This window comes from Apus apus, chromosome 9, assembly GCF_020740795.1.
Source record: "Apus apus isolate bApuApu2 chromosome 9, bApuApu2.pri.cur, whole genome shotgun sequence".
Lineage (NCBI taxonomy): Eukaryota > Metazoa > Chordata > Aves > Apodiformes > Apodidae > Apus > Apus apus.
The window spans coordinates 17,945,195-18,012,989 of NC_067290.1; the positions used below are offsets into that span (position 1 = coordinate 17,945,195).

The following is a 67,795-nucleotide window of genomic DNA, read 5'->3' on the forward strand; positions in this document are numbered from 1 at the left end:
AAGCCATAGTGTTACAGCACAGCTTAAGCTTCAAATATTTTAAAAATATGCACCTGAAGTTCAGCTCCTCGGTTTGTGCAGATGCTAGCAGGACAGCAGCCTGGTTTTCAGAAGTTCCTTTCAGGGGATGCTCAGTATTCACAGAAGTTAGATCACCACCTGGGCAAAGAGTTTAGCTCCAGGCAGTAGCTTCTGAAAGCACTCACCTGACTGTTTTTCCAACATAGGGAGGAGGAAAAAATCATATTCACTGAAATACCAGGGTTTTAAAAATTAGTTGCTGCTCATGTGCAGTAGCTCTTGTTATTAAAAACACCATAAAAGTTTTACTGTGCTGACTTAGGGGCCACGTAAAGAACCTAGCTTGTCTTGACAGACCATAAAGGAACTTTTATGACCTATTGGGTCAATGATTTGCAAAGAATGATTTACTCTGCTGTCCAGGGCTGGGATGCACTGCTGCAGGAGGAGCACATCCCAGTGGCCTGAGGGGGGCCTGCCAAGGTCTGGCTTGGTAAACCTGGATATCCAGCAAGACTACGTGTATCAGCACATCTGCTTGTTATATAGATTGTGCTAACTCAGAAGCACACGGTGCTGAGTGGATTTGACTGAGTGATCTTGATTATTTTGGGGTCACAAGCAGAACTTTAGAAGAAAAACAAACTTACCCCTTCTGTTCACCCCCAGGGCTAAAGCTTTGGAAACCCAGGCTGAATCCCCAAAGTTGCAATTGCTTTATCTCCCACTGCAAGATGTCAGGAAAACATCAGCTTCACAGGTCCAAGGTTCAGCCTCAGCACACTCCTGGAGTAACACAAGGAAGAGGAGGGCCTGACTCAGTGAAATAGGATCAGCTTGGAATGATGCTGCCAGATCTGTTCAGGACAGATGAAATGGTGCAAAGAAAAGGCCTCGTATCAGCGTCAAGGCTCGTTTACCTTCACGAAGCACAGGCATTCATGAACAGGCACAAGGGCAGAGCCTTGCAGCTGCAAGACAAGCGCTGATGGAAGCCAAGCACAGGGTGCACCTCCAGCCTGGGGACTGGTGAGAGGGGCCCAGGCCCACCTGTGTGACCAGACCTGCCCTGGAGAAGGGACTAACCCCAACTGCAGCCCTCCTGAGCAGCACAGCCTGTGTCACCCCAGTCTCCTCCATGGCTTTCATCTGAGCCCCAGCCCAGGGGCAGCAGCTGGGACACTAACTCAGAGCACCCGAGGGTGTGCCTGGCTGGTGGCAGCAATCCCCCAGCCCAGCTGAGAGCAGAGCAGGATGATGCTCAGCAGATGCAGACCCCAGGGAGCTGCGCTCCAGAGGTCTAGGGCCTGACGGAGGGAGATGGCAGCCCAGAAAGATCTAATGCTTCAAGCATTTCTCTTGTGAGCACCAGTGTGGGCTGAAAAGAAAACTAGGGAAGTCTTTTAAGTGCTGGAGTGCTCTCACAGCCCTTGCTGCAGGCAGCGCTGGTCCCCAGGGCAGCAGCTGGAAGGTCTCCAAGGGATGAGGAACTCCTTGGGCCTCGGCCTGGCGCCAGGGGGATGCTCGTACAGGTCCAATATGGAAAGCTGTCCAGAAGCCTTCAAGCTTCCCTGAGGAGCAGCAGCCACCTTCCTCCTCCAGCTCCCTGCCCCATCCACAGGGTCAGCATCACAGGCATCAAAGTGGTTGCGCTCTGCAGGCTTCCTTCCTGGAAGCCCTTTTCCTTCAGCCCTCAATATCCAGATGGATCGAGCCAGATTTGCTGCACACGTGGCAACCAAATGAAATGGTTTCTTTGGCAACAATAATGAAAGCTCAGAAAAAAAAATGTTGCTTTCATGCGACTTCAGCAGCCCAGGTAACGTGGGCCGGGAGGCAGGGAATCTGTGAGCATCTGATTTGAATTACTGCCTCTGATAGGAATCAGACATGCACTCCAGCATGTCTGCTGCACGTTTATTTATTTATTTGGGGGCTGATTGATTTAAAGACTCCCTATTGCCTGAGCAGCAGCATGGCACAATAATTCACTTGATCTCTGATTTATATTTCATGTTCAAGTGAAGCAGGATGCTGCTGCCCAGCACAGGGTTGAGGTGTATATGCCAGTACAGAGCTCGGCAGCTTCAGAGAGCCTAAGCTTGCACAGAAGTAAAAGCAGAGGTTGCAGAAAGGGAACAAGCACAAGATAAAAGCCCTGTTAAGCATCCAAACCTGCATGGCCAGGTTCACAAACTGAAACAGGGACTCATGGGTCCCTGTCCATCTTTGCCCCCTCGTGTGGTGCTCAGTTCCAGGCTGCATTTCCCAGCAGGGCTCTGCCCCATCTCACCCTCTGCCCAAACTGCTCCCCTCACCCCACAGCTCCAACAGCCATCAGGACTCAGTGATGTTCACCCTGAGCCCTCCAGCCCTTTTGGTGTTCTGTGCTGGAAGGCTTCAAGCCTTTTCCAGGTCAGCAAAAGAGAAAAAGCTCAGAGAGCACAAGGCCTAAAGCATCCCCATGACACCTACACTTGTGGCCCTGATGGACCATGGATTTCCTATTTGACCCTAAGCCAACTACCCTAGGAGCTCTGGCTGCAGCAGTCAAGGTAATTGCACCTAATTAAGTCCCTCTGTGCTTCTGCATCCCATATGGGGAAAGGATCAAAGTGCTCCTCACTGTACTGCCAAAGCAAGTGGGGCCCAAGGAGGGAGAGACAAGAGGGGTCTCTTAAGATAGAATGGGGGTATCTGACCCCCCATTTCCCCCTGCCAGTATTGCCCTTCCCCTGCAGCCTCTCAGAAACATTCCTGGGTACCTGTGGCTCCAAAGAGAGGCAGGAGTCTGTGAACCCCATGGGAGAAAGGGCTAGCAGGGACCTCCCCATGTCCCACCACAGGGTGCCAAGGGCTGCAGACACCTCCAAGTGCTTTGCTTCCACACTGGTGGTATTAAAAATAGCTTGTATCTATTTCAAACATTTCTCTTTCCTTTTTACAGAAACTGTTATGTGGAGCAGAGTTAAGATCTGGTCTTCTCTGCTCTGCTTCCCACTTGGAAATACCCTCTAGAATTTAAGAAGGATATAAATAGTAGCATTCAAGGGGAATAGAAGTGAGCTCTTCAGACGGTTCCATAATCACACAGAGCTGCAGCTCGAGCCCTCAGCCACTGTGAATAGCACTGCCAGTTGATCTCCTTCAAAGTATTGTTGAATGAGGTCTTAGCCTCATAATTTAAGAGGATGAAGTCCTTCCTAATGTTGTGAAGATTTGGGCTTTCCAGTTCTGTTATTTTACATTCACTTCTGGACAGCCTAATTAGACAAGGGGGCAAGGGCTGTTCCCTTCTTCCCCCGTTATCTGGGGCCCTTTCTCTCCCCATAAGAGATTTTATTTGTGCTGCATGAAAGATTTATCAACAGCCTTTATAGTCCTCCCTGCACTAAATCACACTCCTAATGGATAGCCTGAGGTAAGAGCACCACTGTTTATTTTATTATTTCTTTAAACCCATTGAATAGTGTGGTTACAGGCACACAGAGCTGGCAGGCTGAGCTCTGCCTCCCCCTCCTCCCCAGGTTTTTAGACTCCCAATTGATGTTACTCACACTGGCCAGAATCACAAGATGCAGCTTGTGAAAGCCTCAGCACAAGCATCTCAAGGTCCAAACTTTCATGAGGAAGCAGTGATGACTGGAGCTGAGAGGCAGCCTTCCCTGCTCACCCTCCATTCCAGGGGGGGAATTCACAGCAGTGCCACCAGCTCCAGGCTCCCAAGCCACTGTCCCTGCAGGAACAGATGCCCTCTGTCTTTGCCAGTGATTTGGAAATAATCCAAATGCAGAGATTAAGGTAAAATGGCCCTGCTTTTTACCCTAGTCCAGATGTTAAGAGTGTTGTCATTGCTGATGGATCTGCTCTACCATCCCTGCTCTCAGGAACACCCTTTTGGCAAACACAACTTGCAAGAGAACCCATTAAGCACCAGAAGACTCATTAATTCACTACAAATAAGCTGTTAATCTGCTGTTGGGAAAACATCTCCCATGGTCCAGCAGTTCAAGGTGTAACTCCCAGCTGCGTGTAAAACAAAAAAAGTCAACACATCAGCAAGAATAACTCTGAGTGACTTGTTACAGGCTCCTCCCCAAAACCAGTGCTGATGGTGGTCTGGCTTCTCCTGGTTTCAGCCAGGACATCAGTGGTCTAAGAGCTGCATGTTCTACTCCTTCTTGCTCTTCAGCCACTGTATGGATTTTGGGTGGGAAGGGGCCACTCATCTGCAGCCCTTCAGGTGAAAAGCTTTTTTCCCCTGATTACACCTGTCTGGCTGACAGGCAGAGCAAGGTGAGACCATGACACCCAGCTCAGGGGAATCACCATCTCTACAAGAGTGTGTATTGACTTGTCACTGCTCCCATCTCCATCCACACATCCTGTCCAGTACTGAGCCCCTGGAGCACACCAGGTACCACAGTCTGCTCATCCCTCAGCAGCTCCACAGGGGAATGCCAGTCACCTCACAGTTGTTCTAACCCATCACCTCTAACTCAATCTTTTGATTGATGGAGCCTTTTGGCATATAAATCTTCAGGATTTATAATTTTGCACAGAAGGAAAATTATAATTGGCATCTCTAACAGGACTTGCAAGAGGATACATGAGCGTGTAAGGGCCCAAAAGCATAACAGGTCCTGCTCAGTGAGATAAACTGATGCAGGAAACAAGTGTAAAGGTTGGCAGATCTGCTGGCAGGGGGTGGCTAGTGTATCCATCTCCCCAAGCCTGCTCCATGATCGCTGGAGCAACACAGCAGCACAGAGCTGCTGAATTCAGGTTCCTTTCCTGCGGCCAAGCCAGGAGGGCTGGCTGGCACACCCTGGGGGAGCAGCGGGAGCTGGAGGCAGCAAGACAGACAGACAGCAGCTGGGGCTGGGTCGGTGGCCCAGCCTGCACAAGATTCCCAAATCCCAGCACACCCGGCAGCCTGGCTGCACACCCGCCGCTCCCACCCCCTGCCAGGATTTCTCCCCCCCAGTTGTCATCACAATCTGGCAGCGCTTGCAGGCAGGGAAGTTTCCCATCACTCATTCCCCCCGTGCCATTGTGCTGCTGTGCCTCCCAAGGAGAGCCCTGCCAGGGGCTGTCACACACCCATCACGCCCTGCGCTGCCACAACAATCCAGCCCCCCAGGAATCACCATATTCCTTTTCCAGGGAGCGTTTCTGCAACTCCTGTCCACATTTTCCTTCCTTAACTTCACACGAACAAAACTTGGGTAGAATAAGGAGAACAATGGGAGCAGCTAAAGACATTTCCCTCCCCTCTGCCTCCTGGTAGCAAGCACAGATCCTGGGGATGCTGCCAGGCTTTTTGCAGGCTCTCTGCTCTCAGGTTTGTTAATGCCTGGATGCAGCCTCAGCCCTCGGTCAAAGCCTCAACCTTTCACAAAAGCTGCACAAAGAGATTTAGAGATTGCAGAGGATTCTCCTTGCTGGGAATGAAGAACAGGCACACGTGCATGTGAAAGATGTTGAAAAATGCAAGTCGCTGGCTCCTGGGCAGAGGCAGCCACTGGGCTTCCCCTGCTGCAGGGCAGCTTCCAGCCTCCATAAGCCTCTTCCAACAGCTGTTGGAAGGCTCAAAGCTGATGGACATCTCTTCAAATCTGGGAAAAATCTGGATGTATACATAAATTTACCTTCCCAGAGAGTAGCAACAACCTCAAACTCTAGCCAGGTTCCTCCTGCTGCTCTATAATTTTGTTTTTCTCGGGTCAGAAATAAATTAGTTTAATGGAAAGCTACATTTTTCTTGCCTTTCCTTAATCTTATTTTTATAAGCCCCTTTAGGAAGTGAAGTATATGAACAGAGACAAGCTACTTGCTGCTGAAGTCAATTTGCAGAGTGAAACGGTAATAAGCACCTAAAAGGGGTGGGAGGGATTGCTGGCCCCATTTATACTTGGCTTCTGCTGGCAATTCCTCAAGTAAGTCAACAGGAGAGTAAACCCCTGTTAGAGACAACTTGTGATGAGTTGTGCTTTTAAACTGCACCACATCTTTAGCCCGTCACACAGAATCTCTCTACAACCTGCATAAAATCTAGCACAAATATAGTTAATTTTATATATTATAGCTTACTTGTATCAGATAGTTCTTAACTTCTGGGTGAAGGCAGAATTGAAGTCTCAGTGGCTCTCCTGCTTTTCTGTGCTACTCTGAGCTTTAATCCCTCCTAAAATACACATACAAACATGGAAAACTCCTCCTGCCAACTCCAAGCCAAACCTCCCAGGCAACATGAATCAGCCCCAACTGCACAGCTTGAGGAGGAACAAAAAATCAGCTTTTTCCATTACCATTTTTCTTACCTGGGGAACCACGTGCTGCTCCTGCAGCATGCCAGCTTCTTCCTGCTCACAGGGATACTTCATACCCAAATTCAGCTCCCAAATCTGTTTTTTTTCTTCAACACTTGAGAGCAACTTGGAGCAGCTTAAACACTTCAGACCTCCTCCCACCAATTATGTCCAGCTCCAGTAGCTGTGGCCAATTAATACTTCCTAAAAGCCTTTGATGTGCTGTTATCAAGTGTGGATTACACTGGGAATTCCACAGTGCTTCAGCAGGGGCTATTGGTGTTACAGGCTTTGAACACCTCTACTTCACCTGCTGGCAGGAGGATGGGAGGGTTGCCAAGGCAGGGGAAGCAGAGCAACAGGGGGGGATTCTCACACCAGAACATCCTATTAGCTACTGTGCAGTTCTAAGTCCCGCTCAGAATAATTTTGGAGAAGAGGAGGTGATGTGCATGCAGCCTCTCAAGTATGTTGGAACAGTCCTGACAATTCCTAATGCTGAAAAAAAAAAAAAGAAGCTGGAAAAAAAACTAGAAATGTTGGAATGTAATGAAAGTTTCATGATCCAGGAAATAATAAATAGTCATGGTGAAGAGAAATTTCTTTTTCGGGGTTTTTGTTTTGTTGTTTTTTTTCTGTTTCTCTTCAGCATTGGGAATTGTCAGGACTGTTCCAACATACTTGAGAGGCTGCATGCACATCACCTCCTCTTCTCCAAAATTATTCTGAGCGGGACTTAGAACTGCATAGAGGAGAACAAAGAAGTGTTTGTTTCTTGATTACTCATCTAGGAAGCATAACTGGCTCGTGCCTTCCTGCACAGCCAGGGCTGCCAGATCATTTACTGCTCTGCAAAAAGCGATCCCCGTTTGAGGAGCAACAGGGGAGTTTGGGCAAGCACTGCAAGATTTGCAGTACAAGACTTGGCTGCAGGAAGACACTATTTTCTAGCTTCAGTATTAATACCAGGTGAAGACCAGAGTTAGGTACAGAGTGGTCTTCACTGCTCCAGGCTTCCATGCTACGCCATAGGACAGTTTTGCAAGTCACTGCACTGGTGTGACTTGAAATGCTTTGATTAGGAATTTCTGAACTGCCTTTTGATGCTATTGGTGATTTAAGCATGCAGCTTTTTCTTTGAGGAACACCTAAATCACAGCAATGAGAAAACACTGCAGAAGTTTCCCATGTCTTCCTGTTAGATGGGTCCAGCTGGGATCAGCATTAGTCTCAGCCCTGCCTGGAAAAGGGCTCCATACAAACACCCAGCATCAGCCACTGTGAGGTAGAAAATAATAAACAAGAAGCACTGGAGAAAATGAAATAAAAAGAACTACAAAGCAAATATTCATGTGAGGAAACCTACATACCATTTTTTGAGAGGTTTTGGTGGGGTCTTGTTTGGGTTGTGGGGGTTTTTTTAGCTTTTCAGTACATGAATCACAAGTGAAGTTTTACAGCTCTGCTCCCTTCAAAACACCATAGATTCGTTTTTGCATTTAAACAACTGAATAAAGGGAGCTGCAGCAGCACATCCAGCCTCCTGCGAGCCAAGATACTTGCCTGCAGCTGAACATTTACATCCTGGAGGAATCCATGCTCAGAACCACCAGTGCAGCAGCACAATGCCTTCGCACCCCTCTCCTGTATTAAAGCAGCACCCAGTTTTCCATCCAGGTCTATTTTTTTGGTCATGCAAACAAGGACAGGCAGGCAGCAGCTCTGCAGTCACTCACACAATCTTCTCTTGCTGTAGCTATCTCCAGGAGATGGGAAGGACTGTTCGGCTCAGAAATAAGTTTACAAAACACTAAGGAGCCATGAACTGGAGTTCCCCATCCCCATCTATACTCCCCACAGGTATCACACCCAAACCTTCCAACCCAACACATAAGCCCAGTACACACCCTGGAGCAGCCTGGTGTGCTCTTATCCCTGCAGTTTTCACCCTGTGCTGGGCCCAACTCTGCAGCTCCAAACACGGCTCTTGGCTCAATGTGGCTCCAAGGCAAGAAATTTCCAGGTGACCAGTCAATCAAAATCCCAGTGGAGAGGTGAGTGGGCAAGCTTGGCAGGTAGCAGCACTGCTGTGGAAATAATTCACTGGCTCCCTCCCAGTCTCCAGCTGGGGATGACAGAGCTGGATGCTGATGGAGATGCAGCAGGTCCCCTCCACTCCCAGCCTTGCCCAGGCAGCTGCTCTGGCTCCTTTGGCTGGTCACAGGTTAAGGACAGGGGCTGTGCAGTCTTCGAGACCAGGACTGTTTCTCTCCCCACTCATCCAGCACACCAAGCAAGTGCTTTTTGGGTCTGTAGAACAACTACTACCTTTCCTGTCTCTTCTTATTCTTGGCAGAAAGGATTTTGAATTGTGTCCAACCAAGGTTAAAAGCATTTAAGATGCTGTTTGCACAGTGCGTTGCTGGCTTTTTAAAAAGCAATCTTCTGTTGTAACATGCACTTCCCCTCCTCCCCATACACAAAAATATCCCAATGGCCTTTAATTTAGTAGCTGTTCTCAAATTCCTGGGGAAAAACTCTAGATTAAGATTTTTTTTCCCCTTTCCATTTTTCTATTGCTTGGTTTTCAAATTCCAATTTTGAACAGTTACATGACATGTCTCCCCTCTCAGGTGGGGGGAAAAAGAGGAACTAGAAAGACCACAGTAATTCACATCACCTTGTTTCCTAGGCAGAGGATCAAAATACTGCTTGCAAAATACTGGTATTTTTACACTACAAAAATACAATTAGGCTCTCAATTAAATTGTACTAATTTTACTCGTGGGAGTTTGTTAGCACAAGACAGCCAAAGGAACTCCCAAGGGCTCTAATGAAAATCCTCTGCACTGAGCCTCACCATTTCTGCAGCTACAGAAAGAGGGGAAACGGTTGTCTGAGTACCAGAACCCAAATTCTGCAGACACATCCACCACCATCAACTTTCTGTATGTTGTCAGTCCTGGGGAACAAACTGGATTAACTCGAGTGAAGGTTTCTACCTGCATGCCCACGTGTTGGCAGAAGTGAGGTGCCTGAGGAGCAGCTGATGGACAAGACATACAGACTGAACAACTGCTTCACCAAGGGGACTCTCCACTTTTTCTGAGTACTGGCATCTCCCAAAAAAGAGAGCTTTCAGATTTAATTAAATTTTACTATTTTATTTGTGAAAAAACTACAAGCAGAATTCATAAATAGACATTTCTATTTAAAGCAGGAAAATGATAAAGTGGCTTCTAATAACAGTCGTGCACATGCCAGTAACAGGAATATATTAACATCTTTTATTTGCTAGACAAAGAGCAGTGTCCAATATAAATTTCCCGAAAACATTTAAGACCTGTGAATTTCTGACCAGTTCACAAAACCACCATTGACACTTTAGCATGAAGATTAAAACAAACCTAACAGGACTGTCAGCTCTAAAGACTTTACAGAGCAGAGAAACTTTCAAAAGCGTTATACAAGCTGTCTTTCTGGGCAAATGAAAAATATAGCTCGTATAATACATTAACATAAAAATCCACAAGATAAGATTATGTTTCGACATACTTAAACAAGCATTCTATATTTGTCTCCAACGAACAAAGCTAAGGAAATAATGTAACCATCTTTACACAGTAAATTAAGGTTACAAGTCATACACAAGAACAGAACTGCTTGCGCATTAAAAACTGTTCAGCTCCATTGTCATACTCTAAATGTTGGCTCTTAAAACCATTCGGTTACATACAAGCAAAGGTTATTATATAGTCAGCAATTAATAAATTTTCAATAATTTAAGTTTATGGTAGAGCTTAAAAAAGTAGACTGAGAATGATCTTGGTAAGGCAGGTGAAAACATCTCAGTGGAAATAAACTCACGGAAGCTGCTGCCCAATTTTCGATCTGTCCAATTTGAAACAAGCAAAGTGTTCCAATTAAACTCCATAGCCTGGTGGTGTAAAACGCTGTCACTTTTCCTTTGCAGAACTACATCAAACTGAGCAAGTCAGGCAAGCTGTGTCGGTGTCTGTGTGTGTGTGTCTGTGTAAGAGTTGAAACTTCGCAAATGTTAACACTGTGCTTTACTTACCTGCTTTCTGTGCCACTGAACACCACGAATCTGGTCCTTCCCCTACACTAGTGTTTTGGTTGGTTTGGTTCTTAAACACGCTCCCACCAGCAGTGGGACAACCCCTGGACACATCGCCGAGGGAATCCCACCCGTGGCCGCGTGCCGCGGGGACGCCAACTTCAGAAATGAAGTGTCAAAGCAAACGCCAGCCTTCAAATTCAGCTACGGATGAGGCCGGGGAGGTTCAATGCTTAGCTAGCAATTCCTACTGAATACAGAACTACAGGTCACTTGTTCCAAAGAAATTTTCCCACTTGTTTATAGCAAGCTACTTTATCGAGGAGGCACGCCCAAAGAGACCGATGTTACCGACTTTACCAGTAGCTGGGAGTAGCTGGTTACGGCATTAAAGCTTTTTCAACTGATCTACAGGTCCATTTTCACTTGAAAAAGAAGCAATTTCCTGGTACACACAATGTTGTTGTTTTGTTTTGTTTTTTTTCCCTCACAAATTCCCAGATCCAGTCAAGGTGGCAAGCGCGTGGTTTGACTTGAAGCACCAGAATTTAACCCCCCTGAAGCCAGAGGGACTCTCCACTCGCTCCCACCCTTCGCTGGATCACGGCCGAGATGCACGCAAGCCTAATTGATAATGGATCATTTATAAAGCAGTGCAAAATATACAAGTTCAGGGGCATCTTCAAAAAATCTCTTAAAAAATTATTCCAATACATTTCAGTAAAATAAATAAATATGGCTGACCAGTTTACCCTCCCTGAGACCCTTAAAGGAATAGTAAAAACTGGAAAAGGAATGTCTTTGCAATATCCCACTAATGTTAAAATGTGGATTGAGAAATTCATAGTATTTAAAACTATGTATAATAAATTGTCTTGATGCTCATAGGAAGCATCTAGTATCCTTTGGTTCTTTAATAAATACTTTAAAAATGCTTAAAAAGGTAAAGACAGCCTATACTGTGAATATAAGCAGAATTAAGTCAGGGTGCCCACATTAAAATATTCAGAATAAAACCACTGCTGCCAAGGCACTGCCACTGCACATACCTGCGAGCAGGGGCTGTCACAGATCCCTTGCTCACACATTTCTGTCACCAGTGTGAAAGGAACCTACATCTGCTACTCAAAAACCACACAGATTTTAAAAGAAATCTTAAATCAGTTGCCTCCACAAAGAGAAATTACTCTTGCTAAGCAAATAATTCACAATATAACAAGCTGGCACAAAGTTGTCAAAATATGGCCCTCTTTCATCATGCCCAAAAGTTATGCATTTGATGTCAAATGAAGCCACAGCCTCTTGAGTCTGAAATTACTGCAAAGCACCCTGGGGCCACTAAATAAAGATGAAAAGCCAAAGAGGTTTGGGTTGTTGTTTGATTTGTTTTTTTAAAAAAGTTTATTTCACCTCTTCAGCCTAGTGTTTTAGCAGGATAATGCATGGAAGGTAAACTGTAAAGCAACACTAACAGGCCAGAAAAAAAACCTACAGCCTGAATAGCTTTAGAGCAAGAACGGAGGAGATGCTGGTCACGAGCATGAGCCACGCACGTTGCTCGCTTGCCAGCACAAAAGCTTTTCCCTACTTTTGATCCCACAGCAGGAGACCCAGATGCATCCAAAGGCTGACAAGCCCAATTTCATCACTGGAAGAGATGCTGTTCAGAAACCACCCGGCAAGAAGAGCCACCCCAAGAGCACGGACAGGAGATGGGAGGGGGCTGACAAGGACCACCCCACTCACCAGTGGCAGGGACAAGCACCAGCTTGTTCCCTCAACCCGCCATCGCTCCCAGCCCTGCAGCTCCCTGCTGCCTGCCAACCCAAAGCAAACCACTCCAGTTCTAAAGTTTCCTCCATCATGGATGCAGGTGGATGAAATTCATTAAACCTAAGACCACGGAAGGTCTGTGGGATCAACTATGCACGACGTAGCAACGCTCACGATACCAAAACACACCAATCCCTGGCATGCTGACATCAGGCTGGTTGCCAATGCTCATGCTCCAGCTGGGCACGAACTTCCACATTACCAATCTGAGTTACCCTGGTGGGAACACAGGCTACCTGGAGCAATCTCTTCTCGTTTCAGATCTCAAGCTATAAAAATGAAAACCACATGTCTAGTACGTTTTAGCCATTGCTTTGGGAATAAAGAGGAAAGGAACAATAGAGAGAATGGGTCCCGTCCAGGTTCAAACCTTCAGGAATACTTTTCACCTAAGACCAGTTCCATTTCAGTTTCAGTACTTTCACAGAAGGGGACTGTCCCAGATCTTGAACTGTTCAGTTATTATTATTTTTTTTTCACTTCACAGTGTTTCAAGCACCAGCGTTTCCATGTATTGGTTTCAAATAACCCTTTATATATATTTATTTTTATATATATTTATATATAATTTATATCAAAACTGATAGTACACAGTATAACTGGAAGAAGAACTGAACTTAAAAAGGATATGTTGAAAGAGGATGGAGTTTGTGAATGCAATAAATAAAGCCCCCTTCCCTCCCCACCCGCTCCCTACCCCAAAACAAAACGTAATGTTCATGGAAAATTGTGCACAGCAGATATTATAAAAAAGTAGATTCAGGAGCACATCCAATTATAAATGATTGGTAGGAAAATCATATAAAACAATGGAATACATAAAAGTGTCAAGAGTAATCGTTAGGGTGAGAAATTCCTTGGTGGCCAGATGCCCACGGCAAGCAGAAATTATCCTGGTTGCATCAGTAAGAGATCGATGTCCGAGAAAAGTGTGTTCAAGCACAAAGGAGGCTCTCCAGGATTTGAACAGCATGGGCAGGTGGAGCGTTTGAATTTCATACCCTGATTCATAGTTTCCACAACTCCATGTGCAATTTTCAGAAAGATTCATCGTTGACTGCCGACATGTCCCCCTTTGGCGTGGAGGAACGGGACGAGCCCTTGTCTGTGCTCTCAGAGCCCGAGCTGCTCTGATTCTGTTGTTCTGATCCTGCACTGGAGGTCACTGTAGAAGACGACGTGGAAGAGGAGCGAGTCTTTTCTTTAAAGTCTGTGATAATTACTGTGACATTTCCCACTGTGACTGCCAGCTGCTGCGCGGTACTTCTGTCCACATTTTTCAGTCTGGGTCTAAAATAAATGAGAAAATGTTCATGAAGAGGATAAGTAAACGAGAAAGGCAAAGCTTATTAGAAAAAGCATTTGACAATAAACTCTGTGTGACTTGTCCTCCACTCGCCAGCACAGATGGCAAGAACTGGGGGAACTTGGGCAGCACCAAGCACTGCACAGCAGAGGACAAAGGTTTGACCTTCTGCTCCCTGTGACAGCCCAAGCAGCGAGGGCTGCAGCAGCACGCTCAGCCCCAGAGGAAAAACCTGCCTTGCAGAGCTCTGCAAAGGGTGCTCTGCTGAGGATTTATCCCTAATCCAACTCTGCCAGAAAGGAGGACACTACAGCAGAGCCAAGCGGACAGGAGCCAGACAGACCGAAGGATCTCGTCCCCAAGGGGCAGATGAAAGAGTTCTCTTATCTAAATTCACCATCTCATCATGTGCCCCGATGTTATGAGACAAGGCTGTGACTCTGCAACACAAAACCACATGAAAGCATTTGACCACGGCTCTTTCATTCCCATATTGGAACTCTGCAGCTGCAAACAACACAGGCACTGGGACAACTTGGCTTGTCTTTCAACTGCTTTGAGCTTTATACAAATCAGATGCCCGATCAGCCAATGTGTAAAATTGCTCAAAATGTTCCCTATGGAACTGCGGCTATTGTAAATAAAATCCAGAATCTACTCCAGTATTTCTTGCAGCTAGCTCTTTTGGTAGAAAAAAAAAATAAGGAAAAAAAACCCAAAACCACCCAAAAAGAACACACTGGTATTTATAGCTCAGGATTATCTCAGTAATTTGCACGCTGTGCTATCATTCAATTAGTAATGTAGCTAATAAGAGGCTAGACTCTAGGAAGCTGACATTCATGCACATTTTGGGGGTGGTCCAAAGCTCTGATACAACAAATGTTGGACACTCCTCCTGCTACCAGGAGTCAGCTGCAGCAACTGCTGCAATTTACAGCTTTTGCTCCTAATTAAGGGTCAGGTTTAAGGAGCAGAATATTCCCACGAGGGAAATTAAAGATGAGAGTCTTTATACATCAGTGAAACAGCTTGCTGAGAACTGCCTTATTCCAAGGGATGGGAGGGAAGGTTAGTTTACTCTGGGATCAAGCTCCAGCTTTTAAACCAATCTCCCTTCCCTCCTCCTTGCCTGAAGCACACTAGGCAAATGCAGCCAAAAGGCCCCAAAAAGGAGACAATGCAGCCACATACACTCAATGGCTTGCAGTGGTAAGTTAACAAGGGGAAGGTCTTTAAGTAGTAGTTATCCAAGTGGTACTCCAGAGCCAGATAGAATAGAAAACGTATTAAGGACAGGTGTACAGCTTCAAAATACAAGAATGGCATTTCTGCAAATTGCCCTACAAAAAATGAAGTTACTGCATCAAAAATAGTATTTTAGTATCTAACCTAAGAAGCTGTGTCAATTTTTAACATGTACTACGGGAAAGCACTTCTGATAGAAGATACAACTACAATATTGCTGTGCTGGGATAACTGCCAGTAAAAACCTCCTACTTGAAACAGCCCCAGCGTTTAGTGACCAGCCTTTGCAAACCTGTAGCTGTACTTGCTGAATTCCCACAGCAGACACATGCCCACGCGGGTGTGTTGTATGTACACGCTTGCAGGAGCTGGCAAATTCAACACGTAACCACAGGCTAGATTAAATGATGTCACCTTGTTTGTGGGTAACAAGGAAGGCCAGCTAGCTCAGCAAGTTCTGGGGTTTCCGTCAGCTTTTGGAGTGTCTCAGCAGATGCAGGTTGCCCCCAGAGCCTCGGCAGCAAACCCAGCAGCCAGTGTTCCCGGAAGCGTAGTACGTGTGCGTATTTCCCTCCCTAAGCCCCAAGTTCCTCTAGGAAACCCAGTTCTTCCTGTAATTTGCCTGGGTCATTTGTTTTCTCTTGGACTGAGAAACAACCGAAAAATGCTGGCCCAGATACCGGAACAGACTTGACTGCCTCCACCTTCCTACAGGGTTGAACATGCGCTCCTGCTATTGCTTGTCAAAAGGCAGCACTGAGAGTATATTTAGACAAAAAAGAAAGAAAAAGGGAGATTGTATGGCCTAAGCTGCATTAAGTTCTGCCCAGAAAAGCTCCAGCTATCAGCTGTCTTTCAGCTAAGCCAGGCACCAAGAACCTAGATGAAACTGCCCATGAGATTGACATGGAAGGACTGGGGGGACTTAAGGCTGAGGTGCAGGATTTGTCAGTGCTCCTGCTCTCAAACACATTCTCAATGCCAGTTTCAGAACTGAGCCCTCCAACCATTCCTGCAGGACACTTTAGGGTTCTCCTCTGTGCAAAGAGCTGATGAAGCACAGATGGAAGCCTCCAGACAATCTCTTCAGCACATGGATACAATTTTTGCTTCCTATAGAAGGCAAAGGGATTTGCCCATTCATGTTATTTTGCAAAATTAAACACCTTGATGCCTCACATTTATAGGTAAAAAGGCATACGGCCAAACAAGAAATGTAAACAACCAATCTGTAACTGCACAGGAAGGCATGGAACAAACTAAGATATTCTGTCAGAAACAGGCATGGTATCCAGGAAGTTCAAACAGGATTTCTTAAAATGACAATTTAAAAAAACCAAGCAAACAGTCAAGAAATCTGGGCATGAACAAATTTGAACAGATAACTATTGACTCTGTAAAAACTGGATCCTTTGAAAAGACTCTTGACAGCACTCCTGAGGGCAGTGAATTGCAAGCAAAGTTCCACTAAACGTGACACTTAAAAAGACAGTTTAAGAACTGAAGATGATGATGCATCCCTTAAAAATACCCATCTAGGCCTGATACTATTAAGTATTAATTAGGAATGACAACAGCTTGTAACAGAACATGCCATGAAAGATTCTGCTACAGACAAGGAGTAAAAACAATTATTTGATGTAATCTATCAACTTAATATTACATCATTAGTTGAGTGCATCAAGTCTCCTACATCCTAAGCCTCAAAATAAGTACAATTTCAAAGAGAACAGGCCAAAAAAGTAACAACAAAGGTGTATTTCTCTAATCAAATCAGGAATGGACACTGATCTTTAGGGGCTGAGGAAGAGTTCAGTGTCCCTGCAAAGAGCTCAGCCTTCTACTACAGCAAACCTCACACTGCCCTCACTACACTCGAGTTACCATGTAAAAGATATTCACTCTTATTAAATGTTTTTGTGCTATTATCTAAAAAGTTCCAAGACAACATTTTTCTGCAGCCACGTCTTGCCAACCTTACTGCCACCAGCAGTGTGAACCGTATTTCCCATATGTTTTAGAACTGTTTGCAGCTAGCTAATATTGCTTCTGTTCATGTGACTTCACTATAAAATCCTTCTTACAGCACATTTAAGAGATGCAATTCTTATTCAGTCCACACAGGCAGAGCACCCAGATTAATTCTGCCCCTTGTAGCTCTCTAAATTCAGTAATACAAAAAGTGTTTTTTGATGCTGAATTTTCAATTTTAGAAAAAAAGCAGAAGACACTGCTTACAGAAAACAGGTATGGAGTATATGAGTGTAGGCAAGTCTAGGGATAAACCTCTCTCCACAGACAGCTACTCATTTGAAACTTAAACAAATATGAAAGAAACAATTCATGCTTTTTGTTGATAGCAAGATTCCAGCAAATCTGCTAATGCAGCCTTTTAATTCCTGTATACTTGGAAAACTATCTTGCCAATTACAGTCACTGAATTACAGATAAGGAAGTAAAAAAGTAACCTTTGTTACTGCTATCAAGCCATGATAAGAATTTGATAAATATCATCGCGATTGCTGGTTAATGTTTTTCCCCTGCTGTGTTTTACAGCCAAAAGCATTACTGCCCAATTGACAGCACCATTGATTTAGAAGAGAAACAAAAACTGAGTGGACAACAGAACAAATATTTCCAATGCCTGAATCTGTCCTCACCAGCAGTGTCTGAGTGCTTGCACATGAAGATGGCTCAGAGCCACTGATGGCCTTGCCACACTAACACTGGCAGACCCTGTGGGTTAGACAGTGCTCTGGCTCTATCCATTAGAAAAAAACCAACTGCTATTTAACACAGTTCTTAGATACTGAGAGCTGTAAAGTTACCTGGAAGAGTGATTTGAGTCACTGGTCTTTGTTGTAGTATTCCCAGACTGTATACTGTTTGCTTCACTAGGAGGGTCTTTCACAATATCCGACTTTGGTCTGCAGGAATTGGAGGGAAGAGGCAGAGTGTGAGGTTAGTTTAACTGCACAACTCATCAATGCACAGTGCTACTGAAATCACTCCATATTTCATTGTGCATCCTGTAAACTTACTTAGTCTTCTTGTTAGTGTTCTTCTTTGTAACACTTGGACTAATTTCCTTCTCTTTGTCAGGCTTTTCCTTGTCTTGTTTTTCCACTTTCTCCTTCTTCTCCTTCTTGGGTGGTGGTGGGGTTGCATATTGCTGGGCAACTTGTTGTGCCACCAACTGAGAGTTTATTCTAGGTTTTCTATAATGACAATAAAAAGAGAGACCTATAGTTAATTTTACACAGTAAAAATGACTTAATCAAAAGCTGTGTAAATACTTATTTCAGCAACCAGAGAAGAACACTTACTAAGAACCAAATGTGAAGTACAACTGTTGCTACTGAACAAGGGAGAAAACTTAAAACTAAGAAATACTCCAAACTGCTGTTTGATCAGTTTTTAGCCCCATTTAACTTCTCATGTATCATGTCCCCTTACTTCCATGTCATGAAACCACAGCCAGTCTCGGGGAGGGACAACAGTGAGGAAGCAGCTTTCAAGAATCCGCCAGCCACACACTGTGGCTACACTGATGATAATAAGTACATTTCCTGATAAAATCAGTTTCCTTCCTATCTTTCCATTTAATTTTTCAAATGAGTTTCTGGTTCCTTGAAGCAGCAAACCTAGCACAAATAACAAAGAACAAGAGAAGGTAACTGAGATGACTTTGTCCCAAGGGCTGGGACAAAAGCTCACTGGCAGGAACAGGGAAGACAAGCGGGCATTCACGCTTCCACAGGGAATGGCTGTGCCAGCCTCCGACGCCATCTGCACACAATTGTCTGCAGTCCCCAATGCTGCTCTGACAAAATACACCAGCAAACTGTCTTTCAGAGACTCCTTCCCTTGTAAGTTATTATTTTAATATAAAAATAGCTTTTCATTTAACCAATACCTTGGTAATTGGTCCTCACCTAACTTGAATAAATTTGTACCTTCATCCCTCCTGTATTCCTATCCAAACTCTAAAGTGCTCTCAGCTTAACTACTCAAAATCTCTCCCTCCTGACCTGACATATCACAAGGCAGTTTATACTCTGAATACTCTGACTGTTCATGATCAATTCGACCCCTTCAACCCACCAGAAAGATGCATGCTCTCTGTGTCCACACAGCTTGAGGGAGGCAGAGCAAAATCAGGTTACCAGTTACATTAGTTGTCCATTATAAGCTGGATACCAATTGTAACAGTTGCTCATGCTTGCCCACAGCCATTATATTGGTCATAAATACGATTCAAATTTTCTATACAGATCAGACTACAACAGATAGCCAGTGAAAGCAGGACACAAAGTTCATTAAGTCTACACTGGAACACAGAAACCAAGAGTTTCCAAGCAGAGCTCTGTACCTGCACCCAGTTTTTACTACAGACATGTAGAGACTTTATGAAGTTACTTAATGGTTTCATGTGTTAAGAAAAACACAAAACACACAAAACACAAATTGCTCACATGTAACATCTGCATTTCAAGATGATTCAGACAACAGAACATGCAGAAAGGTTCTACTCCGTGTCACAGGAAAACCCAAGTATCTAATAAGCCTCTCTTAGCACTAGTTTTCTGTCTAATGATAGATACCAAGATGCTCTCACTGAAGCCAGATACACCAAAATACTTAATTTCATTACCACAGCTTATTATAAAGTCTATGCAACAGGTTATAATCAGGCCCCTGATGTGCCTCAACACCACCGGTATATGGATTTTCCACCCAACATATAATCTGTAACTCATTATATGCTACAATCTGCATACATTTCTGAGTGAAAAAAGATGATCTGGTCTTCAGCCTTAAATAACTATGATGCTGAAACTTTCTGCAGATGAGATCACGGTTATCTGTTCCACAGAAAAGTGAACAGGATAAGTAGCAACCTTGCATTTAAAGTCCCATATACAGCAATTTCTGACCATATGACTGAGAATAAGAAAAACACTTAAGAAAAAAATGTTTTGGTTACATGGAAAAGAATTTCAGATTGATGCAACCACACTAAAAGCTGACAACAGTAGCTTGTGTCAAGCAACCTGCTAACCGCCCACTCGAAGGGAAAAAAAAAAAAAAGAAAAGAGATAAAGTGTCAAGAAATCTTCAAAGAGAGGGCAGATACCATCTCCCTACCGGATTACACATGATTAACCTCACTGCTTGAAGCTGCCACTTCTGCCCGGACTTAGTTATTTGCTGTTTACACAACCAGCTAAGTCAGAAACCCAAGCCATTCTTGGGAAATCCCAACTCAAGAATCTGAGAGCACCTTCAAAGTTTTGACTCTGCCCGATTCTGGTGTGTTTGCTTGCCATGTTATTTCCAAGCCCAACCTCCACAGCTCCTCTTGCAGGGTGCTGAACTGCTTGAATGGAGATACAAATTTTAAAATTGAAATTCAACTCAACTAAAAACATTTACATAAAGAAGTCACACTGCATTTCCCTTGGAAGTCTGGAATCCAAAACAGACCAGCTTTAAAGTGCTCCTGCAGAGACACTTCACCCCATACTCTCCTGCTCCTTATCTGTGCCAGTGACAGCACACTACATTAATCAAGCCTTATCATTTTCTGGCCAGCCACCGAAATAACGAGCAGATCGTCTCCAAACCCCACATTTACATACTCCTTACATGCCTGGAGGGCTCACTGGTAAGGGCAAACCCAACTGAACACAGAGAGCAGGCAGTGGGATGTGCAGGCACGGGTTTCTCCTGCCCCACCAAGGAAGGGAACAGAAAGCTGCTGAGACTTTGGTCAACACTGACCACACTTCAAGAATCTGCTGTACTACTGGAATAGATTTATTTCATTTTTTTAAAATACTGCAAGTAATGCAATAGCTTTCCAGTTCCTAATCTGGTCATTTCCGTCAAAATAGCAGCAAGTTTAGGAAGGTTAAAGAACAGTTAAGCAACTGGCACACTAATAGTGGCAATCACAGGAGTAATAAAAGGCCCACACTGCCACTACAGCCAGGATACACTGCTTACAAGCCCTTCATAACAAAAGGCAGGCAAAGCAAGTAAAGCAGCACATTTTTAACCACAGCAAACTATAACCATAGAAATCACAATCAAGTAAAGCAGCTGCAATATCCAAAATGTGCTCCAAGATTCCCTGCCTACCAAAAACACACTTGAAGAAGGGCTAACACTGACCTATCTAGCATCCCGAGCCCAGCCCATCCCTCCAGACACCATTCCTGCCTCTCCAGCCATCTGTGCCACATCCTATTCACACTGTTTGTCCAAGCATCCACCCTGCTCATGAGAGTTGTGAGCCCTTCTCCAGCTGTGGCCACAGGTAGCTTGCATTGCCTTCTGGAAACAAGGAAGAATTCAATAATACTTTGCAGCAGATACCAGTCATCTTCCCTTTCAGAATCTGAACAAGGAAAGGAGAAAAAAAAAAAGTAACAGTGGAGAGAAACAAGCCTCATTCCCACTTCGGCTACAAGGATTTAACAGGCTCTGGCTTCTACTGCAGATTTTGGAGTCATAAGAACAGAAAGGTCTTTTTGATTTTCTCTTTTTCAAAAACAGAATGTGTCTGAGACTTCAGCTCAAATACTACACTATTATATTAGCATCACCTATCACTTGAGCACAATAACCTGAACAGAACTCCTACATTTTTTGTACAGATAAACAGCTCCAGAAACAAGTATCAACCATTTTTTATCCCCAAATCTGCTCATCAGTTTACTTTTGTAACATTAAATGGTCCACATAAACAAAGAATACATTTAAATTACAAAAATCAACCCCCAACTCAGCCCCTTCCAAGTCTTCAAACCAGCACTTGCACTTAAGGAATAACTATATTGTCATTTACACTTTAAGAACAAATTTTCAATGCAAGTATCTGGAATAGGTATGTTTCCTTATACCTGAACATTAAGATATAGTTATTATTTGCTTGGACAATTTTCCCCTAATTTAAGAGGCAGCCTGGTTAACGATTCAACCAAGATCAGACACTGATGTGACCAGTAAGTGAACATGATCCTTTTTCCAGCATGAAGGATTGTCTTCTCCCCTTCTAAATCTGAGAGCAATTCAAGTAAATTAAGGTCTGCTTTCAAAGCTATTTTTTAGCCAAATAAATTGTTTCACATTAGTTAAACTGTAGTTTACATCACAGGAGGAGAGATTTGTGCAACAATTCATGATCTTTGCAGCAAGGACATATTGATACATGAAAAAGCTGAAATGTATTTGTCTATTCCAAATGTGGGTTTGGCCCCAGGGTCTTTACCATCAACTGTCATAAATACTGCATACAAATACTCTTTATTACCTTCTAATAACAGACCTACACAGAAATATTATGCTTGTAAATACCATAGCCTCAGAAAATGGAATATAAGCAAGACCTTTCCTGAGGGCTCACTGCCTGCCTTACTGCACTCTTGAAATCAGAAAAAAAAAATTGGACTTTTAAGGTTCTGGCAAGCATCTCTCAGTGCTCCACCACCTGCATTTTCTTCTGAATCTCAAAGCTTCCCTTTAAAGCCTGTCTCGGGGCCATACCCAGAGCACTGATGCCCAGGAATTCTCCTGCTCTGCTCATAATCCCTACAGCTGGGCTTGGGAGTTGAGCAGCACAAATCACACTGCACATCCAACACATGGTAGTTCCTCGGACCTGGATTTCAACAGGGATATAGGAGGATAAGTTGCACCAGATTTTTCATGTGACCCTAATTTCTGTATCTGGGATTTCTTTGGTCCTGCTGCCTTGGGAAAAGGCAAGCCCCCCCCACCTCCTGCAGACACTGCAGAGCAGAGACAGCAGCTGCCTTTATACCCACAGCAACACGCTGAGACCTTGAGGGACTCAGGCAATCCCCAGAAATGTGGATCTAATTACAATTGCTCTTACTTTCCCACAACTATGTTATCAGAAGAACGAAAGTGGCATCAAGTGGGATTTGAGAGTCAAAAGCCTCATGTAACGTGAAGTACCGAGGATTTGGATAATTTCATGCTGTTCTGGCTTTGATGCAAGCAGTGATACCAGCAGACCTCTGCACAGTTCACTGTTTCTTTGAGAAAATGCATTTCATATGCTGTGCAGTGTGAAGTACATGATTATTTTAATAATCCTAGTCACATATTAATAAATTTTTGCTCAAAGAACAACAAGCAAGCAGGACTGAAAGTATTTCTGTATTTATAAAACAGTGCCAGAACAATAATACAATAAGCAATACTTCTGAGTGATACTGTAAAGCAAGGCTGGAAACTAACCTATGAACACATTAAAAAAAAAAAATCATTAAAATAATTTTATATCCAGCAGAATCAAAGCTTTGTAGAAATTAAGCCATAAAGATGACAGGGTGAGCACTCATTCTTGCATGCATATTTTCCAGCTCATTTGTGATGACCACCATGGTCCCTTTTAGCAAGAAGAAAACAGATGAATGGAGAAATTGTCCTTGGTGTAGAACTGCAGAGCAGCACAGATGCTGTGCACATTTATCTGAGAAGTTCTCCATGTAATACAAGACCACAAGGCAATGATAGAAACAGTAAAAGAAGACTGGAAGGACAAAGAGCAAGAAAAGTGTGACTGAGCAGTATTTTGTTGAAAGAACAGTATTCTCCTTAAACACTGATGTGCTAACGCTGGGTTTTTATTTGGAAGAGAGATGCTTAAAAATAAAGAAATTAATCTGAGGAACAACCACTTCTGGGCTGCAGGTTTTGCTTTTTCATGACATTGCCAGCAGGACAGTTATCTTTCAGCTGAAGAAAACAGCACTTGCTACTAACCTTCTAACCTTACACAGAAGGGCTCAGCAAGGTCTTTGAAAGTCTCTAAGTGTGAGCTCTGAACATTTGGGGGGAAAAAAAACAAAGAACAGAACTGCCTCACACACAGGCAGAAAGATGGTTCACCACAAAATAAACTGAGTACACTTAGAAGTGTATGGCCACCTCCAGAAACCCTCCAACAAACTGTTCAACATCCTCCTTGACCATCCATCCCACTGTCTCCCATCTCCTTGGAAGAGTCCATTATAGGCAATGCAGAGACAAAGGAGCCTCAGCTCTGTCGTAATTTCTTCCTGGCCACAACAACAAACCTTGAGCTGTTCAGATTTCAGAAGAGTATTTTAAACTTTCTTTGTCCACCAGAAGTTTTTAGAATTCAGGTCATTTCTCACAGTTTGAACATCTCCCACAGTACTTATGTTTTTAAACTTTTAAAAGTTCAAAATTATTAGTAGTAATGAATATTTACTGGTCTCACAAAGCTGCCAGCTCCCCTGTCTTTCAGAGTGAAAACCTGTTTTTTTTTCCATTTCCCTCTTTTTTTTTTTTAACAAATTAAGAATGGGAAAGTTATTGAATTAAATGCAAGCCATCACCTCCCTTTACACAACAGGCATTACTTTGTGCTGGAAAAGAAGCTCACCATTGCCTCTGTGCCACTACAAAGTAGCTGAGACTCCTTGGATCATGCCTGTAAAAAGAATTCTCAATCCTTACTTGTTACAGGAGTCTTAGCATTGTTTATGTTTAATTATTAGGGCATATTTACAAATCAAAAGCCTATAAATCAAAGAGTGCTTTTTTCCCCCCAGTTACCACTGCACAGATTCTGCAGCCCACATCTGATTGTTTTTAGTGAAAATACACTAAAAATCACAAATCCAGTACTAATCAAGTTCCAGAACTGATCTACAAAACTATTTCAGTATGACTACTCAATAGCATAGTGTTATAGGCTTTTCAATACTTTTACAGCTTTTGGGTTTTTTAACCTACATTATTTCATATCATCTTATTACAAAATAATTTGATGTCAGGGCTGTAACATGTTTTGGAAGCAGTTTGACCAAAATTTTGCCATGCTGAAGCTGCAAGCAGTCACATAAGTTCTCAAAATACCCATTCAGTACAGAACTGAAAGCTGCAAACAACATTTCTTATAATTGATCACACAGGCACTACCACAAATCCAAACATGAAAGTAAACTGGGACCATTATTCTCATATCAAATTAAATAAACATTTTTATATGGTGCTCCCTGCACAGCTGGACCTAGGGATCTGGTGGGATGCCAGCAAGAAGGAGCCCCAAGCCAGAGAAATTGGGTATTTGTTTGAAAATTTTCAGTGGAGAAGCACCACTGTTTACATTTTTTGCAAGTATACAGAATCTGCACAAAACTTCTCTCTTTTTTTTTTTCAAGGGAAATTGATAAATCCCCAACTGGGCTTTCTGATTAAAAAAACAAGAGCCAGAGATTGATCACAAACCTAGGTCTTCACCCAATCTCACAGACTACTTAACCTCCTGGCCTGGGTCTTTGTGCTTCTCTCACCCTTTTAAAAAATAATTAAGAAAGAGTTGGCTAACACTGCATGGTGCACATGTTTGGGCTACAGGTTTACTCTGATACACTTCTGTGAAGGCTTCATGATAAGACAGCAGGAAACAAAAGCTTCTGGGTGCTCTGGAGAATGAGGAGCCATCCCTACCAGGTCTCCTGCAAAACAGGAGACAACTCAGGAGCAAGAACTCTCCCTTTCAGAAGCTATTTAAATTGAAATCACAAGATGACAAAAGGAAGAGTTAAGCACAAGTTGTTCTTCAGGCTTCTTTAATACGAAAGCATGGAAGGAAAACAGCAAAGCTGGTGAGCAACAGTGCTGAGTATCAGTTATAGGAAGAGAGCTTGAGGTTTACTTAACCACTAATACCGTAAAATTGAACTTACAGCTTTTGCAGGAGGCAAAACAAAAGTCATGCTAGAGTTTTGGAAGGAGCACTGCTCTGCTTCTGCCTGAGAGCAAGAGCCTGCCTGGAAGCTCAGGCGGTGCTGGCAGTCTCACCCATCCTCCCATCTGCAGCACCTATCCGAGCTGCAACAGGAGATAATTTCGTATCTCATCTGCAGCAGATAACAGGTGCCAGCAGCAAAAGCCTTCAGGCTGCCCATGCTCACCCTGCGGCTGCTTTCCCTGCTTAGTCCAAATCTCTGGCACAGACCCGCTCCACCGGCACCTGCTCCCGGCCAGTCTCGGCTCCAGCCCGGGAGCTACGTGTGTATTTTATATACACACGCACACACTCATATAAATATACACACACACACAAACACTTATACACACAATAGCAAGGCAGTGCTAAAGTGCTGTTGACACTGCTGGACTTGCACCTGCATTCACCTGCTGGAATTCCTTCCAGTAGGAACATCCTTTAAGGAGTGAAATCAGGAAACGCCTTGAATTAGCTGCTTCTGCTTTCATTCAAAAATAAAGCACCTTTCCTCAAATAAGGAGTTCAACACACTTCTAAATAAATTTAAAACAAGAAAAGAATTGGCAAAACACCAAGTTTACCACATTTTAAGCTCACTTTGTCTTGTTTGATGGGGAAGCAAAACTGTCCAAATGATCACAACTTCATCATGCTTACAAATACTATAAAGCTACTTCTGATTCATGCCTATATATAAAATCTAAAGACAGATGTACACAGAATTTGTTTCTCAGATACTTTCTTGGTCCACTGTTTTAAATAAAACACAAGTTTTCTACTAAGATTTTTCAATAGCCCATTTAAAAAATAACAAAAAATTAAGAAAAAGAGCACAATACATCTTTTCTGCTTAAAACAAAATTTGCAATATGTAATAGATTAAAAGAGCATCAATTCCCATTGCAACATCACCCTAAATTCGAGTGGAACAAGAACTTTACAACTCCCTTTCTTGCTCTCTGCCTAAGCATTTGCCTACCACCAGTGGTAAAGTCCACAGTTAAGCATTCAGAAGAAAAAGCACTGCCTCTTAATCATTTATTGCATTTGTAGGGAAGAAGTTCTGTAGCAGTAAAAAAACACCTGTGCTAATATACACAAAATCCACAAGTGGGCATTTATGAAATGAGATGCAACCGTAAATGTGAAGATCACACTAAGCCTGAACTTGAAAAGATGGCCCTGAGATTCCTAAAACATTTTCCCTAGGTATGCGAATTTCTCTGGTCACCAATAATTTTAGTCATAAGTTGCAAGTGCTGTGCAAGCTTCATTTCTAGAAACCGACTGCAATCACCCTGATCAAGCTATTGACCCATTTACTGATTCACTTAGAGCTCCAGGTTAATCCATCACAGAAAATTCAAATCACTGCTTCAGCAGGTTGTACACCGAAACAGGAACATTGGTTGTGCAGATGCTTCTGCTGCTCTCATCTACAGACACACCTTACTGCAAAATACCAAATGTTCCCTGATTTACAAGGACTCACAAAATTGTTATGGAAAATTCCCTCATCTCAGCACAAAATTTACCTGCCTGCTACCACCAGAATGATGATAAAACTAAGACCATTTCCCTTGCTTGTCAAAAATAAGCTGCTCTCACCAGCAAAAATTTGAAAACAGTTCATAAAGCTGGTGGCAACCAAGATGTGCATAATAAAACATTCAGATTTATAACAAAACCAATTATTTAAATACTTCTTCCTATTTGACTGTTTATTAAGCTATGTATAATCCTGAGGAAAGTGATAGGCTCAAAACTTCCTGTTGAGTAACAGGGTGCAGTTGGCAGCAGGAGGGTATGAATGAGTCTAATGAAAATTTAACACGTAGATCCCCCAAAGCAACTGCTCATGGTTACTGTATTATAATTTAAAATAATGAAACTATGAGGAAAAGCAGAGTTTTAGCAATTCTTACTAAAACTAAAAACAAGGAATACCAGACTTAGTAGTTTAGAAGTGCTTTATCACTGTTGCTCATATATATGTTTCCATTTCAGACACTGAAATCCTGAGTAGTAACAGAAATTGTCATGTATACACCATCCTTTAATCTAGCTTGACACGTCCCATCTGGGAGCACCTGCAGCAGGAGAGACACCAAACTTGGAAAACAAAACAGACATATACTGAGAAAATGAGCTCCTTGCCAAAAGAGAGATTTCAGTTAAATTCTGAAGTTGATTCTCTCCCCACAAGTTTGTAACATATATTTCCAAAACTATCTTTCTTGAAGGTGTGCTACTGGGCAAGCACAGAGAAAAACCTGTACTTTTCTCTTGTAAGAAGATGAATTACATGAGCATTCTCTCTTAACACGCTTAAGCATCTCCAATGTATCAACATACAATGCTAAAGAATGTGGTATCACCATTCCTGAAGAAGTCTGTCAATTTCTTTTTAAGAGAAAATTTAACAATGTCTAATCTGTCTGCAAAAAGTGAACATTTAAATAATGAGTTTAAAACACCACCTGTTATACAGCAAGAGCTGAATGAGATTAAGGTTTTGAAGCTGCATACCAATATCATTGGTCCAGACTTTGTGTTTTGACAACACATTTCCAACATCTATAATTTTTATTAGCAAATGGAAGCTAAATTTCAACTTTCAAAGGAGGAGAGTTTCTATCACTAGCAAGAACTACACAAAGGGGTTTTCAGTCACTTAAGCATAATGCTTAGAGATACATAATACTTACTCTCTTTGAGAAACGCAGATAAGCTGAACACCTAACCTCTGGATAAGGAGACACAACAGCTTTCCTTAAAACAACCAAGAGATTTCTATTGAGTAACAATTTTGCAGAGTCCCCTGGCAAGGCAGGGGTGGGCTGGTTTATCAGAGTAAAATTTCACTGTGCTTGCATGACACAGGAACACTCTACACTTTGAAAAACAGATTTCTCACTTAGAAAAAAAGATTTCTCTTATCATTTACCAACTGGGCTAAATTCCCATTGAAGCAAAACAAGAAACTACCATTTCTACAACAGATGCTGAACAGTCTCAATAGGCTGTAAATCTCTAGGGATGCCATAAGAAAAAAAAAAAAAAAAAGAAAAAAAAAAAAAAGCAGCCAATTGAGCAAGGCAGTAACTTTAATTCAGCCACATCAGACACTGCAGGCTTTACCTTAATGAGAAACTGAGTTTTTCCAGCAAGCAAAACATCCTTTTTATTAAAAAAAAAAAAAGCAGCATCAATGATAGGATTTCCTTTCACGTGAAAGTGACATTTCAAGAGTCCTTGAACAACCAGGAATGTGGCTTTGCCAACAAAGCTCCAGCCTGCAGCAGCTATGTTACTTAAGATACATGCTGGGCTGCTGCACTGTGGATGGGACGCTGCTCTGATGCTCTCAGGAACCCAACACAGCACCAGGTAGCAGCACAGGCAAGTGGTACTCCACCTGCTCCTTCACACCTCTGGCTCAGCACAACCTGCAGTGAAACAGTCACTGTCAGTGTTTAAGAGGAAACACTATTGTTCAATGAATCAGTTTGCTTTGCTAAAAACAACAAGAAATAAAAGACACTAAAGGATGATAGGCAGACAGGCATTTTCAAAAGGCCACCATGTGCTCAGAGGAGCTCTTCTTCCCCACTGTGTTCTCTGAACACAATCTGATTACTGAACACAGACATATAAGTGACATTTGAGTGAGTGGTTCCATCCAGGTGGCACAATGTGCAGCAATCCTGCATGTGCATGCTCTGCTGCCCAGGAAGGCTGGAGGAGAAGGCAGGTGCTGGGCTGCCATCAATGGCTGCTTTTCCAGCACCATGGGAACAAGACAGTCTGAGAGAACAGAAACTTTTGTTTTCAGAATTACTACTCCTGGGTGTGAGGACCCAGATGGTTTCAAAATTTGCCAGGAAGCAGTACTACAATGCTCAGCTCAGGAGCTTTCTCCCTCTAACTAGAAAGCCTTAGAAGAAACCTAGTTAGTAAACTGCTGGTTCCCTACTTGGAGTACCAGTGAGAGTTACCTATCCTACACACTATCCTACACAACAAAAAGCCAGAAATCATTAGTTAAAATAGCAGAAACATTTCTGAATCCTCTGCAAGCCAGAGGATGTACCTGCAAATAACAACTACTTGTCCAGACAGAACTATTATTTTAAAAGAAAGTTCTCAGATAAGGTAATCTTGAACCTAAAATGTTCATTTCATTATACTCTTGACTACTAGCACCATTATCATCAACCTGATGACTAATATTTTGCAGTTTTGCATACACTTAAATGCTTGCATTTACTGTACAGACACACACACACACAAAACCCTGAATTGCCAGAATCCTGGTGCTAGCCCCAAGGAGGGAAAGCAAACCAATTCAGTAAAAAATTCATTTTTTTTTTGTTAATTCTTCAAAACAATTCTGCTGCTCCATCCTAAATAAGTGGATAGTCTCTCTGAAAACTACCAGACACACTGTGAACCTGTGCCAGCTGCAAATCACTCCAACCACCCTGGCACCATCATTTAAAGTCATTTTCCATTTAAAGAGTCTCCCATCAGCGCCAGCACAGCCTTTCATTACCCATCCCACTTAATACCCACAATCTCCACAGCTCACTCACCCGGTCTCCACTGACCAAGCAGCACATAGAGACTGATGTGCAGATTATTGGGATTCCTAATGCTTTTTCTCCCCGCTGGCTGAGCTCTTGGCAGCCTGCCTGACCTGCAACACGTGTGGGTTTGTCAGCCTAATGCACTGTGTCATCTGCAGAGTCTGGGGACAAAGCAGGACCCAACGGCATCCGCACAGCAACAGCCAACAGCTCCCAAAACTTCCAGCTACTACACTTCCCATCACTGGAGGAGAAAGAGGTACAGAAGTGAGTGTTTGGGTATTTGCCACCTCTTACTTTCTGAGAGGCAAAGATGCAAGGTAAGGGCAAAGCAATCAGCACAATCCTTTAACCGAAGGCTGGAGAGTCAACACAGGGCTTTCCCGTACAAAACATCCGTCCCCACTTGAAGGTTGTCTTGCAATGACTCAAAATCTGCATGTCAAGATTCTGGATTTGAATAGCTTTTTTTTCCACATAACCCACCTTTTTTTAACTAAACAATGACTGTGAAAATTCAGAGATACGCTTTCAAAACTGAGTTGTGACCCAGTCAGTCATCACTCACCAGCTTAAGAGGCTGCTATTAAACTGTATATATACCTGACATTTAGTCAATGAAGAAAGAAATGAAGCTTGGGCACTTTTTTCTATATAAAAGATACACTGAGACATTTTCAAGCGTCAGGCAATACATCAGCCCTGCAAATCCTCCTGTAAATTCTTACAGGATGAATATACAAAAGAAAATGCCACACAACCTGCAAATATTAAAAAAAAGCTAATTAAACATCATATCTAACTACAAAACATAATGAAAGTGAAACGGGTTTGTAGATGAATGAAATACAGAAGCTGGCAGAGATCTTACTTGGAAATGCAAGAAAACAGAAGATACAACTGAAGTTTCACTTCCTCTGCACAACAAAACAGGATAGAAAGAAAGCTCAAGCACAAGACATGGCGTGTCCTCTACAACCTCCTCAGACACCACCTGCTGCCCACACACAACCAAGTTTTCTAGTTTGTAACCATGTCAGATTACAGATTTTTTGTGAATCATCATCTGAGCAGGGAAAGATGAAGTTTACCAACTATATAACTAAATGCAGGGATTTTTAGACAACATATAATAAACCTATTTTTCTTCTAATAAATAGATACTAATTATTTTATAATTGCAAACATAGTAACAGAACAACTTAAGGGAAGTCTTGAAAACCACTGCTAAGCAGCCAGATGGTGTTGGGTTTGGTTCTAGTTCACGTGTATCATCCAGCTCTCAACTTCACAATGTCCAGGCACTTCAGTCTTGGGTGTACTTATCAAGACACACCTTGGTTAAGTTTATTTCCATTTAACTGTGACCAACAGCACCTTGCTTGCCTGAGGATGACTATAGCTGAAGAATATAAACAAAGGTTTTCTGCACCCCTGCTACACTGGACTACACCACACTGACGATACACACCTACCAGATTAGAGAAATTACTGTCTTCTAGAGATTTGCAGAAATGACTCAGTGAAATTCTACTATTTTACTTTGCTTCCTCCTCTATTTTCTTCCTGAATTTGTGCAGCTAATTGCTTATCACCAGAATTTCCAAGTTAAAGCAAGCTAAAACCAGAACCTTGTTTTTACTCAAATGCATTGCAGGAATAGTGGGAACTGAGTTGAGCAACCTCTTCCTAGGGAGCTCATACCCTTGCTCTGCACCCAAATTGGGGAAAAAAAAAGAGCAAAAACTTTCAGGGCTGGCATAATTTTGTGAGCAATGACACACACGAACCATCTAGAGAAAAACCAGAAAATGTGCTCATCATCATCATCACCTTTTAATAACTTGTGGGGTCACTTGCAGCAGTAGCAAGTGCCAGGATTCTAACCACTGCAAAACTTCCCTGTCCATTCTGCACTGCCCACAAGGGACAGCCCTGCCCTATTCCTGCCATCAGCTGTTTAAGCCCACCTAATTCCCCCTTACCAGCTCTCCATGTAGCCACAAAACCAGCCGGGTCGACACCAGTGCAGTGGCAGTGCCAGGGCTCATGGCAGTTGTGAGCACTCAAGCTCCAGCACAAGTATTTGCAGCCTGACCTGGAATCCCAAAAGTCTCCTTGACATCTTTAAAGACTGAGTGACAACTAAGAAAAACAGAAAAATGGTCACTTCTGCTAGAAAACTTGGGGATAAGCGTGGAATGAAAGGTTGAAGCAACCACCTTCATTCTGCAATAACACAACTGTTCACTTTTCGAATAAGTTTCCTCAGAAGAATCTGAAAGCAATCAAATAACACAGAAAAATGCATGGAAATTATCATTATTGCACCAAAACCAAAAGCAGAAAAGCTTTTATGTGCTTGCTTTTAACAAAAGAAAGCCTAACTTTGAAACAGCTGCTTCACAGACTCAAACCCATGCCCCGAGGCAGGGGCTAGGTTTGGTTTTGTTTCTGTTTATTTCACAGTTTCCCTGTTTATTCAGCTTCTTTCCCCTCCTGGTGGCAGCCAGGGCAGTGCAGGGCAAGTGGCTTCATCCAAAACCAACAAGCAGTCCTCACCCCTGACAGCCACTCCATGCTGCTCCTCAAAACGCAGGTAGCTACATCCTTCTGAGCTTGGCAGAAGCTTCATGTCTTTTCCAAAGGAAAATCATCTCAGAGCTTGCTTGGAAAAAAAAATAAAATCTTTTTTCCAAGTGTCATAAGCTGGAAGAAGGTAGTTAAGGTGAAAAGGAAAAAGCCAACGAGTTCTACAGTCTGAGCTCTATGTAGTTTAAATGCTACTTAAACGGCTGCTAAAAAAACACCAGCATGAGTTGGAAGAGAAGTCCTCTGCTCCTTCCCTGGAGGCTGCAGACGTTTCCTGGAGATAACGGTACAGTCACCAAATGCTTGCGAAGCATCAGCCTCCTCTGCTTATGCACAAATACACTTTGCTGGCATTTCAGACCATCCATCCTTTGCTGAAGAGCCCGTGCACACATGCTCCCACTGGTGCTAGCAGTGACTGCTGTAGCCAGAGTACAGAGGGGGCTGAGCACATCCAACACTCTGCAGGCTGTAGTCCACATTCATAGTTGTGTTTTATGCAGCAAAATAAACCAGTAATTGTCACACAAGGCAAAACAAGCAGCAAGGACTTGATGGTTGGGGATACAGCACAGACTGAAATGGGAATCACACTGGTAGGACATACAGATCCTGCACCACTCCACCTCCAGCATCGTTAGGAATTGTTCTACAACCACGTGTGCAGTTGCTGTGTGGATAACACCCTCAGCCTGAACAGTTCTTTTCCACCACCACTCTGCGCCAACAGTCCCCCTCTTCCTCTTGAGTCTGTACAGTATCAGGTCAAACAGAAGCTTCATCAAAACAGACAGACTCGCACCAAAATATTTGAGAAAAGCAGTTGGTCACCAAGAGGTGTTTCTCAGAGAAGTGGGTTTTAATTTTTACACAGATGCTGTCCCTTAAAGGCTACCGTTTCAATGGCTGACACATGCAGCGACAAAAAATACCTCAGAAAAAGCTTATAAGAAGAACCTTGAATCACCAAGTCCAGTGAAGCTGGACAACAAGCGGCAGCTAAAGCATGGCCACCCAGTACCCATTGCAAACCCAGCACCCAGGCCTTTCACAATTTCTTCACTGCTTCAAACACAAATGAAAGCCCCACAGCAGCTTCACTGGCATGCTCATCCACTCCTTCCATAAGACAGGTTCCAGAAAAAAAAATCCTCTTTGGCATTTCTTTTTTTTTTTTTTGTATCAGGCAAGAACTTTGGGTGACTTACTCCCCTCTGGTCCATTCACAGAAGAAAATCATTCAGGTAACACAAGAGCCTAAGGCTTTTTCTCAGAATTTTCCAGACCAGTGAAACAAAGTTCTTTGTGTAGTTAAACTATTTCAATCTATATGCACACACCCTCCACACCATACACAGGCACACAAATGGTGTGCCTGGGTGCAGGTGCTCAGTGATGAGTAAACCTTTGGATGCTGCAATATCTATGACCACATTTTACAGAAAACAACAGCAACAGCAGTCCTAGGGTCATGATGGTCTGCTGGTTTATGTTCAATAATTTCTACAGGAAGATACAAGTTTAGTCTAAACCAACCCCATGCAATTAAAAAAACCTGACCCTCAGATTTGCAAGCCTGCTTTCAGGGCAACCACATAAAACTGGACAAGTTATTTTAAAAACTTTCGGTATTATTGCAATGACAGCATCTCTCAAATCCTTTCAACCTGGACAGGGTTATTTTTACATCAGCTGGACTTATTATCTTTGTACTCATCTAAACTCCCCCCTTTTCACAATTGTTCAGAGCAGCCCACCCACTGCACAGGTCTCAGCAGGTAAGGATTATGCCTGATGCCTCAACAGGACAGAAGTGATGGCAAAAGACTGGTAGACAAACACTCCTGGAAAGTGAGAGACTGAAAGAGCCAATGAACAACTGCCTACCCACTGAAGTACACTAATTATACAGAATAATTGAATGGGAGGTGCAGATAAGAGGTAGAGGTCTCCTCTTACCTCGGAGAGGAGTTTAAAGCACTCTCAGTTGGCAGCAACAGCACAGAAAAAAGTCACTGGCTGTGACAATTAACAGCTTCATTTTAAGTCCCTCTTGTTCAAGTGAATAATCCCTCTATACTCAGACATACTACATGAAACAACCCTTTCTCAACTAAACAGACATATTCAAGGCACACAGCTAAAAATTGAGGGTAAAACCCACAAGCCTCCCAACACTGGGAAGCAGCCACACTGTGGTGGAGTCTGAGCCTCACCAGCCTGCAGGCACAGAGGGTGCCAAGGGGATGAGGGCTCCAGTGTCCTACAACCCCAGCACTAATTCACTGTTATCAGCAACTCCTGCTTTTTTAAAACCAAATTCTCAGGGAAATTCAAAAACCAGACCATGCACCAGCCTATGGAGGAAAGACAGAGATGTCTGCAAAATGAGTTATTTCAGGACGTGCACCGACACGTGAGAAAGGACCTAGGATTTAAAGCAAGCAGTAAATCCTCAAATGAGATGGTGTCAAGTGAGGTATGGATAGATTTCATGTAAGATGTTTACTAGAAATATTCCAGGAAAAGTGTATTTCAATTTAATAGACCTATGTTGATTTTTACCCACAACACAGTCTGTCCACTCAATCACCACTTCTCAGAATTGGATGCACAGTGGGAATTAAATTTCTTTGTGGAAACAGGTGTGAAAGTTTGTTGGAGCTGTGTTCAGTTCTGCCTAACCTCTGTTATAAACAGAACACAACTTTCATTAAAACATCACTTGTGAGGTTTATTTTATGCCACTTGCTGCCTGAATTTAAAAAAAATTACACTTTTTTCTATAATACGCTTTACACAGTGGCTGAAAAGAGTCTGCTTGCATAACAAGTATTATGCAATTTCCCAAATAAATAATACCCTTGCAGGGGGGAAGATTACAAAGTCCCAAAGATTTTCAAGGCTGCAGATTTGGCTTCAAAAGCAAAGACTCTGTAAAAACTGCATGCCATCCCAAATCTTCCAGATCATTATTGACACCACATCTACACTCAAAGATCCCATAAAGAACAGTTCCCCACTGTGTATTAACAAAGGACAACCTGGCAAAATACACCATTTACCACCCCAGTGCCATCACTCAAGAGTGTAAAGAGATTGACACCAGCTTAAAAAAAAAACAAAACAGCATGGATGCAGCTACACTTATTCTAAAGCTGTGCTTTGGCTCGAATAGCTTCTTCTAGTTTGAAGACGGTCTTATTAAATAATAATTTAAAAGCCCAAAAACTCCCCAAAAAAGCAATTTTAACTTAATTAGCCATCTTCAGTCTGCAGAACTCTGCCAGTGCAAGTACAGTAGTAGAGCATTCCAAGTGGAAAACCTACGCTAAGAAAAAGTCAACCAAAATACCATGCAATCGAGTGACATCTAAAAAAACAAGAAAAGAGCACTCACACTGTAAACGAGCATGTATTTCAAGTCAGAAATGGTTCAAAAGTTACTCAAGGGAAGCAAACACAGAAGTAAAAACTAAGTCCAAGTGGCAGTACAGAGAAATGAGAGTAAGGAATTTAGCAAACAGACCTCAATGCTCACCAGTCCCCTACCTTCAAATTTTGACAAATCACCTTCACAGGCTGGAAAAAGTGTTGCTTCTCCTTCATTTTTTGTTGCCTTTGTGATTTGGCCTTTCCTCTCTACTGGTGTTTCTCTAATCCCCACTCAGCCCCCAGCACACCCCAGCTCTCAACAGCCAACACTGGATACAGACCCCTTTCTGGGAGAGCAAAGTCAACATGCACCAACCCTTGTACCAGCTGGGAATCTCAAATTCCCACTCGGTGCAAAAATGCAGCCTTGCATTTGCAGTGGAAATAGACTGAAAAAGTTACTTTGCAGGTAAAAGAAACCCATATTATTTTAAATTATTTTTCTTTGAGAAGTTGAAGAGGCTCATCACAAGCTTCAGACCTTCGGGTGCTGGGAGATTTTCAGCAACAACTTCAACTGGGTGCCAGGGAGCAGGAGAGAGGGACATCAAGTTTTGCACAGGCCACATCCACCCTGCCAGAAACTACAGACACAGAATTAAACTTTCACAACTGAGCTAATCAGCTACATTTCAAACATAAGCGCCACTTATCTCCCCAGAACAGCAGACTTTTTTCTTAATTATCCAAGGTCAATGGCAGTGAATGCTGAGCAAAATGACACTCAGGGAAGCCATGTGGATACAAAACTGGAAGCCAGGCAGTCTTACATTGGCTTAACAGCAGTATCACATTTTAATATGAAGTTGCTCTTTTTAGACGTGAGAAATACTTCCTAATTAATCAATTATCAATACATTTGATAAAGGTGCTTTTTTAGAAACCCAAGTAAGTTATAATACCAGCATAATTCTCTCGTTTTCAACAAAGAGAAAAATCTTTTTTAAATGTTACAATAGGGTGTAATGGTTGAAGGCAACAGAAGCATCCAGTCAACCAAGGGAATAATAATTGCAGTAATACTTTATCAAACTCATCCAGAATTACCGTAACACCCCAGAATGTTTATCATCATCTCTGTGTGCTTAAGATATTCACAGGAGTTAATACAAACAAAAGTATCATCACCACACCCCCCCCAGCTCAATACCTCCAAGACAGGAGGTCTCAGGTGCAGTCTCATACACTGCCTTGGTGAAACACACAGCTCTTCCTGACAGGTTTGAGCTTGTCACAAAACAGCAACTACTTTGGAAATTTCAGTAACTATTTCAGCTTCCCTAAAACCACACATAGTAAAGTTTTACTAGTACTGTGTAACAGAAAAGTATTGCACAACTTCCCCAAGAATTCTGTTCAAAAACGCAACAACAAAAATGTGTATTATTCTCATGAGCTGAAGAGTTATTTCATGCAGCATCCATAATTACAAAGTAATTAAGATTTGTGCAATCACAGAAGCGAAGAACAGTTCCAATAAGCCTAATGTGAGCAGGGTTCTTGGTTTGACCCTGTCCTGATCCTCAAGTTACCATAAACAAGGGGGAGAAAGGAAGAAGGTGCAAAAAGGTGCTTCCATACGTCTTGTGATGGAACCAACAGCAACAAACACACCATTCTTTAAATGCACGGTGGTCCTTAGGCAATAAAGGGATTGCATGGATCTGCATTTCTTCCCCAGTTACATTCTCATTTGCTTAGTTATATAATGTCATAAACAAGCTAATAATTACACCACTGCTCAGCATGCTTTTAGCTGCAGTGATTCAAACTGCTTCCAGTAGCTCACTAATCCAAAGTACAATCCTCTTGACAGCCACTGACAGATTCAGAGTATTCAGTTCCAGATGAAAGGAAGAAAAATCAAACCCCTCATCTGTCTGCTGAAAAAACAGCCAGTATTCCTGCTGACCAGACTCACAGGCTGCTGATGGCACTCCACACCTTGTGCTAAGGCACTAAACAGCTCTCTCAGCCCAACCAACAGCAGACTAGGAGAAGCCCAGACCTACAGGTTGCTAAAACACAGAATGCGGGTGAAATAAAGAGAAAGGAAGAGAAGTGGGCCAGGTAAGGCAGCAAGCCACTGGGATCAGCATCTTGGGAGTTTTCCACCCTTCCAGTAGCACAGCCAGACCCTGGACAGGTGCCCAGCCTTCTACTACAAAATGTGATGCCCCAAAAGTTGCACTCATGCCCCAAAGTCCAACATCCACCTGCCCAGGCAGCTCTGAGAAGCAGACTGTGTCTAGCTGTGCACAGCCAAGGAAGATTTCTTTCCAAAGGCTATCTTGAAATTTTAAGAAAAAACAGAAAATTTGGTATCTTTTGCATCTTCATTCTCACAGGCACTGAAAGGTTTCAATCATCAGCAACCAGCCCCAGCAGACCCCTCCTCAGACATGTGTTCTGCCTTCACACTTCCCATCCACTCTGCTAGCACCAACCTTCCTTGCAGGCTCCAACACAATTCTACATGCATTATTTATCCCTCTTGCTAAGTCATGCAGTGGAATAATTACTTAACTATTGTAATGATATTTTGCAATGGCTGTACTCTATTACCCTAATTGATTTTCATGGGGTTGTTTTTGCTGCATGTTTTGAGCACAAGAGCATACTTTCCTGGAGTATAAAAAGCTAAGTTGGACATTCATTTGAAGCTTAAGAGCTGGATGTCAAAAGTCATTTTTAGGAGAGTATCAATGTATGTTTAATTAAAGCAATGTTGATGTATTACTCATATTTTTGCCATCTCTGCTAACAACTAGTGAAGATATGGTTTTTTCATAAATCTAAAAATAGTTATTAACTATTTTTAAGCGTTAATCATGAAGTTTCTTCCTTCCAATAGGATGTTGTTTCCCCCGTAAGACTCTTCCTCAGTTAGCATAATTACCAAACTTTAGAAAGGTGAAAGACCTGCAACACTTTTACTCACAAAATAAAAACTTAAGTCAAAACACATTTGCATGTCTTGCTTAACACCACATTAAGTTCTACTAAGATAAATGCTCGGCTTAGGACTTTGGAGAATTGTTACAGTAAAACACTAAATAAAATCAGTCCTTCCCATAGACTCAAAGTGATCTAAGCTACACAGCAGACCAGCCCAATTAAACTACTATTTATGTCTCCCTACCACAGTGTATTCTTCAGGCTATGCATGATTCAAGATACACTTGCAAAAGTTTTGTCAAGTGATGAATAGAATTTTTAAAAAACACAATATTCCCAGAAGTTCAAAACTGGTAAGAACACTTTTCCTACCTCAAGCCAGAGAATCTTCCAGGAGGAGCCTTACTTTAAAAGCTGCTAACAATAATACTCTGAACCGGGGAAGGGAGGAAAAGCAGCAAGCCACTGATAGTCAACCCAACTTACCTACTAATAATTTGCTGACTGTATGAGCAAAGGCAAAGATGTAACTCCATGGTAGAGGAATATGATCTTTACGATCCAAGTGAGCACGTTGGTAGCACTAACATATTTGTACACTAACATCAAAAACAGGAATTTCATACAGTTGGCAGAAGACTGAAAATCAGACAGATGAGACTCATTGCTAACTACAGCCCTTCAAAATTTGCTGAGTATCTTGGACTTCCTGGGCATTTTCCTCCTTTCTGCTTAAAAAACAAGATAATGTTTGGTCACCATCTTACTTTAAAAACAAACAAACAAAGAAACAAAAAAAACCCTAAAAGTTTTATACAAAACAGATCCAAAGTTTTATCAGTCTCAGCCCCTGTTCAAATTGCAGAGGTTCCAGAACAACTGAGAGCAACAAGCAGCCTGAGGGGACCTCCACTTACACGGACACACACCAAGCTCACCCTGTAAGTCTCATGTAGGGTTTTATACAATAAAACTCATTTCTCAATTCTTTTTTCTCTATTAAAAAAAAAAACCTCCCTGGAAAAAAAATAGTCTTAGAACAAAGCAAGATCACGAAAAACAACTGTGTTAAGCTTCATGTCAACTTATTCTCTTTGTTCTCAATGTATTGGTCTCTGAGGCCTGATCCAGCCCTTGCAGCTGATGACAGAGTTCTGCAGCAGCCTCTGGACACAATTCACAAAAATCAATGCAAAGAGCAAAAGGTCACATTCTCCGCGAGCATCAACTACCTGTAGATTGAAGGCAGAATTGCAAATGCCAGCACACTCAGAAATGAAGCAACCAACTGTTATTAAACTAATTTTAGCATCCATATTCCCACATCCATGACTAAGTAAACCTGTTTCCTTAAGCTATGTGTCTTTCTGTAAAAAAAAATAAAACACAACAAACTACTCATGCTTGTGACAGGTTTTTAAAACAAGCAAGTGTAGTAAAGAGTTGTACAATTTCATCGCTCTGAGTTCAGAGTGCCAGTAGGAAAAGTCAGCCTGGCTTACAGTGCAGGAAAAAAAAAAAAAGACTGCAAGAGGGGAAAAAATAAAGAGCTGGGGGAAAAAACCTGCACTGTTGCTAGGTGCTATCTCTCACCCTGCCTGCACACTAGGATAAACCCCGAGAATTGACAGAGAACTGTAACAGGTACCTCATTATGGACCTTTTCCCATTACTTGCTTGACATGCCCGGGTGTTGGAAGAGGTAACATCTCTCCCAAGCACAAGCCACAAGACTGTCCTCACAGTTTAAGTCCTTGTAAATGCATACACTGAACATTAAGGTGTTATCTCCCAAACGTTTACAGAGCAGATATGCAGTGTACAGGCATCACATTCTACCTCCCTGTTGTTTGCTGATTTTTGTATCACTTAGTTAATTTGTAATGGGGAAAAAAGTCATCCTCGTCATACAAAGAGGGAAGCTTTTGTTTATTATAAAGTTTCACTATTGCTTCTTCAAATGCTGGTTGAATAATAGAGAATCTCAGGGCAGCAGTGTAAATTCCCAGCATACCATTGTACATTCCCAGCTGATGCAACCTAGGAGCCTTAATGAATCCTTCACAGGTCTAAACTTCTGAATGCAAATACATGGTCCCAGCTTGTAGAGGTGCTGCAAAACTGTCACTGTCAATAAGCCATTTAATGAGCCTCAAAATGACACAGTTTGTGCTCTGGTATTACAGACTGTCCCTGTGGATAGCCTGGCCATCCCACAGATGCTAATAACACTTGTCATAGATGCATTAGATCTTTTTGACCTCAGAAGTTAAGCAACTTAACAACTAACTTGAGTCACATCCGGTAATAAGTACTTCTAATTAATGATCTTAATTGCTGCCAGAGAACAGTATTCACACACTCATGACTATGCATGTTCCTTACTCTGCTAACCCACATGTAAAATTGTACAACTCTTAACAATCCCATGCCTTTAACACCCAAGCAGCTCACAGCTGTGACACTCCTCCAGTGCCATTGTTTTGTAAGTCTGACTTAAAATGCTGGTTTTGAGAAGAGATTTCAGGATTTCAAAGTGTTTTCCAAACTACCTTAACCTCCTATAAGCCGTATGTGGTAGAGGTTTCTCACTACACTCACTTTACAGACATTTAAACCTATGCACGCAAGTCACCTAACTGTCTGGAGTTACAGCAAGTTAAAAGGGGTTGGAGAAAGAGTCCTTGCCACAGGCAGTGCCCCAGCTGCCACCTCCCTGCTCAGAGCACAGGCACATACACAGAAACACCCACCAGCCATCTAGGATAGTACCTTTTTGCAAACATTGTTAGTTTTATTATGTGCCACATGGGAATTCACCACCTCTGGACACCAAGTTCCTGCTTTGGCAAGGTTTGCAGCCCTGTGCCCTGTAACAGGAGTGCTCCTGCCCACCCCTAGGGAAAGCCCATGCTTGCTCCTCATGGGACCACCTCCAACAAGAGAGAAGAGCCACAAAAGGAGCAAAGCAGCCATGGAGGAACAGCCACTTGCAGGTTAATTTGCCATCCCTGGGTCAATTTGGATGATGCCCACCACCTACAGCACACCAAGGCACCTTTCAGCTAACAGACCAGCACACCACCCAGCTGTCCCTCAGACAAATCACCCACATGCTTCATCTTCCACTTTGACAGAAACCCACCAGCACTGTCAGACACTATTAGAGTAACTTCCACATCCCACCCTCTTCACTTTCCACACTTCTCTGATTAAGACACACCATATCCTTCAAATCCCACGCTGGCACCAGGCAGCTGCCAGTCTTTCCTACACGAGTCAAACTACTTGTGTGTAAAACCAATAAAATGCACAGTATTTCCCCAAAATAATTCAGAAGTTTAAGGCAATACAGATTCACAAACTGCTAATACTATGCTGAACTGGAAACATCTCCTAGAGCTTATTAAATATTTTGCTTAAATTGATCCACACCCATGACCGTTGGAGATAACAAATGAAAACGTTTTGCTCTCCAGAAGGCACCTGTAATAACTGAGCAACAGCAGCAAACAGGCTCCAACCAGAGCTCCCCAGCAGTGTTCACACTGCAGAGGGAAGCCTCCCCTTCTGCTGCTAATGATGTGCTCTACCCTGTATCCCCAGGAGACAAATGACTGCACTGGCTGATTGACTCCATCACAGGGCCATCGTCCATCAATGTATTACCTCTCTCACTGAAATCTCATCTCAGGAAGAGAAAGTGCTCAGTACCACTGCTGAAAAAACAGTGAAAGCACTTTCAGAATAAGAGCTCTGAGATATATAATTAGAGCCAAATGTTGCAGCAGAAAGACATTTCCAGCAACCTGAACATATATATGCATGCTTTGTCCAACCAGGACAAGGAAGATTTATGTCCTTCTGCTCATCTAGGTATTTTTTTTTAATTAAGCACAGGGATTTAACACCTACCATTGATCAACTTAAAACTGAAGGATATTTAGCTAGTTTATTTGCTAAAGGGTGAAGAATTCCAGCCTCTTTTACACAGGCTCAAATCAAACCAAAATTTTATTATCCCCACTGACATCTGCAAATACAAGTGAAAGAAAACACAAATCTTTCCTTATATTAATTTAGTACATAGATAATGCAATTTATAAAAGGTAATAAACGTATTCAGTTAAGAGCTACCCCTATAAATCCAAAACATTCAGGAGCAGAACCACAGCACAGGTGGTAGGTAACTCCTTGGGCAACATTCTGGTCAACTTTGCAACATCACTGAGGCCACCAAATCCTCATACTTCTACATCCTCCATCCACCTCCCCGATTTCAGCGTGTTCAGTTGCACATTAATTACTTGGGCATAGTTACACCCGCCCAAAAATAATTTAGTTCAAGAAAAATATTCCAGATCATAATCAGTCTCACATCTGTCAACTTAACAATATAAATGAGAAGGCAGCTTTATCTCAGGCAAGATATTTTGTCTCAGTTAGTACCTCTGCATGTTACAAGCAATCTATCATAACTCTGAAATCCCAAAGAACAATCTGCTTGAGCAAACACGTCTAAACATTTATTCCTTGTTTACCCCTAAACAGAATCCAAAAACTGACTTGTTTTGCTTCCATTTTATTTAAAGACAACCAATCTGATGAGATCCTCTAACCAAATATTCTAGAACTCCTGAACATATTCCTATGTATGTTGTAAATATAGCTTCTGGAAGTTTGCACCTTCATATAGCAACTGACATAAAACATACACTGTGCTTACTTAAATATGGAACATTTCAGCTCTCAGCAAATTGCCATAAAATGTACGCTTCAAAATCAGTCAGAAGGTTAAAATCAGTTTGACTATTACAAAACTTCTGCTTCTACAGTAAATAACATAATTACAAATTTTTCATGCTTTGATCCTTGTAGCATAGGGGGTTACTCCACAATCCCAGGCCAGTGTCTCAAGTAAGACATACAGTTCAGAGTCAGGTCCCCTGGTTTCATGACCCATACAACCATACCTGATCCTCTACAACCTCTTTTTCTCATTCATTTCCAGTATTACTTAACGGCAGATTTGTTGTAGGTGTATTTTTTCAGGAATACAGGCAGTGTTAATAATAATAAAATACTCAGTAACAAATACTATCAAAACAATGCCCAGTTTTAGCCAGTTAGTTTTTTTCTGGGAAGGAGTCAGGATACACCTGACTCTGAAGATATCGAGTCACTGAACAGTCAAACAAAACCCACTAGGTCAGCAATGAGATGTGATGCTTTTTCTTCTCATTTATATTTGAGCCAGTCAGAATTAAATCTTTCCAATGTTTAACAGGCAGAGAATTTGTTGATGCACCAATTAGCACTCTGCTACAAAGAACATGCACCTAATTAATAGCTGGCTTATGGGAAGAGAGATGTTAAGGATTTGGTCGTACCTCCAGATGTACCAAGAAAGTGTGAAAGGAGCTTTGGCTGATGTAAAGAAAATCTGTCTGCACAAAGAGATAATCAATGTATTTAGCATGTGTCAGCTGCAAAAGGAACTTACATAAATGTAATGGAGGCATTTCCACATTATTTCTGTCATATTGTGTAATCCTGCACATCTGCTTAGGGCAGCATGCACAGGTTACTCAGTACTCGTGGTCTGCTTTTTTTGCTGTGTCCTCAATAAACATGAAGTGGCAATAAAGGTAATTTGCGCTTACCTGTCTGAAACACACACACTGTAAATAAATCCTCACAAACCCTCAAAACCCCTTGTCTCTGGGAAGGCCCAGAGTTCTCCTTTTGCGTCATGAAGGAGGCCAGCACAGAGAGAGATGTAACATTCAGCTCCAAGATACGGCCACGGAAAGAGTTTGTATGAACCTTACATTCCAGATCAGAGTCATGCATAACGAAACTCCAGCACACCTTGTGAGGGACCTACATTGCAGGACTGGAACCCACTAACCTACAGAACCACCCGAAATCCCGCAAAATAGGTCAATGGGTTTCCTTGTAAGAAAGAACTGCACCAACAAGGAGAGATGCACGTAATAAAGGACAAGCAGAGAACATCCTTCTCACTTCTCATGCTGCAAGCCTGATCTCTCACCCCGCTGCCATATTCCTGCACACTGGCAGGACTGCTTGAAAGACTCCAGTGCAGAGCCACAAAGTAGATGAAGAGAGTGGAATATCTCCCTTATGAGGAAAAGCTGAGGGAGCTGGGTCTTTTTAGCTTGGATAAGAGGAACCTGAGGGAGACCAAGGGCGGGTGTCAGGGGAATGGAACCAGGCTCTTCTCAGTGATGTCCAATCATAGGACAAGGGGTAATGGGTGCAACCTGGAGCATAGGAGGCTCCACGTAAATGTAAGGGAAAACTTTTTCCCTCTGAGGATGACAGAACACTGGAACAGGCTGCCTAGAGACGTTGTGGAGTGTCCTCCTCTGGAGATACTCAAACCCCACCTGGATGTGTTCCTGTGTGTCCTATTCTAGGGGATCCTGCTCTGACAGGGGGGTTGGACTAGATGATCTTTCAAGATCCCTTGCAAACGCTAACATTCTGTGATTCTGTGAAGTGCTGTGAACTTCTGTGGTTCTCACCAAGTCACCCTGGAAGGATCCATCTGTTCATTCAAGCCCAAGGAAGCAGGAAGCAAAGGAGCAGCACTGCAACAAGGAACAGTGGGTCTACCAACAGCAAAGCCATTTAATTCACGTTGCAAACACTAAGCAGGTCTTGCAGCAGCCAGAGTACAAGGGACACCTGATTCACGATCACTCTTGCAGTTACAGGCAGAGTTACCAGTCTCTAGCACAGAAACTGATGCAGCCACCTAAAATAATCCACCCTGTACATAGCACATTACCTGCCAGCCTTCATCCCATCTTGGGTCCCATGTGTTGCTTTCCAGGACCTAACAGTTCAGCCAAATCAGCCCCACAGCACCAAGAGCTGCTGGGGACACTAACACACAGCACAGAACAGCGAGCCAAGATCCCAGCAATTCAAGGGTGGCTGCTGGGAACCACACTTCACATCCACCACCTCCCTCCTCTCAGCTTTCATCCTGGTCTACACTGCACACTTTTCTATTCCTAGTTCATACATGGTTCTACCTACTAGATAAACCCACCCCGGGGTGCAAACACACACATCAGTTGTGCAAATGCAGCAGCCCCTCCACAACCAGCTGACGGGAACGTGAAACAATCAGGGCAACTAAGAAAGGCACGCAGAGAAAAGTTGCTTGGCACTCCTCTGCCTACCAGCTCACGAGGATCTGCTGAGAGCCAAGGCCAGCACCCAGTGGATGCAGTGTCTGTTTACAGCCCTCTCCTCCTACACACACATACACACTTTGATTTAGATTGCTGTCTATGCAGTGTATGGAGGAAGGGAAAATATAATAATATCCATGCTGCACATTATCAGTGATAGATTAACGCGCTCAGTGTCGCAGCTTATCAATTAGATCTTTTAACAGTCTCCAACAGAAATCAGAGATAGATCTTTAAACCTTACCATCCACATAAGTAACCCACATGGACACCGTAACATACCTTATCCACACTGCAGATTTTAGAACATTATTTAAAGACTTTTTTTATCCCTAATAAAAAACCACCATTAACAGGGAGAATTATTATTCCTTAAGAGGATCCTACCTGAGTGGCAGAAGGAGAGTGAGTCACAGCAGCCACCACAGTACCTACAGTGTTTGTCACCTACAGCATTCCAGGCACCCTAATTTGGCAGCCATAGTGAAGAGGTATTGCCAAGGTGCTGCACATCAACACTGAGGATCCTTCCTGCTACGAACAATTTCCCAGAGGTGCTGAGACCCAAGAGAAATCCTGGGGTGATGGTAATGAGATCATTAATGCCAGAGCCAAACTCCAGCAAAGAGCAAATCAGGACACAACTCTTATTTCTCTCAAATAGCTCAAGTACAAGACACAGATCTTATGCCAGTGTTATGCTTGCACCAGGATGACAGTCAATAGCTGATGTGAAGCTGACCAGCTTCATCTGCTCAGCTTAAGTCCCACAGACTAACTGTGCTAGTTAAAAAAAACAAGCGTGGCATGAATCTGTACCAGTAGTTGAATTATAATGGATCCACACCATGGACCACATGCCTGAGGCACCTGGGGTATGACTCATAAATTCAAACTCAGTGTATTGTCAGACCACAGCCCCAGAATCCAGGGTTTGCTGTAAACTTTTAGACAGTGCTGGTAAACAAGGTATGAGACAAGAGAGGTCTGAAGAACTCCTTGCATGTGGGCCAATATTTTGCAAATAGGTAATAGTGCATTCAAGCACTCACAACTACCTATGCAGAGTTACTGTTCTCATCAACCATTAGCAACAAAGCAGCCCTCAAGGGGACATGTCCTTAGGATCTGGATGGCCCAGTGGAGCACTGGCATGACCCCAGGCTGGTACAGACCATGTTCCACCCCACCTCATCCAAATGCCATTTAACTTCAGCAATAACAGGAAAAATAGGGATGATTTAACCATAGATCTAAAGGGCAAATTAGTAAAACCAGTATTCCAGATTAAGGGCACCAACATCCCTTCCTCAACAGCTTTTTCCAGGCAAGTCACATACACCATTTTTACAGCAAGTAACCCACCTGAAGGCCAGTTTTGGTGCTAAATAAACCCACCTTAATGCAGGTGAAAGCTAATTAATTTGAAATAATAAAATGAAACCACTTTGTTCCTAACCCACACCACAGTTACATATCACAGCAATCACCTTTAGAAAAACAGTCCTCCAAAAATACATCGCAAATAAGCAGGGTGTGTATTAGTTGTAGAGAAGTCAGGATCATGAGCCTGATTCCTCATTCCATGAATAGTAGGAGTATCTGGTGTCTATTCTGGTCAGCCCAGCTCGGATGCAGAACAAGAGAATACTTTTTAATGGTGACATCAACAGCAGTTTATGTCCTTTAAGGTGCTAATTAGATCCTGCCAATATGGAAAGGAATTTTCTGGAGAACTGATGGGGAATGAAGGCCAGTATGTATCCAAGATACCTGTTCCACACAGAAGAGAAAACTCATTTTAATATTATGATGAATACTTTCAGCAGCAGAAGAGTGAAACACGGTTGATGTGTACTCCTTGAGCCCTCCACAATGAAAGGTATGTTCAAACCACTTGATGCAGTCTCCAGATTACGCACTTTGGATACACAGGTATTAGCAACAAATACAACTGACATGCTTATTAAGTGTATGCCTTGTAGAGAACATACATACTACAAATTGTTAATGTTGTACTACGAAGTCCCACTGTTTCGTTAATTTTCACATCAGACATCCAGCTGTTGCTCTTGCACCTTCCACTGATTTTTTTTTTTAGTGCATTTCTCTGTAATCAAGGCACATTCATGAAGCTCAGACAAGGAAAGCACTTATCCTAGAGTCAGAGAAAAATTAACATCAAAGAACTCCATGCACCACTTGTATATTTATCCAGGAAAGGTTCAGAAAATAATAACTATCTCTGTGAAATCACAGGGAAGGGGGGAAATATTCTCCTTCACAACGATGCCTGAAAGCAATCCCATGCAAAAAAAACCTCTGTATGGCTGTGTCTGGGAGGAGAGAGGAAGCTACAAGAAGAGGTGTAAAGGAGCACAACAAATGTTAACAAAAGAGAATGAAAGGGAAAGAGGAGCAAGAATACTATTAAAAACAAATGGAAGCAGGGAACCGTCATCTACCCTCAAATAGGAATTCACAGCTCCCCATCACGGGAAATATAAGGCCAAATTCTGCCCTCACATTCCTAGGAAATCCAAAGTAAGCTTTCCCTGTCTTTGAAGAAATAATGAGTATTGGAAGGGAACGCATGTCTGTGGAGCAAACTTCCCCGCAGAATTTTTAATTCAAGCCTTCTCCTGTGTGCAAGAAGCTAGTGGGGCTATACCAGAGCAACCCACCAGAAGAGCTGCAGGACACAAGTGGAAGCAGCACCAGTTCACTGCACGGTTACACCAACACAAAAACCTCAGGCAAAGAAAAGAGTCTTGTACACCCCAGCAAACACCTTACCATCCCTCGCTCCCAAGCTAGCCTGTTAAACCATCACCTTGCCCAACTAATTGTTGTGTTGAACATCATTTGTATCTTTGCCATGACCCTCACAGAAGGAAAACCATAGAAAAACTCAATATACTTGCCTAAATAGAGTGTAATAAAGTTTAACCATAAAATAGCAAGAATGAAGCTGAAGAAAGGGAGTTAGTGACATACTGTAACAAATCTAGTATTCACTAAGTACTATAGGTTTAATGTAATCTTTGCACGACAACTCCCAGTTCTCTTGAGATGGATTTGACCTCATTTTTATTTAAAAGTGCAACTAAAATATTTATAAACAGCCCCTTGAAAAAATATTCAGGTGTGATTTGACTGTTTAGCATCTATGGTGGTTTTGACCTGGGAGGTGAACTCAAACACACCGTGTTTGAAACTTCTTTTATGAGATCCTAGAGAAAGGGGATGGTTGGATCTGACAAAGTAAAACTCCCAACTGCTGCCAGCCACCCCTTCCAGACACCAACAGATTAAACTGAGTCTGAAAAAATATACACACAGTGAGAATTAGCTAGTGTCCTAACTAGTTCTCAAATTAGAGAAAATTTATCAGCCAAAGCAAATTCTACAGCAAACAACTGGCTTCACCAGTCGAGGGGGGTGGGGGAAAGTAGGTCATACCAGATCTTCATAAAAAAACTGGGCATACTGTAATTGCACACAGTAATTTGATGAAGAACAGTTGCCTCACTACATCTACAATGCATGTCTTTCACTACTTGGTTGAGTTTTTTAAAACACGAGTTTGATAAATTTCCGATAAGTGTTACTGAAGCCTTAACAAAGCGAGGCAGCCTTCAATGTGGAAAAGTGTCATCAACTTGTCAAATTGCAACTTAAAAAGTCAAGCTCATCCGACACCTTATATTTCAAGTAATAAATTATCAATCATAACTCGTTGAGTATCTTTACATCAGTCATTTATTTTAAAAATTCTGAAGAACTTCCCCAGCGTGAACTCATACGTCACATACTGTAACAGTCAAAGAAACACCACAACAAAGAACTCTGACCTTCCAGGTCTTCTCAACATATGACGCTCACTCACAGCCTTCAATCACTCCTGCTTTCAGCTATATTTATCATAAATTAAATAAATATGCAAGAATACATGATGGTCCATTGAATATTTTAAATACTTTCTCAAATTCTACAAACAAAAGCAATTTTAAAAGCTGCAAAAATGAATAGAAAGCTGATGAATTAAATGAATTAAAATTAGAAGCCATTCATAAGGGTCCATTAAAAGCTAAATGGAAGTACCACGTTCTAGACCCGAGGATCACATCTGCAAGCAAGGCTACAGCTCTTAACCTGAAATCATCTACTGCTCTCCCTCTTAATGGCCCTTTAAAAGGCAAAACATTCCACTACCTCAATAAACAGTTTGAAAATTGTAATTTTAAAAAAAAATTTTAAAAGGTCATGCAAGAGAAAGTTGCTGCTCTCAAAATGAACCTCAGTATGGTGGCCAAACAAAAGGGATAGAATCTGATACCAGATCCAACCCGTTCGGGTTCCTGTGCCTCCCTCAGGCTCTCCTCCTGCAACCACCCGTGCACACACCTGACGTGAGGCTGAGAGCACTTGTGGTGACTGCACGGTCACGGGCTGTAGCAGCAGGGTTGAAGACCAGGAGACTGCAAGATCACCGTGTTTCACCTGAGCCAACAGGAAAGCCAAGGAAACAGACACCTCCACCTGCTGTGGGAGGTTTAGCTGCGTGACAAAACACCGAACAAAACCAGAGAAGAATCAGCTGTAGGTGCATAGAGAACACCGCCGTCCCAAAAGCTTGACCTTACTGAACGCTTTAATTATGCTATTTAAAACTGTATTAAGTTCAACACCCCTGCATATTTTGTAAAAAGTGTAGAGATATTTATAATGGACGCGCCTCATAAAACAGGCAGTAGAAGCACTACAGCACTCAAGTCGCCCCAACTCAGTTTCAGTGGCCCAAAAGCATGCTCCCCATTAGAAACGTAGGCACTTCACATTGTCCAAAACTCAGTGCAAACAATAACTAACCAAACACGCTTTCACCTCCTTTGTCAATCAAGGCAAGACAGCCAAGTCACGCGAACAGCCCGCTGGTGAGAGCGCTGCTCTGCTCAGAGGAGGAAAATGATGCCTGTCACAATGGAAATCTTACGGACGACCTCCTTGGCAGAGCAAAGCAACGGGAACTCAAATTTGGAAGATACAATATGAGCAAAATCAGACGTCAACAAGGCAGAACAAATCACAAAAAGAAAGAAAAGGCAGAGCACCACACACCTGTTTCAGTGCCAACTGATATTTCCAGGACAAACTTTCTGAACCCACTGACTGGCAGAGTGCAAGTTTTTTGGATTGAGGTTTTTCTTTTTGAGATTAACTACTGTATGTCAGCTTCACCATCTCATAAAGACTTTCACAGTTACTCAGCACAAGGCAATCAGAGAGACCTGACAGCTCAAGCTTTCAGAAATCCACACCATTCCCACACTGAGCACAAAGCCAATTCCTTTTGGATGACAACAGACGCCAAGAGATCAACATCTCAGGAAGGGAGCTGTTGTTCTCATGGCATCTTTAGTTTCAGCCGTTTCCTTCCTCGCTCCCTAATACTCAATCATTTCTACTTCTGCAGAAAACACAGGTAAATATCCACCCAAAACACAGAAAACCATCTGCCCCAGCCCACAGACAGAACGTTTCTGGCCGGCTGCAGATCTCCAAGAAGCCCTCCGCACATCAGCAACAAAAACGCACAGAACAACAAAAAGATCCAGGTTGCTGCCACATCCACCAAACATGTCTTCCAGCTCCAATTAAACGCTTGAAAGAGAATCTTTGCATTCCACCAGCTTTTGAATAGGGACAGAAGGGACTGCATCCCGGGGGGAAGGGGGGATGCAACCAGCCGATATCCAGGCAACAACGAAAAAAATCAACAAGTAGGCGTAGAGCGAGAGGTGCGGACGTACCTCGTGGAGGTGCCTTTCCTGACATCACAGATGCTGCACTTGAAGGCTTCGGCGCTGTTCCTGAAGGTGCACACGCTACAATCCCAAAAGCCTTCGTCGGCTGCAGGTTTGGCTTGCCTTTTCGGCCTTGAGGAGGGCGAGGGGAAACGTGTGTGCGTACGTGTGTGTTTGGGGAGGAGGAGGGAGGCGGCGGGAGGAGGAGGGAGAGGAGGAGGAGAGAAAGAAAACACACACATGAGAAACCATGTTACAGAGCCCCGAAACCCAGCGCCTGCTCTCCCCCCGCGCCCGGGAACAGCCGACAAACACCTACCGGGGCCGGCGCCCGGAGGTGCGGGGCGGTGCGGGGGGGCGGTGCGGGGGGGGCACCGCGCTCCGCCCCCGGCCCCGCGCCGCGGGAGGGCCCAGCCGGGCCGGGCTGAGCCCAGCCGGGCCGGGCCGGCCGCCTCCCCCGGCGGGGGCCGCCCCCCTCCCCCGGAGGAAGGGTGGGTGGGAGAGTTTGAAGGCTGGGAGGCGCGTTCCCTCCTCCACCTTGTTAAACCTCCCTTTGTCTGGGAGCAGCGAGTGCGCGGAGCGGGAGGGCGAGCGAGCGGAGCCGCCATGGTTGCTCTCACACCAGACCAGCCCTGGCACCGGCGGCAGGCAGGGAGACACCGGCACTCCTCCTCCTCCTCCTGCTGCTGCTGCTGCTGCCCTTCCACGCTCCCTCCATCTTAGCAGCCTAACCCCCTCCCTCCCCGCTCGCAGCCCCCCCCGCCCCGGCCCCCCGCGTACCTGGCGGGGCGGTCGCGGGCACACCGCCCCCTCCCCGCGGGCTCCCTCCATCTTAGGAGCCCCTCGCCGCCGCGGCCCCCCCGCTCCCCCGCGGCGGAGCACACGCACACAACTACCAGCCAGGGGCCTACCCACCGCCATCCCCTCCCGCCGCGCCAGCGCCGAGCCGGGCCCGCCGGCGGGGCAGGGGCGGGCAGGGGCGGCCCCCGCCGCGCTCCCTCCATCTTAGCTGCCTCTCCCCGCCCGCCCCCGCGCCCCCCGCGCCCTCGCTCACCTGGTCGGGCTCTTCTTGTCGCCCATGACCATGAATCGGGGCCGCCCCTGCCCTGCGCACAAAGAAAGAGGCGAGGGGGAGGGGGACGGGGCTGCCTCCGTCCAGCAGGCTCCGGCTGCTCCTCACCCCCGCGCCGCCGCTCCTGCCGCTGCCAGGCTCCGCTCCAGACTAGCAGCGCAGCGCAGCCCGGCGCCCTCCCTCCTCCTCCTCCTCTCTCCCTCCCTCCCCGCGCCGCTCCGGCGGGCGGAGCTCGCTGCCGCGCCGCGGCCAATGGGGGCGGCCCCGCCGGGGGGAGCGGGGGGAGCGCGGGGAGCGCCCCCCGAGCGGCACCGCCCCCCGCCGGGTCCCACCCCCGCCGCGACCCCCCCCCAGCCCCGGCCGGGAGCCCCCTCGGGCCGCCTCCGTCTCCTCGGCGCGGCGGGCGCTGCTCCCGCACCCGGAGCCCGGCGCGGTGGGAGGGCGGGCTCGTCGCAGCCGGCGGTGGCCCCTTCCTTTCCCGTCCCTTCCCCCTCAGAGGGCTCGTCGCCTGCCCGTCCCCCGCCGGGGCCTGCTGCGGCCGCGGGGCCCGTCCTGCCCGCGGGGCGGGAGCGGGAGGGGCGGCAGGTACCGGGGATGCACAGGCCCGTTCCGTGAGAGCGCGGCGGCCGGACCCGGCCTCGCCCTGCGGGGCCGCTGCCCTGGAAGTTACCCCGTAGGGTTGGGCAGCCGGGAACGAGCTCCTGCTCCGTGCCCTGACCTGAGGGACGGGCTCCCTGTGCCTCCGCGAGCAGCTCGGCTGTTGCCTTTCCCCGTCTCCACTTCGGGTCAGGTCAGCAGCCCGCGCGGAGGCAGAGGCAGCCGGGCAGCGCTGCCCTGCCCTTCAGAAACGCTCCCATCCATCTCCCGGGGACCTGTCGACGCCAAACGCACAGGCTCCGGTTCTGCCAAACTCGCAAGGTGGCAAAAAGCGACATTTCCCAAAAAGCATCTGGCCCGTCTGCTCCCCCCCTGCCCCTCGGGGCCGGTGGCAGCGCGGGCACGGCGGGCGGGACGGCGACGTGCGGGGCCGAGCCCTCGCCATCTTTCCCGAGCCGCTTGTCACCCGGGGCCGGCCCCGCCGCAGCAGCGGGGTGGGGAGAAGGGGGCAACGAGCAGCTCGGGAAGGGCGGCGGTGATCACGGGAGACAAAAGTTTGTTCAAGTGCTCCTGGCTGCGCTAGCACACGCCTTGCGGGGCAGACATGTTTTGGCCGCGCTTTCACGCATCTCCCCGTGGTGACAAAGCCGAGCTCCCAGCTCGCAGCTGGGAAGAGTGACACCCACCCCCAGGTCAGGAGCAGCGCGGGCAGCAGGGGTGGCTGCGGGGTTGCAGGGCGAGGGGTGGAGAGAGTCTGAGCAAAGTTAACCGACGGCTGAAGGAAAGGAAAAAAAAATAATAATAAAAAAAGAAAATCGCCACTTTAAAAGCAAAACAATGTAAGTGGCTTAAGGCGGGATGTGCTCCTACCATGACAGGAGGGAAGCATAACCGTGTCCTGCGCTTTAAAGCTTTAGTGGTTTGGACTCACTGACAAGCCACAGAGGTTTTTTCCCCTCCACTGATGCCCATTTTAACAGTCCAATCGTGCTGACAGCATCACCTCTCCTTCTTGAATAGCTGCGTGTAATCCACTTACCCTACCCAGCCTCCCAGCCCCACACAGGTAATTTAACCCTTGCTGGCCCCTTTGCCAACCGATTTAACTGCCATTTGTACAGACAAAGACTTCCAATGACTTTTTTCTGAGCTACACAAGTTCCCGAACAATACAGCGAGAAGCAGACATATTCTAAGGGCAGAGTTAAGGTTGTGCAATTATCACATGTAGGAAGTGTCATTTTCCCATTGCATCTGCTGTTTTCCAAACATTTTTGCTCTTTTAGATTACAGCAGTAACGTTTGCTTTGGGAATCTGTGTGGGAACAGTAACTCAGCAGTGCTCACGGGGTCTGGTGAGCATGGAGCCCCGGTGTCTGGGGACAAGGTCAGTGGAGAACCTGAGAAGAAGCACGGAAAGGCAGAAAGGATTGACATTTTTAACTGGGAGGAGGTCTAGGCACAGTCTGAGTCCTGTTGTCTGCCACAGCTGCTTCCCTTAGCTCCCTGCTACCGTGTTAAAGAGAGCAACAGGCACCAAGAAAGTTATTGTGGACACACCAAGGAGCTACGGCCCATTTTTAGAAAGCCATTTATCTCCTCAAAAAAGTCTCAGGATCGCTATTTTCACAGAAAAAAGTTTTCTTTCCAAAAACCTACTACATCCTTTATTATCAATTTCCCCAGAAATCTCCCTTCCTCAGCAAATAATACTTTCAAGATTGTGTGACAACCCATGTGTTCAGTCATGTACACGCACTGGGAGGTGATCATTCCCAGTTTGCTAAACACTCCTCGAACCACAGCTGGGTGTCTCTGCCTTCATGCACAGTTCCTGGAGGGGCACTGTGGCTGCTGGTGGTCTCACACATTGATCCAGCCAGAGTTTGTAGGATGCTGCGTCCCATGGGCAGCACTTCCCTGTTGACCCCTCCAGACACTGACACACCAAAACAGGAACCATTGGCAGAAATCAGGGCTGCAAGTAGTCAATCTAAACAACAGCTGCCTTGGTGGGGTGTTTCTTCGTGTCAGGTTTGGAGATGCTGGGATGAGACAGACGGAGCCATCCTTCTCACCTGAACCATCCCTCACCCCAGCAGTGCTGCAGCTGCTCCTGCTTCTTTGCTTCAGCCCTGAAAACAGGCAACAGTCCAAACTGACCATCCATGCCCTCCATCGAGCAGCCAGCCAGGGATGCTGGGAGGCTCCTCCCGGAGCTAAGCCTCTTCAGCAAGGTGAGACCTTTGAAACCTGAGGTGCTGAGAGCACAGGGATGATTCCCTGCACCTGGACCATCAGTAGAAATGGATTTAAAATAAACCAGGATGCTGCGTGTGCAGCCAAAGTCAGTATTTGTGCATAGGATTCAATGCCAAACATAAATATTAACTTGAGACTCTCGGCCCCGTTGGTCACTGTGGTAAACATGCATTTTTGTCATTCTGCATCAGAAGTGCATAACTTCTCAGAAGTTACAGCAGTCCTGAACAGCCTGAAGTCTAACCTCTGACAAAGGACTTATCTGTGGATTTAATATGGAATTCGTTGCACAGGAGTTGGAATCAGGCTCAGGACACAGGTCCTGAGCTGCTAGTTCAGGCAGAGCTAAAAGGATCAGAAGTGATGCTGCTGTCTCTGGGGCAGGGAAGTTGCGTATCACCACACAATTAGCACCTTTTAGTAGAAGTGGGTGGAAAGGGAAATTAGCAACTGAGGGTAGAAATGGTGAACCAGCTACTCTGGAGCATCTTAACAGCCAGCATTCATTTCACTCCATCCTGCTGAAGAGGGATTAAACGTGTTTGGCCCCCCTAGGTTTCCAGGATGAGCAGAAGACACCGAGGGGTGGAAAAGAAAAGAAGCTGTGTGAAAGTCAGTAGACTTCACAGAAAGCAGCATAATGTTTGCCATACCATGAGAGTATCCTTGGCAAAGGAAGCAGGAGCCTAGGCTCAGAAGCCTGGAAGTCTTCACCACAAAACAAATACCAAACCAGGAAGCCAGAGCTGCTGCTGGCCAACTGACCGCTCTCTTGCTCTCAAAGCACAGCACTAACTGCCATCAGCCCCAGGTGCCAACACCAGTGAGAAGTCAGGGGAAATTACCCTTGGAATTTCACTTAGCACTTGACAGCATCTTTAAAAGCATGGCCCAGGCTGAGTTTGTAAGATTTTGGGAAAAGCATTCCGCTAGGGATTGTGTAAACACAGATCTGGCTGATGGATGGTCCTGGTGCACCAGAGCGGTTCATAGATGCTCCAGCAAAACATACTGAATTAACAACTGTCTCAGATTAATACAGGGACACCAAGAGACTTCACTGATAATTGCGGAAGAGAAATTAACTCAGATGCACGTTCAGATGTGATATTTTTAGCTGAACTGGGAGCACGGGCATAGCAAAGTTGGCAAGGGATGAAGCAAGAGCCATGGAGCTGGAGGAAGATTGTTGGTAGAGCTGCTCAAAAAAAACTGCCTTGGGATGAACATTACTTGCTATTTTCCTTAGTGACTCCACTGGGAAAAAAAGGGACTGTGCTAATAAGTTGAAGATGAGAAGCAGAATGTCACATTGGAAGAAGAGAATGAATTTGAGAGACAGCAAATAGGAATGGGATGAAATACAGTGCCACTGACTTAGGTAGCTTGTTGTTCACAGTAAAACTTTCTGATTTGGAGCAGAAGCTCATTGGTTTTGTACAGAGGAGGTAGAAGACCCCTCTCTAGTGTTTAAATGCCACTGGTGTGACTCAGCTCCTGAAAAGGCCAGTGTCAAGCAGAGGGGATCAGAAGTACTGAGAAATGCAGACAAGGAAATGTACAATGGCACTGTGCAGTGCACAGCCAGGGCTTGTTGGAATTACTGTTCTCAAAATGATTCTCCAGTGGATGAAAGAAACACTTTCAGGCTGGGACAAGCATGGAGAAGAATTTCTAAGACAGTCAGAGGAATTGAAAGCCTATTTTATCAGAGAAGCCTCTACAAACTCAAATTCCTCAGCCTAGGGAAAGGAAGGCTGGGAGGAGATTTGAACACTCTAAAAAACACACTGGAAAAGGAGGCAGCACATTGCAGCAATAAAAGAGTTAGAAGACGAGAAAGAAGAGGACAACTGATCTGTGCTGGACATGTAGGCTGGAAACTAGGCATCTGTTTCTAACCTTCAGAGGAGCAAGAAACAAAAACAGCCTCACTAGGAAGGAGCAAAGGCAGTTACTGTAAAGATGGACCTTGATCTCTTGCAGAAGGTATCACACAGAGGAGCAGCTCACACAGACCCTCCTGCCCCTGTGATCCTGCTGAGGTCAGACCCTACTGCTGTCAGCAGAGTCCTCTCTCTCCCCCCTCACCCACCCACACCAAATAATTATGTCTGACTTGTTTCCAGCCAACAGATCTCAGTAGATGCTCTCTCAAGGGAAGAAGATGTAATAGAGAAGAAAACCCTTCATCCAGCTTTTGTGCCTAGAAATGGATTTCTCAGACACTCAGGGATTTCCAGTTTGCTTTTAAATTTGGTATGCATGGTTTTCCTCCCAGAAAACTCAAACTTCCTCTCTTCAGCGAAATAAGGGTATTTTTAAAGTTTTCTTTTTCTTTTCTTTTTTTTTTTTTTTTTTAATATAATCTATTTAAGGATAGTCGTTCATTAGTTCTTTGGAAAACAGTTTTAGACTGAATTAGCAAATGATCAAATGCCGACTATCAGGAACTTCAAGCAGCAAGCCAAAACCTTTCTATCAGAAACAGCCTGCTGAAGAACCACGTAATAGAAAAAGGATCTGAAAGATGAGGAGCAATATGCAAGCTACAGCCAGTGCCAAGAATCTCCAGGGTCTGCAAACCCTTAAAATGCCAGAGAGACAGGAGCACAAAGCAGCCCCAAAAGGTAGAGAGGCATAAAAATCTCTGTGTGCAACAGCGTTAAATGAAAAACTTGGCTGAGCAGAAAAGAAAGCCAACAAAAACTAGAGGCCCTGGCTAAGCATCCTGCTCACTGTATCCCACAGATAGCAAAGGCTGTGCAATTTAAATCTGTAATCCCTTCCCGAGCAAAGAGGCTTTAGCAACAGCACAATCTGGATGTCACCACCGTATGAATAGGCATCTTGGGACTGCTCTGGAGAGCAGAGGTCAAAGTTTAGTGATGTATGTAGTTGTCTCCCTAATGGGTCTTATTGATTATTATCCATAGAAACAAGCAGAGTCTCCAAATCTGCCTCCCCCTTTTGTGCTAGATGCTGGCAAGCAAGAAACCAGCACCTTCATCATCTAGCTCCACGCAGTTTGTAAAACATTGAAGTCTGGGGTGAGGAAAGACACAAAGTTGCTGAACAGACTAATGAGACACAGCAAGCGGAAAATGGGAAATAGATCTGTGTAACATCTGCACAGCAATGATACATGGGAGCACAGTGTCAAAAATTAATAGCTAATAAAATACAAAAAACAATTAGCGTAACACGAGGGAGAGAAGAAACCAAAAGCCAACATTGCAGTTGCATCACCTAAGTAAATGATGTGTCATGGAAAAAAGCCCCAGCACAGACAGAGCCAAAGTCACACTTGTCCAACCACAGGTGTCCCAGCAAGGTCTCCTAAGTATTGCACTGAAATTGTCATATCTGTGATACAAAATCATGGTAATAATTTGGTATCTTGACAGCACAGGCACAATTCTGTTGTGGAAACTTCAACAGGAGAGCAAAAATAGAAAAAGCACCAGAAGGACTTGACTGAAAGTACCAATGCTATTTTTTCCTATTCTAGTGAGCACGGCTGTGGCAGGCAGCCAGCATGGTCCTGTGGGCAGAGCCATCTCAGGGAGGGCACTGGGAACCCCCTTGGGGGCACACTAACCTGATAAATAAGCAAGGAAAAGGGTGATTATCAGATTTCTTCAAACTTCCTGAGTTTGTGACACAGAGGTAGAGAAAGCAGGCTCAGGTTTTGAGACTTTGGTACTTCCACTTCTGGCTGTTGCTAGAAACTGGAAGTGGAAAAGAAAAATACCCAACCTTGTCTACAATATTTCAGATTCTCAGAAGAAATCCCCTCTGGGTTCAGGGTTAGGAACTGTCTCAGGTGTCAGGAAGGTCCTGGCTCTCTCTGGAGATCTTTGCCCACCTCCATATGGAGACACAAGGCCATGAGGGGTGGCCCTACTGGTGGTCTGAAAAGGGGCAGAGGATGTTCCAGTGCTGCTGACCCAATGCTGCTCAGCAATGGCCATTCCCCACTGGTGCCAGACACTGGTTCCTGGGTGTTCCTCTCACACCCACCCCAGCACACAGAAATACGGGATGTGAAAGAGCCTCCCCTGAGGAGCTCTGTGCACACACTCCTGCACCTCAGAGTGAGTCCTCCATGCAGGGCAGGGATGAAGCAAGGCTTGCTGCCCTTCAGAAGATCATGTAAGTGGCTCCAGCTCCTGGCTCTGTGGGACATGCAGCTCATTAGCACAGGTTAGATCGACCTTGTTATCTGGCCACGTGTCCTCACATTGAAAAAGATGGGTCTGCTCACCTGAAAGAGAAAAAAGGAAGCGAGTATAAAGCAAAGTATGGACTGTGTCATTGATACTGAGGCCACAGCACAAACCACATCAGCAGTAGCCACATTTACGCCAATGGGTCTGAAACATGATCCCAGACCCTGCCAGGGATGTCGTTATTCCATACACAGCTAAGGCAGAGAACAACAGCACTGCTGCACACTCATTTTCTTACAGCAAATCTGCCTTGCCCTGGGGCATGTCAAGGGCCTGGCTCCAGGCATTCCGAGCTGCTGTGCTCTGTGCAGCTGGCATTAGGATGACCAGCACCTGGTGGGAGTGCAACTACGCAGGACTCACCCAAACAACAACAAAAAAGTCCCTTTTCTTGTAGAGTACAGCTGGATTCCCTTCCTCCTGTCCCCTTAGCAGATGTCAGAAAAAAGCATGAATGGCAGCAGCTCTGTGCTTGAATCTCACACTTCTGCAGAGCTGGCCTAGTGTTTCTGAACCCAGTTCTGGAACGTGTTGCTTTTTGAGAAGAAAAATAGAGAGAAAGGGGAAAAAAAAACTTCTTAAACACCTAATAGCAAACTCCTTCAAAAGAAAGCTTGCTTCAAGCCAAAAAACATTTGCCAAGTTTCAACTAAATGCGGGTTTTCATGGTGCTGCAATAAACACCTCAATATGGGGGCTTCAAAACGAGAATGCGGAGAGAAATTTGCTCCAAGCAGTTAAAAAATAATAATATATATATTACTCTTTTTTTTGAAAGAAAAATGAAACTACCCCAAGGAGACATTTTATGGAGCTTCAGTTATATTTATTTATTTAAAGAAAACCCCAAACCAAAACACAGAGAAAGCAAAATGAAAAGCCATGGATTAATCTGTTGCCCATCGTCACTGTTGTGAAGGAGGATATAGGCAGGAGCAGGACTCCCTCCCCAGAACCAGGTCACAGGTGTGGATGTTATTGCAGCAGATTAACCTAGGAGCACTGCAGGAAGGAAGAGTTTCCAAGAGAGAAGCAGTCTACAGCAGAAATGCTTTTGCAGAACCTACCTGGCTATTTTATCTTCTCTAGGCTCCAGCCAGGGTTCCCATGGATTCTGAGACACGCAGCACCAATTTCTGAACCCAGCGTCTCCTTCCCTGAGCACCAAGTGGTATCTGCCATGGTTGTAGACATCAAGGGGCTCCAACAAGTCTCCCCAGCAGCTGATAGTGATGGCATGAACCAAAAGACATTCCTTGCACTGGAAGAGTCTTGACTGCTCAGATGTTGAATGGCTTTTCTTGCACTTAGAACGGTAGGTAATGTGGGATCCTGAGAAAGCTGAGCTCTGGGTGCAAAATGTGAGGACAATGATCTCTCAGGGCCAAGTCTGGCTGCCCCCTTTGCAGCCAGCTGCCAAATTGTTTTGGAACATGCAAAAATGCCCTTAAATCCAATTTGGGCTTTAAGGGGAAAAGAACCTGCAAGTACTGTATGGTGGCTTTGCAGCCCAAAGGCACCCACGGCTCCTGAGGGCACAGTGGTGCTGCTGTCATCAGTCTAAAATGAGTGTGGTGCTGCCAGCCATAGCATCCCTGCAGAGACAAGCCCTGGGACTCTGCTGCCAGGGGGGTCAGTGGCCTTAGGTTGGTTTTAATTCTGTCTGGCTTCTCATGCCATTGCACATAGGATGGGTTGGGAAAGCTGCAATGAGACAACAACCCATATTTCTGCAGGGGAAGAGACCCTGCTAGGGACCACAGCCATGAGTTAGCTAAACTTGTCTAAATAAAGGGGAAAAAAAAGCTACTTACATTGTTTCTCCAGCTTCAGAGCAATATGCTTCCCTAGGATCAATTCAAACATAACAGGTTGCTGTGTTCAGAGCTAAAATTAATCTCACACCAGGAGAATGAATTAAAAAAATGGAAGAGCTTGCTGCATTCATTGCTAAAAAATTAATCTTGTGCTGAGAGCTTCCTTTTCTACTTTACAACTGGCCACCTTGCTTTCACTCAGGGAAAGCCTGAGTGAAAATGTAAGAGCATTTCCAGGTGGTTTTGGTTACAGCAAACAAAGAGCTGTGAACTGTGTCAGTGCCTGGTTTCAGGCCTGGCAGAAGGTGGAGGGTTAGCCGGAAAGAGAGAAGCGCCGCTGCTGAGATGCAGCCACCGGCCTAATTAGGTGGAATCGCTAGTAGTGATTCCACCTAATTAGATAATTAGATTAATTATCTAATTAACTGAGATTGTTGTTAGACAAAGGCAGGTAGAGCCTCAGAGGTGATAAGGAAGATATCAGGGCAAGGTTACTCTGTGATTTATATTGATTTCCCCAACAGTTCAAGAACTCCCCTGGTTCCCACATTTATTTACCCTAGTCTCGCTCCTCCAGGGTTGTTTTAAAGTGATTAAAGCAGGGAAGGGGGGGTGGGTGGGGGTGTCTGTTTTTTAAAAAATAGAAAGGGGGGAAAAAGAAAATGTCACTGCAAGTTCCCCCAGTGGTATTGGAAAGTCAGGAGTCAGTGGAGGGGAGCAATTGGGCAAGGGGACTGCCTGTGTCCCCCCACTTCTTGTGCCTGGGTTTTGCTGCACATCCTCCTCACAGGCCTTTTTTGGCTACCCCACTTGTTTGTCTTTGGGGAGAGAGACAACACATGAACTAACATGAGTGGTAGCTGTGGTGCTGGCAGGTTTTTCCACACGGCTTGTTTTTTGCTCGCAATGCTGATGGGAACCGCAAGCCAATTAAGGAGGCCTCGTTGCGGTAGACGTGGCGTAAAAGTAGCATTAGAGCATCCTACCCCAGAGACCCGGCAGTCCTAAATACCCAAGGGCTAGAGCAAGGCAGGCTTGCAAGTTTAATAAGCCAAGTCCTCCTCTCTCAGGCATGAAGCTAATATTATGCCAGGCAGGCCTGGGTGGAGAAGGCTCGGCCAGAGCCTCTGGCTTCCATGATTTCAGCTTCCTGCTTTGCATTTCACCACGATGGAGCCAGGCACGCAGCAGAGCCCAGATTTCAGGAGGCACAGGAGGGTGTGCTACCAGACTGACCCTGCCTTTCCCATCCTACATCTATTGTTAGATGCACCAAGGAATTTGACCCACTTTGGGAGTTCCTGGTGGTTTTTCACATTCCATTTGTCCTTTCTGACTAACGTTTTGCACTTGTGTGTCACAGTCCTGGCTCTGCTCCCTGTGGTGGATGCTCAGATTGCTGGAAAAAGATCCAGCTGCTGTATCCCGCTGTGTTTAGAGCTTCTAAGCTCTGAGAGGATCCAATACACTACCCACACTTGGTTTTGAGGCATCCTCTCCTTGTGCCAGTTCCACCTAGCATCCTCTATTCTCACCAAGCTTTCCTCCTCCAGCCAGCCTGCTGAATTCAGACCTTGCTGGCATTGCAAGTCCACTCACACCAAGTACACAAGCTTTGCAGGCTACAACCTAATATTTGCAGAGGTCCATAACATGTGCAGTCACAGGTGAGCTCTACCTGAGTGTTGGAGCTTGGCTGGTCTCTGCTCAAATCACAGAGCACAACATTTAGAGAACTGGTGAGCAGGACATCCTCAGTGTGGGGCCAAATCTCCTGCTTGTAGGATGATTCATTCCCCATAGGAATCATCACAAATCAGGCATATGGCAGAGAAAAATGGTTTACACACCTTGTGAAGAGCTCAAAGGAAACTTATGGCTTATCTTCTCTAGTCTTGGCTGGTCCCACAGCTAAATCAGCCCCTTCCTGCCACGAATGCCTTACCATCACTTCCCCCAGTTTCTCCTCTTCACCTCTGAGGTTTCTCTTTCAAACGCCCTCATAACACTCAACTTCTTCACTCAGCCTTAATACCTGTGTATAATAATAGCTTAGTAACTTTATAATAGCTCCTGCCTGTCTCCTGAGAGTTACAGAAATAAACCTGCCTTTCCTAGTTGCAGGGACTATGTTAACAGATCCATTATTGGTCAAACCAGAACCATCAGAATTCTTAGCATCCTTTGCCCCTGCTCCTGTGAGTGAGCCTTCACAGCAAGATGCTGCATCCCACAGAAGAGCTGTGGAGTATAAATGTCACTTCAGTGCCTTGGGGCTGGGCAGGTTGTGCCCCACAGGGCACAGGGCATCAGTCTCCCACTCTCCTCCCTGCACCCTCCATGCCCCAGAGGCCACAGCCATTATCTCAGGCAGAACTTGCTCATTCCTAACAAGACCTATATGTCTCCACGGGAGCTAAAGGGTTGTAAGCACAGACCAGCCACACCGCTGTGAGCAGCCATCCATCTGTTAAGAGTATTGGAGCAAGTGACTTTCAAAGCCAACAGACACTTTTCACAGTTTTTCCACTGTAGAGAATGTCACAAAAAATGTCTACTTTGTTGCGTTGTAAAGCTGGTAACTAAGGAAGATTTTTACCATTTTCAGCAAACTCTAAAACCCATCCCAGGCCTTGGGAAGGGAGCTTGCTTCAACCAGCTGCAGGACATGCTGCCCAGGGAGGAGAAGGGCAGTCCCCAGCAGCCCTGCAGAGTCACCTCACCTCTGGAAGAATTTCTCCTAACAGTTTTGGCCTCTGTGGAAATCTGTCACCAGTGCACTGAGGCTGTCCCCCATTAACCAGAAGGATGGAGGGAAACCACAGGCCAAGAGGAGTGAATTTCAGTCATGCCCAGGAGCGGACTTTTAATCCCTATCACAAAATCTGACTGTTCTGCTACTGTTTTCAGCTGGTTCAACAAGTTTGCAGGAAAAAGACTGGAAGAAATGAGGCAACTCAGCTTAAAGCTGGAGGCTGATCATCTGCAGAATCTAAGGGCGTGAATGTGCTGATGACACAGGGTGCCAAAGGGCCCCGGGTGGGCAGTTATTTCATTTGCGGGACTTGGAAATCAAGCAGCGCGTCTCACTGCAGCCCCAGAGTTCAAACCCCAGAGGACAGTAAATCAGGGAAGGGTGCACAGGCAGCACATTGACACTCCTCAGCATAAATATCAATTTTCACACTGTGGTCAGGTTCCATAAGTGTGGGGAATTGGTGTGGCAACGGGATTTTAACAAGGTCTGGTAGTGATTAATCCCTTTCTAGGCAGTTCTGTGAACGACTCGGTTCCTTACGATCGCTCGGTAATTATGAGACTAAAGCAAACTGTAAGAGGCCACAGTGAACACACACATTAAACTATCCAAGGCTGAAAAATAAAGTTACTTGCTGGGAAATATTAACACGGCACAAAACCATGGAATTTACCCAAAATGAAAGGTACATTGGAATGGGTAAAAAACACCGTATTGCAATTAACGCCATACGGGAAAGTACAGCAGGATGGAACCTACCTGTGAAAGAGCACTGCAATACTGGGGCAAAACCCAAGGCCAAGCCTGGCCAGCACGGTGCAGCTCGTGTGGGGCTGCTCCCAGCCACACTGCCATGCGGTGGGGGACACAGGGACACCCACCCCCGGTGGGAGGAGGCTGGAAGCAGCAACAGCCCCAACACGGCAAGATAAAGCACAACGCTACAAACAAACTGAAGTCGACCCCTCAGGTTCCTGCTCTTACACCATCCATCCTCTTGCTTTTACCCCTGTGGCAGAGAAGAGTCACTGCCCAGAAAGCAGCCCAGCCACTGCCAGAGTAGGCTGGGAAGAGGGAGAGAGAGTTTGCTTTGCAGGGGAAGCAAACGCCTCCCTCCAGCTGATCTCCATCGCTCTTTATCTGCCCACAGCTGCTCGCAATCTGTCCCCACAGATAAGGCAGGCAGCACTCCCATCCTTCCCGTCCCACCAGCCGGCGAGGTCTGGCAGCTCCGCGGTGTCTGGAGCCGGGGACAGCAGCACCGCGGCAGACAAGCGCGTGGCCAAGTCCCACAGCTTTGGCCCAGAGGTGCCACAGTGTGGCAGCCAGCCATGGGGACAACAGGCATGGCAGGCTCCCAGGCTCAGCACACATCTGCTCCCACCCCACAGCTCTCCCTGAGCTCCAGATCCCTCTGCTCCCTTCCAGATCCATCCCTCCTCTCCATCCTTTTTGCCACCCCCTCTCCAGCTGTAGCAATAACTCGGTACCCACCTTCCTTCCAGCTTAGCAGCACGGCTCCGTCAAGCACATCCATGGCAAAAGGGCCAAATTCATCCCAGGTGTCCACACAGAGGCTTAACCAGAGGGACACTTGGGATGGATTTAGCCCATTACACAGTGTGTTAATCATATTACTGCAGAAGCCTAAAGCAGCTCCCAAAGCGCGAGCCGGCGAATCCTCCCGGAGCCCGGCAGGCCTCAGAGCCTCGTTCCAGCATGCCAGAGGTTCTTTTATTCATTAATCATATTTGCTTAATAACCTTGTATCTCTCCAGTGGAGGGAACTGCCAGGCTCACATAAGGTAATTGTGGGATGGCTCTTCTGGAGAGCTGGAAGTACCAGCATTTTCAGCCGGGGCGTGTGGCTCCGTGGCAATTTCTCTCCCTGGCCCCAGCAGGAAGGGCACGGGGAGGGATGTGAAGCCCTGCAGGTGCTACCTACTCTTCTGACAGGGCTTCTCCCTCAGTCTGGCAGCAAAGTTTCTCACAGTGAATTCATGATCCTCTGGGTCTGAGCTGCCTCTTGACTGACAAGCCCACGCGCCGCAGCAGCATGTTTGGTGCAGGTAATTACTGATGATGTCAAGGAAAAAATTGCAGAGACGATCCCGTCCACAGCCTGTTAATTGTACCTGTTCCTCTCGCTGAAAGTTTTGATAGGTGTAATCCATCAAATATGCTTTATGTAACTTTGCAGTGGTTGAAAAAAGGCCAATTTTACTGCTTCAGAAATCAATGGGAACAGCACTGCTGGGAGCAAAAGATCCTGTTGGTGTTTCCCATCTCCTGTATCAGCACTGGGTGTGCAAGAGGAAAGTGCTGATTCCAGAGCCCATTTCCCTCTGCTGCTCACTCGCTCTGTTCCATGTCTGCTGTCGTGGTACCAGGAGCCTTTTTTGGTCTTGTGCTCTGTTAAAGCCTCCGAGATTAGTCTTCATGTTGTTACAGCATGGGGTCTCACTTTGTAGCTGAGGTTCAGGAACTTCCCTTTGATTAGGCTCATCAAGAATCAAGCTTCTTTAAAATATCCTGTGATTATATCACTGAAAATCTCTAATGGGCACATTTTCCACACTCTGTGCTGCTTGTGTGATGTTTATCAATCAGCCTGGGGTTCTCCACCCCCCACCACACCTGTTTCCATTCAACATCACCTGGGTGTCAGTCCCAGAGCAAGGCAGAGTGACACCCCACTACGACCCCCCATGTATGATTTTCCCTGCTGTTGATCAGGAAAGAGATTCCCAGCTGGAAAATCCTGTGGCCAGAGCATGGAAGAAGTGGTGTATTTGATCACTTGTTTCCATGCAGTATTGTCCACTAACCCACAACAGGGTTACACCCCAGCAGATGATGCCTTTTTCCTGGAAGTGTGCAAGGCCAGGTTGGATGGGGCTTAGAGAAACCTG

The 67,795-nt window shown here is 44.7% G+C and overlaps 1 protein-coding gene across 1 annotated transcript; it reads right to left on the minus strand.

Annotated features, from left to right (window-relative positions):
- Window positions 1-12,918: 12,918 nt before the first annotated feature.
- RYBP (RING1 and YY1 binding protein) lies at window positions 12,919-53,366 on the minus strand. The gene is made up of 5 exons (XM_051627556.1): window positions 53,200-53,366; window positions 52,152-52,277; window positions 17,839-18,015; window positions 17,626-17,724; window positions 12,919-13,533 (listed from the first exon to the last, which is right to left on the minus strand). Exons 1-5 carry the CDS (start codon window positions 53,229-53,231, stop codon window positions 13,281-13,283), a joined length of 687 nt encoding a protein of 228 aa, XP_051483516.1. The 5' UTR covers window positions 53,232-53,366; the 3' UTR covers window positions 12,919-13,280.
- Between the last annotated feature and the right edge of the window lie 14,429 nt (window positions 53,367-67,795).

What these genes read in the sequence shown, in the direction of transcription:
- RYBP (XM_051627556.1), bottom strand. Translation starts at nt 53,231, where the DNA reads ATGGTCATGGGCGACAAGAAGAGCCCGACCAG. An exon ending in AACACTAACAAGAAGACTAA is followed by an intron (nt 17,725 to 17,838) that starts GTAAGTTTACAG and finishes CAATTCCTGCAG; the next exon opens with ACCAAAGTCGGATATTGTGA. An exon ending in GACTCAAATCACTCTTCCAG is followed by an intron (nt 13,534 to 17,625) that starts GTAACTTTACAG and finishes CATTTATTTTAG; the next exon opens with ACCCAGACTGAAAAATGTGG.